At 33.1% G+C, this 53448-nt stretch overlaps 3 protein-coding genes across 3 annotated transcripts; all 3 read left to right on the top strand.

Annotated features, from left to right (window-relative positions):
- Positions 1–9354: 9354 nt before the first annotated feature.
- On the top strand, positions 9355–14843 carry LOC132738854 (calmodulin-A-like; the record flags this gene model as incomplete). Its single annotated transcript, XM_060726455.1, is given in 4 exon segments — positions 9355–9436; positions 10607–10697; positions 12505–12561; positions 14276–14843. Coding segments are annotated over 4 exon segments (412 nt in total), but the record flags the coding sequence as incomplete, so codon positions are not given.
- A 6541-nt stretch (positions 14844–21384) lies between these two features.
- On the top strand, positions 21385–32739 carry LOC132738853 (heat shock 70 kDa protein 12B-like). Its single transcript, XM_060726454.1, has 5 exons — positions 21385–21469; positions 23042–23350; positions 23695–23916; positions 26269–26425; positions 31055–32739. The coding sequence occupies exons 1-5, from the start codon at positions 21467–21469 to the stop codon at positions 32104–32106; spliced, it is 1743 nt and encodes a 580-aa protein (XP_060582437.1). The 5' UTR covers positions 21385–21466; the 3' UTR covers positions 32107–32739.
- An 11564-nt stretch (positions 32740–44303) lies between these two features.
- Positions 44304–51314, top strand: LOC132738856 (heat shock 70 kDa protein 12B-like; the record flags this gene model as incomplete). Its single annotated transcript, XM_060726456.1, has 4 exons — positions 44304–44618; positions 50082–50390; positions 50609–50830; positions 51158–51314. Coding segments are annotated over exons 1-4 (691 nt in total), but the record flags the coding sequence as incomplete, so codon positions are not given.
- Between the last annotated feature and the right edge of the window lie 2134 nt (positions 51315–53448).

The following is a 53448-nucleotide window of genomic DNA, read 5'->3' as shown; positions in this document are numbered from 1 at the left end:
AACTGCAAGGTTAAATATTAATAGTGAATAAAAGATGAAAGGTGATTTGATAGATACATGTCATTCTGAAACTCATACTTATTTACAAATTTCACAATCAATGGACTGATCCAAAATACAACAGAATCACAATAATGCAATTCTACATATTTACAATAAAGCATTTAGCAGCAGTCAGGATAAATACATACCAACTTAGGAAATAAAGAACTTGACCACAAACACTAATTTTTCTAACCTCTCCTTTACAACATAACATAGACACAATGACTTTTCCCACCAAGAAATCACATGACATAAAAATAACTTAAAACCAATGATCCGTGAACCAATCATTTGAATTCTTAGAATACTGACCAATGTAAACACAAGATAAAATCAGTTAAAACCAATAGAGTAATCTCCCTTGAAAAGTATCAGACAAGACCGGCGGATTTGTCTCCCTTTGCTAAATTATAAAATCCAACAGTAAAGCAAGAGTATTGTCCCTTAGACCTGATCCTAAAAATAAGACCCTGTTACACTTATAATTCTGTTTCATGTCCTAGGCTGTTATAATAAGGTAAAAATCCCCATTTTGTAGTGAATTAGTGTTCTATCTTAAGATAGTAAGGTATCTCAGGAAATTTGCAATAACTCTTATATTTTGTAATGAAATTTGGTGGGACTTCCTTACTTTAGTCAATTAGATATGTTTGTTAATTAATATGAAAGATTAATGTTTCTTTTATAGCTTTGTTTAAATTCCAAGCCTCTTATAAGTAGGTAAAATTTTCATATTTTGTAGTGATTTAGTGCATTTTCTAGGACATTTAGGCATCTTAGGAGATTTGCCATAATTCTCATATTTTGAAATGAAATTTGTTACTAGGACTACCTTATTTTAGTCAATTAAATATGTTTGTATATTAATATAAAAGATTTATATTATATAAAAAATTCTGTATCATTTCCTAAGAGGTTAAGTTTAAGGTAAAATTACCCAGTGTATCAACATTTTATGTGGCACTGCTTTCTTTAATAGTTGGGGTCCACATGGAATTTACTATAACATTTATATTTTTCATGGACAATTTTTGAAATCTTCTTTTTTAAGTCATCTAATTAAAGCTTTTAATTAATAAAGTTTATTTTCATAGGGATCTTGTATTAAGCTCTTTTTAATGAACTGACCTACCTATGAAGCATAAAATTGATATTGTAGGAAAATTAAAATTACAATCAATTGAAATTGCACAGGTCCCAAAAGATATAAGTATGCAAAATGGGTTTTTGTAAATTTAAATAAATACATAGGTGATATTTAAGTATATTATAGTTAGAATTTTATCAGTTTTGAGGTTATAACTTACATGAGGGAAGTTAAACAAGTGACTTGGGACTACAGCATACCTAGCTGAGAAAAATCTTCAAAGAATTATATGGTTATATATGGATAGGTTATATACTTTTAAGTTAGCAAAGGGCGACACAGGCTCATCTCGGGTATCTTAAAGGGGTATTATGTTAAGTAATGGTTACGGATTGATAAATCTTTAAAGTGATTTTAGAAAATATACAGAATAAAAATAAAAAAAAGCTCTATATGTTTACCAAAGTGGGTTATAATATGGACCTCATAGAAGATTAAGATATATTTGAGCCGGGTCACGATAAAACCGTGGACATAATAGATTTGCGACCAGCATTGATCCAGACCAGCCTGCGCATCTGTTTCCTAACAGTGTCTCTACTTGTTATACGGTTTGTAAGTGAACAGCATGGATCCTGATCAGACTGCGCGGATATGCAGGCTGGTCTGGATCCATGCCGGTCGCCATACTACTATGTTGGTTTTGTCGTGACGCGGCTCATTTAACTTTTAACATGTAAACACTGAACTGGATCAGGAAACAAGGATTGACAATTTTATTAAGATTGCTAAAATAATAATTGTAACTGTTTTTTATTGTACATAATAGGAATATTGCTATATCATTGTATTCTCTTTGTTTGATTGGACTGGTTGAAATTCATAGAAATCCCTAATCAAGGTATCATTATTTAACAAAACATATATTTATTAAATATCACAAGTAATAACAATACATCAATATGACTGTCAGACAGATCTTGAAACAAAATAAAGGGCTTTAAAAGCCCAGGCCACATACAAAAATAGTAGTCTATGCTTTGATAATAGGCTGACAGATAGGGGAATTTTGTAAAGGGTGGCTTAGCCTGTCTGTTGTGATAACATGTCTAAAAAGTACATCATGGTATATTTTAGCCACCATAGAATTTATCTAGAAAAAAATCTAGCTATTTTTATTTGTACAAAAATATAGAAATAATACAATGTATAATTAGTAAAATGTTCACTATACATGTACAAATAATGAAACTATTAACAAATGTCGGTACAGCCGCGGTACGGTATTTAGAGGGTCACGGGTTCGAGTCCATGTCAGGATGCACTTTTTTCTCACCCTGTGACTGATATAACATTTGTATAGCCCAGGTAGAAATTAAATCACAATGCTAAGTAACCCTGGGAAATTCGAAGAAATATTTGCATACACAGTAGGTTTATAACGATTCAGTATTTTAACAAGTAAAACGTGTAAGCGGCCGAATAGCTCGGAGGAACTCAAGAGCCGCGGAATGGTATTCCGCGAGTGTCAGGGATTCGAGTCCCTGCCAGGCTGTTACATATCAATATAAATCTGTCAAGAAAAATAGGGAGGAACTGTCTAAAATAATTATCACCCTAAATAGGATTCGGATCGGGTTCGGACAGTCTTTGATGAAAAGTCAGAAGATGAACTTGTAAAGGGGGTGGGGTGCTAGTCTGATTACCATCATTTGATGTCTGACGAACTTCATATCTAATATATATTGGTACGCATATAAACACCTGTTTGCTGAATTTAATATAAAAAATGTTGCAATTAATTAGTAACTAAATCTTATATGCGTATGTAAACTAGGATTAAAACTAATTAATCATACATCTCACCATTGTACAATTAATAAAGTGGCTACAGAAAATGCGGACAATATAGACATATAGTGAAAAAGCGGACGATATAGATATAGAAGGAAAACGCTGACGAAATAAATGTATAGAACGGGAGAATAGAAAACTGTTATTAATAAAAAAATATCTGGCTTCTACAATGTATATGATTAATTTATATCAATTAACTTTCTTTAATTCATAATATTTTTATGTTTTATTTATATTTTATCCATTAAGTTAATAAAAGAAAATGTCTGATATAAATACCAATCAACTAATTAAAGTATCCACGTGTCACCTGTGTATTTGACTTAATCACGCACCGACACTTGTATATTTCAATTAATCATACATCTCACCCTTGTACAATTAATAAAGTGGCTACAGAAAAATGCGGACAATATAGACATATAGTGAAAAAGCGACGATATAGATATAGAAGGAAAACGCTGACGAAATAAATGTATAGAACGGGAGAATAGAAAACTGTTATTAATAAAAAAAATATCTGACTTCTACAATGTATATAATTAATTTATATCAATTAACTTTCTTTAATTCATAATATTTTTATGTTTTATTTATATTTTATCCATTAAGTTAATAAAAAAAAATGTCTGATATAAATACCAATCAACTAATTAAAGTATCCACGTGTCACCTGTGTATTTGACTTAATCACGCACCGACACTTGTGTATATTTCAATTAATCATACATCTCACCCTTGTACAATTAATAAAGTGGCTACAGAAAATGCGGACAATATAGACATATAGTGAAAAAGCTGACGATATAGATATAGAAGGAAAACGCTGACGAAATAAATGTATAGAACGGGAGAATAGAAAATTGTTATGAATAAAAAAATATCTGGCTTCTACAATGTATATGATTAATTTATATCAATTAACTTTCTTTAATTCATAATATTTTTATGTTTTATTTATATTTTATCCATTAAGTTAATAAAAGAAAATGTCTGATATAAATACCAATCAACTAATTAAAGTATCCACGTGTCACCTGTGTATTTGACTTAATCACGCACCGACACTTGTATATTTCAATTAATCATACATCTCACCATTGTACAATTAATAAAGTGGCTACAGAAAATGCGGACAATATAGACATATAGTGAAAAAGCGGACGATATAGATATAGAAGGAAAACGCTGACGAAATAAATGTATAGAACGGGAGAATAGAAAACTGTTATTAATAAAAAAATATCTGGCTTCTACAATGTATATGATTAATTTATATCAATTAACTTTCTTTAATTCATAATATTTTTATGTTTTATTTATATTTTATCCATTAAGTTAATAAAAGAAAATGTCTGATATAAATACCAATCAACTAATTAAAGTATCCACGTGTCACCTGTGTATTTGACTTAATCACGCACCGACACTTGTATATTTCAATTAATCATACATCTCACCCTTGTACAATTAATAAAGTGGCTACAGAAAATGCGGACAATATAGACATATAGTGAAAAAGCGGACGATATAGATATAGAAGGAAAACGCTGACGAAATAAATGTATAGAACGGGAGAATAGAAAACTGTTATTAATAAAAAAATATCTGGCTTCTACAATGTATATGATTAATTTATATCAATTAACTTTCTTTAATTCATAATATTTTTATGTTTTATTTATATTTTATCCATTAAGTTAATAAAGAAAATGTCTGATATAAATACCAATCAACTAATTAAAGTATCCACGTGTCACCTGTGTATTTGACTTAATCACGCACCGACACTTGTATATTTCAATTAATCATACATCTCACCCTGTACAATTAATAAAGTGGCTACAGAAAATGCGGACAATATAGACATATAGTGAAAAAGCGGACGATATAGATATAGAAGGAAAACGCTGACGAAATAAATGTATAGAACGGGAGAATAGAAAACTGTTATTAATAAAAAAATATCTGGCTTCTACAATGTATATGATTAATTTATATCAATTAACTTTCTTTAATTCATAATATTTTTATGTTTTATTTATATTTTATCCATTAAGTTAATAAAGAAAATGTCTGATATAAATACCAATCAACTAATTAAAGTATCCACGTGTCACCTGTGTATTTGACTTAATCACGCACCGACACTTGTATATTTCAATTAATCATACATCTCACCCTTGTACAATTAATAAAGTGGCTACAGAAAATGCGGACAATATAGACATATAGTGAAAAAGCGGACGATATAGATATAGAAGGAAAACGCTGACGAAATAAATGTATAGAACGGGAGAATAGAAAACTGTTATGAATAAAAAAAACATCTGGCTTCTACAATGTATATAATTAATTTATTCTATTCTATTTCAGTGTTTTGTAATGTTATTTAAATCGTTTACATTAAGTAATTAAAAAAAAACATTTTTTTGCAGACTGTGGTCCTGGTTGTTGGAGCCAACGACATTGGTTATAGATCACCATTGTGTATTGCCAAAGATATAGAACAATTGTGTCGTAAAATTCATCAAAGCTCACCAAGGTATATATTTCAGATGTTAACTGATAAATTTGATAAAATTGTTAACTCGGAAAATTGATATAACAATAGTTGTATGTAAGAAAGGTAAAAGATTAAAACTCAAAGAAAGAAACTTGAATTCTTTATTTCCGTCTAATGGTTATTATAAACCAAGTACTGCTTCTGTTATTGTCTGTAAATATAATTTAATATCAGCAAATGGCGAGAAGAATTGAAAATTAAGTCATTAAGTCATTAATCGCACATTACCTGTAAATAATGAAAAGACAAGTATTTATAATCACTTATATCTTTATAACTTACCCAGTTTGAATTTTCTAAACTAATAATTTGTAATAAAGTTTGTAATTCTTTATGAATTCAGTGCTACTGTCCTGGTTTCCGAGGTTCTTCCACGTGCCCAGAATTTGTTTAAAGACCACGCACTCGGCACAAAATTCCTACAGGAATGGAACTACGACGCTGGCTCGGTAAACCACTTCCTGAAGGAAATGTCTAAGAGAGTACCATGGGTTGATATAATTGAACAACCATATTTCCACACCATGTTCGGTTAGTAAACATTTAAATTCATTTCAATAACATACAAAAATTGTAATTTTTATGTGGCTCGAGAGGCCTTTAAGTATAATATGTCTTTTTGTTTTGTATCTTGCTTGGACATACAATTGATATGTTTTGTGGGAGTTATCAAAAAAGCAAATACCTGATTAACAAATTCAGATCGACATCTTGCAAGTGATATAAAATCAACATAGCCATGTGATTCCTACCATTGATAACATAGATATAAATTCACTACTGTACATTTTCAGGTGCCAACCGACAGCTCCTTAGTAAAGATGGTCTTCATCTTAGTTTCGACGGGACTTCAGAGGTTGCTTCAAGCATCATGTCTGCGGTGCACTCAGTGCTACCTGTTCAGTCAGTGCCAGTTCCGGATGTTATCATATTCTTGCTGCAATGATAGCAATCGGAATGCCTATTCCGGACGATAAAAAAGTGTTTAACTTAACACAATTACGCAAAAACTGTAGACCAAAACATTCCAAAAAGTGTGGTACAAAAAAAAGGAAGATTTGGAGACAATGATGCCGACATTGAAATTAATCCCGCGCCAGACTCTGTTCTAAAAAACACTTGTGAAAAAGTAAATGCGACTCCAAAAAGCAAAATTATGACACCCAAAAACAGTGCAATACGAAAAAACTTAAAATTTGATATTTCTACTCCAAAATTAGACAACACACCAACAGGCAAAAAATTAAATAAACGTAAAATAGAGTGTACCGATGAACTGAGCTATAAATTACCAAAGTTGGAAAACGATTTATCTGTAATCAAAGAAGAAAGTGAAATAAACAATTATGAAATAAGAGACAATAGCACCGAATCAATAGAACAGCATATTGAATACTGGGACAGAGATTTGGGCCTCACGGAAAATGACATAATTAACTTAAAAAATAATAAGAAACTTAATTCAAGCTTTATGGATCAAATAAATCATCAATAGCAGTTAATGTACCAAATGTTATCAAACAAAATAATAGTGTAGATTGTGGATTATATGCAATTGCTTTTATTACTTCTTTTTGTTTACGTAAACGTCTTTGTACAGATCTTATATACGATTCCAATAAAATCCGTGCACATTTGTTAAATTGTTTTGAACGAAAAGAAATGACGGAATTTCCATTAACTAAGAAAACTTTAAGTAAAAGGAAACACTATAGTGATACAATTATTAATATTTATAATTATTGTCTATGTAATTTACCTGAATGCCTTGATGATATGGTTTTATGTGATAAATGTAATAAATGGTTCCATAAAAATTGTATTAATGCCCCCATTGATGTGTTGTCCATTGATAATGACTTTGATTTTGTGGTTTATGTTCTTAAAGGAAAAACGAACTTTTTATAATATACTTTACATTTAATAAAATTCACTTTAAGATCAATGTTATTTGCAGTCTGAAAACATACAATTTTTTGATTATATAATTTTTAATTAAAAAAAAAATATTAATTTAATTATAGTTATAATTTTAAAACAATACTTATTATAAATTAAATGTAATATATTTTTGGACAGCATTTTTTTCCGCTTTGTATATATTGCCATCGTTTTTCCTATAAACGTTTAATACATTGTCTATTTAATATTGTTGTCTTAAGTAAGGGATTTTGTTAAAATATGTGATTGTTATATTCTTTATAGCTATATACATATATTGAGTTGTTACATTGATATTATTATTTGTATGTGTAAAATAAATTCATGTACCGAATGTGTTATATTGCTTAAATAAAATTGCAATGATGTTCATTCTTTATCTTCGTTTTTATTACTTCACAATATTACTATACATTATCATTATCTATTTTATTATAATTTTATCTCACACATCATTCTACACTCTATCTATAGCGCCCGCTTTTTTCCTCTATATCTATATCGTCCGCTTTTTCTCTATTTATTTATATTGTCCGCAAAAATAGGGCAAAGAGCGGACATGTTCAATCAGGTAGCATGTTGTTGACACTTAATTGTCGTTAATTTGCAACACGTGTCCGTCACAAGAGTATACGTCTACTCTAAATATCTATACCGTCCGCTTTTTTCCTCTATATCTATATCGTCAGCGTTTTCCCTATATATCTATATTGTCCGCAAAATGCGTATCATGTTATCTCTAGCTAAGTGCCGACACGATTAATCAGTAGCGTGTTGTTCACACTTATATAATTACCGTTAATCTGCGGCACGCTTCTGCTCATATTGTATCAATAAAAAACAACAGCCCGTCATTACTTATTTATATCAATAATTTATGATTAAAAATTACTCTTACAAACTTTTGATTTTGAAAAATCAAGGCTTTTTTTTATTTTGCGAACAAAAATTTTGTCCGCCTACTGCACATAAAGGCATACAAAAATGCCAAAATGAAATACATATCCTTAATTACATATCAGCTGTTGCCAATTTAGTACCTTCATTGTAATTCTAAGGACATTCATTTGATCCATTTGTTTCATATATTAGTTTTCAATATTAAGAAATTCCGAAAATGTGTCATATAATTATAAAATAAAATTCATTGACATTCAATCATAAATTACTTTAATATTTCTCCCAATTTGCTAATTTATTATATTTTTTATATATTAAAGTATAAATCCAATTACACGTCATTTTACTAAACTTCATCAATGCCCAAAATCATCACCAATTAGTCTACACTATATATCTATATCGTCCGCTTTTTTCCTCTTTGTCTATATTGTCAGCGTTTTCCCTATATGTTTATATTGTCCGCTTAAGGCGTCCGCGTTTTAGACAGGCCCTTTATCTTCGGCGTAAAGCATGTAGTAATCTGATCAGTATTCACCGCGAGGTCACAAACTTTAAAACGTTAATGTAAACATCACAATAATACTTCTTTATATAATATTTCTATTCTTTGACAGGGACACAGAACATCTCTTACATGTTTAAGAAACAAGAAATGTACATAATATATCTATCTAAGATATTCTTTTACTTCTGAATAGTAACAGACGCATAACACGGTACTTTTTAAAAGCGCTTAGACGAACGCAGACGCACGCTAAATAAGAAACGCACGCTTTCAGACGCACGATAAACGAAAAACGATACACGGAAAACGAAAAACGTTAAACGCTTGAAAACGATGCACGCTTGAGAAAGCGTTTCAGCAAACGCACGTTGCACGCTATACGCACGCACGTTACACGAAAAACGGACGCACGAAAAACGCTATTTTTGACAACCGAAACGTTCACCCTACTGTACAAGTGATGGCTAACATGGGCGGACTTAGTGAACAATCTGAGGAGGACGAAGAGAAAGAGTTGAGACAAGCTTTTACTGTAAGACACAAAATATACGTGCAATATTGCATCTTAACATTAAAAATATTTTCTTTGATCATTGTGAGGCACGAAATATACGCGCTGAATCTGCATATTTGAAAACGTATTAGAAAAAATATGTCAATAATTTTGTATAAAAATGTCTCGAAATGCCCATGCTTGTATAGTGTTTAAATTAAATGTGTTTACTGTGAAACGAAAAGACACCAGGATTTCGGGAAAAGATTGGATTTTTATTGTAAGGAAAGATCTGATTTTACCTGTAATGTATAATGTCAAAGTAGAGATAATAGGAAACATGACATATTCACCAATTAAGTTAAGCCATTGTTATATAAATGAATCCGGAAAATCTGCCCCCGTTCCCTACAAACATTAGCCGGCATAACAATCCGGGTAAGGTGATCCCTTGGGAGTATAAATCACAACAAATTTACAAGAAAAAAAAAACAGACTCGGTTTAGTTGAGTTTGTACATGAGGGATATTAAAAACGCACAACATCCTACACGCCTCCAAGCGGTACCTAAAAGAGCCCGAAGGACTAGGTAAATATAACAATACTGAAGTGAAGTACGGGGCATTTTTACGGCTGCCGCGCGACACTTGGCACCTGCTGTTGTGAAGTTAAGTCTGAAAATAAACATTTTGAACATTTGCGCCTCATTTACATATACTAGTTATTGCCATGGCAAGTGTCCATGGCAAAAAGAATGTGTTGCAATGATCTTTGCATACATTAATTTATCATTGCAAAATAAGAAAAATTAGAGTTTTCAATTAAAAAACATAACAATGACTCCTTAAATACTTTATAAAAATAAAGTTTCAAGTTTGCCATGGCATAATCAAGAAAACCTTAGTCATGGCAAAACACCGAAACTCAATGGTAAAGTGCAATTTGCCATGGCAAACACAAACTTTTAATTTATATGTTTGCAAAAAAGGGGTGTAAAGGTAGAGAAAAAAACATACAGTTAATAAAAGTTCTTATCAAATTTAACGGATCGAATTGAAACCTATTTTATAATCTAAAACATTGAGACATTGTTTACAATTTTTAAGGCGTGTTAATATAATTAATGAATTTTTGGGAGAACTGGCGGGGCAAAAAGAAACCGGGCTATTATATAAATGTATGTAGCCTTCTCAATTTTTGTATTTGCAGGTTTTTGACAAATCTGGGTGTGGCTACATATGTGCTTCGGATATCCGAGCAATTCTACAATGTCTAGGGGAAGATCTGACAGAAGAAGAAAGTAAGGCATTTCACGGTTTCGTTTATAATGAATATTGTTTTTCATTTTGTAATTATTAAGAAACAATATGTTTTGATTATCTTGCTAATTTTTACCTACATTAATAACAACTTCAGACGGTTGCGTTCCTGTCGCAGTAGGGGACAAGGGGCGACAATTCTTAATGTAAAAGGATAGAATTTATTCATTTAGAGTTTGTACGTGCGCACGTACGTACGTGCATCATTCTTGTGGACAAAATTTGCGAATTTTAATAAGGAACCATGAGTACTTCCTATGTGTATATTGTTGTATTTGATAGAACATATATTATGTCAGTCGTTCTTTTTCGGATATTTCCGTAAGCTCTCATGGTCACCGGGTTCAAATGTACATTTAAGTATTATGTACCTCCGTGTTTGTGATGAATATATCGTTGTCTGGGGCTTTAAAGTCGACGTAGTTAAAGAATACAATTAAATTGATGAAATCCGCGTCCTTGTGTGGAAACTCGAAGGAAAATATTGAAGAAAACTCCTTACGTTCCTGTTTGTGTCGCTAAATCCTGGATTCAGAAATCGTTAAATTGAAATTGTTGGAGTTCCAAATTAACGCAAATTCGATCTTTACTGCGCTGCTACCAGAAAATTAACTTAGTTTGGATCTAATTTAGATTTAAATTATTATTTAAATCATCTTCATAATTTAAAAGTTATATATTTTCAGTAAAAACGAATAAGACTTTATTTTCAAAAGGATGTGACAATTGAACGAGTAATTTCACTGTATAATAAATCCATCGCATTTATTGTTTGGCGTCAAAATAAATCATTCGCATTTTTTGGCGTCTAAACTTCTATTGTTCTGCAGCACATGATACAATCAATCAAAACGGCGTCTGGAAAACTTGATTTGATTCCATATACTTAAATTAAATTCCGATGAACAATTCTAAGACTGTATGATGCAAATTGGATTGAAACAAAATGACGCGACATATAAAAACTACCCTTTATGATATTCGCGAATTAGTGATATACTAATTACATTGCAATTTTTATTATATACTGTTCCTGGTTGAATAGTGATAACTATATAATAAAGGATAATGAATGAATGGGAGTTCAATACCGAATTTATTGAGAAAAAAAATGAATAAAATCATATTATGCGAGCCTCTGGCGAGTACAGGAAATTTAGTAATGAAGCTAGACGAAAATAATAGTCCACTTATCATATACCCAAAAAGTAACGTAGAATCATTTTTTCATTGAGGGTGTAACAACATCGCTATATGTTTGTATGCCCGGCCGTACAATACCGTTTTACGGAATCTCAAAAAGAGATAAATTATCCTATATTAATATCTGTTAAAAAATGAGTGTTAGGGGGCATGAAAGATGTTGCACTTATTCAAGATCCCTCATGTACAGACTCAATCAAACCGAGTCTGCAATTCTTATGTAATTTTAATGTGATTAATGCTTCCGAGGGATCACTTTGTTTCCAGATTTTTATACTTCACAACAGCAGGTGTCAAGTGCCGTGTGGCAGCTGTAAAAGTTGCCCCGTACTTCACTTCAGTGTTGTTATATTTACCTGGTCCTTCGGGATCATTGATGCCAGCACTATTAAGTGTTGAGAATTCAGTACCGCTCAAGCCAGTGCTAGGGGGCGTGAGGGATGTTGCACTTATTTATGATCCCTCATGTACAGACTCAATCAAACCGAGTCTGCAATTCTTATGTAATTTTGTTGTGATTAATGCTTCCGAGGGATCACATTTCCAGATTTTTAACATAGCATAACTTTTATTTCCATTTCACAGTCGATGAAATGATTGCCGAGGTGGACATTGACGGTGACGGCAGAATAGATTATGACGGTATATAAACTATTTTAAAATATATATTAGCCGCTTCACGACAAAACCAACGTAATGCGGTTGCAACCAGCATGGATCCGGACCAGCCTGCGCATCCGCGCAGTCTGATCAGGACCCATGCTGTTCGCTATCAGTTTCTCTACTTGTAATAGGGTTTGTAAGCGAACAGCATGGATCCTGATCAGACTGCGCGGAAGCGCAGGCTGGTCTGGATAACGCATTACGTTGGTTTTGTCGCAACGCGGCTCAATTATCACCACTTTAATGCTTGCTATCAACTTTACCGAAAACATGTTGAGTTTGGGCCATTTATAAATTCTTACGTAAACCAAAAATGCAGGCATGTTTACTTTTGCATGACTGTTGGTAGAGATAACGGTTACACAGTCACTCGTTATCTCTACCTTTCATGGCGTAGCCGGGCACCATGCACAATATCATGACCTAGCTAGGCACCATGCACAGTATCATGACCTAGCTGGGCACCATGCACAATATCATGACCTGGCTGGGCACCATGCACAATATGATGACCTAGCCGGGCACCATGCACAATATGATGACCTAGCCGGGCACCATGCACAATATGATGACCTAGCCCGGGCACAATGCACAATATGATGACCTAGCCGGGCACCATGCACAATATGATGACCTAGCCGGGCACCATGCACAATATGATGACCTAGCCGGGCACCATGCACAATATGATGACCTAGCCGGGCACCATGCACAATATGATGACCTAGCCGGGCACCATGCACAATATGATGACCTAGCCGGGCACCATGCACAATATGATGACCTAGCCGGGCACCATGCACAATATGGATGACCTAGCCCGGCACAATGCACAATATGATGACCTAGCCCGGGCACCATGCACAATATGATGACCTAGCCGGGCACAATGCACAATATGATGACCTAGCCGGGCACCATGCACAATATGATGACCTAGCCGGGCACCATGCACAATATGATGACCTAGCCGGGCACAATGCACAATATTGATGACCTAGCCGGGCACCATGCACGATATGATGACCTAGCCGGGCACCATGCACGATATGATGACCTAGCCGGGCACCATGCACGATATGATGACGTAGCCGGGCACCATGCACGATATGATGACGTAGCCGGGCACCATGCACGATATGATGACGTAGCCGGGCACCATGCACGATATGATGACGAAGCTGGGCACCATGCACAATATGATGACGTAGCCGGGCACCATGCACAATATGATGACATAGCCGGGCACCATGCACGATATGATGACGTAGCGGGCACCATGCACGATATGATGACGTAGCCGGGCACCATGCACGATATGATGACGTAGCCGGGCACCATGCACAATATGATGACCTAGCCGGGCACCATGCACAATATGATGACCTAGCCGGGCACAATGCACAATATGATGACCTAGCCCGGGCACTATGCACAATATGATGCAGCAAACCAATATCATTTTGTAGCTATCTAGTGACCGTTTAAAGGGATGTTTGCTCCTTCAATTCAGAAAATTAATATGTAATTTTTGTTTTTAGCCATTGTTTTTTATATCGGTGAATCATTTACGGCGATAATTTCACTTGTTAAAAGCACTAACGATGCTATAATTGCCCAATTAGTGGCAGTAATACTGCTAATGAGAATATTGAAAGAAGTACAAAAATAGATTAATGTATTTCTATTTCAGAGTTTATAGCGTGTGTTTGCTCCGACACAAGTGCTGACAAAGAGGACGGCAAGGTGGAATCTCCGCGACCGAGTCCCAAAGTGGGCAAGTCCGAACCGGACACGACGCGTCCGCAACCACAGGTTGTAGTTAATAGGAATGCAGATCCAAGCACCTCGAAAGCACAAGATGGTCCTGAATAGGTTCGGTGTACAGCAAACATAAATTATGGACACATATATAGCTTTTTCTTAACGTTTTTTTTCCTGTTTATTCTATGTCTCTATAACGCTTAGAAATGAGACACATAAATGCAAACCTGCAAATTTCCAACAAAATATATTCTTATTGAATACAATCGGGCATGCAGTGTACTGTATTAAATATTCAAATTATATTTGTATTTAAAACCCTCTATGAAAGAACCGCAAAAAAGGAAATGTCGGATGATTTGACAACAATCACTCACGTAAACGTTTACAGTTTCGAAAAAACATAGTCTAAATACCGAGATGAAACATTCTTCTGCTTCTGTTGTTGTGTTTCATACCTTTAACTGTTGTAATAAAAAGTTTTGTTTATATCAAAACGAGTGAATTAATACTTTAAAATTGAAAAATATGAATAAATTATGTGAAAAAAATGACGGAATGGTCACAGGAAACATATTATCAGCACTACCTGGGATTTTGAATTATTTCATGTGAGGAAGCAAGCCAGTTAGATTACTGAACATCGATAGTTTTAATCAAGTGTCTGTTCCTGTCTGAAAAAAAAATGCACGGAAGGGCACTCGATGTCTTCCTTCACCAGTAAAGTTGGAAAATCTTCTCATGACCTTTACAGTCTTAGTGCGTCGTAAAACAAAATTCACAAAAAGTGCTTCAGTCCGGTATTGGGAGGCCACATTTTGCGTCACGTGCGTAATTGTACCACTCTTTCAATGGTGAATGTAAGCAAATCCTAGTAAATTTCAAGATAAATGATCTATTTTCTCCATAAATTTCAATCCTGATGGGTGTGTGTCTTTACATCACATGACGACTGCAAACTTAAATTTCACACGTGGCACGCAGAACATATATGTGTGTTAACTTAACGATATAACTAGGCAGTATTCCTGATGCCAATAAATTAATAAAGATTTCATGTTTTGCAATCGAAGGACACATTCTGCAATAAAATTTACATCCTAATAACTCACAGGTCTTCAAAAATAAAAAGAAATAACTGTAAACAAACAGTTTACAAATGTTTATTGTAACAAATATGGTATAATTCTCAAACTCTCTAACGCAGTGTTTGTTGGAATGATTCAGTTGTAAAAATAATATTTCAAAAATATACATTTTATTATCAAATACAAAAAAGACACAGATATGATAACCCGAACAAGCATTTTTTAAATAGATATAGTCTAACGTGAATTGATTTCATTAAATGACAGATAGGTCTTTAACCAGCACATGCAATATGTTAAAATACAAACAGTATCCAAAACATTTATTAAAATACAAGGTGTTTATAAAACACAATAAACCCATTCCAAATTTGTTTTTTTAAAAGAAAATACATTTATGGTGCATTTTCTTAAAAAATATTGCTTTTAAAAACCAGCTGAATTTGTGTAAGCAAATTAACTCTTGCTCGGATTTTGGAACAGTTCATTAACTCAGTTTAAGAGATTTCAATATCTAAATACACAAAATCGAGTACTATCAGTACATAGCATGAATGTGTGGGCTGGCCAGGCTCTATACGGTTGGCAGCAAATTCAACACTTTAACTTCCAGCAGTTTACTGGTCAACAGACATTCTTAGGTATCCTGTAGTAAATTTATAGATCCTGATGATTCATTTATAAAAAATATAAAGTAACTGCTTAACTAAGAGCATCTGCAAATACAGTGAGCTACTGGTATGCCCATTTCAACTACACTACAGTAACCAATACATATATATTTTACGTATCAATAATATGTATATAATACATGTTTATAACTCAATCTGCTGGACATTGCAATATAAGAATATTGCTGAATTGTGAACACAAGTTTAATCATAGTTAACAGTCATTATGCTAGCACTTTATATTAGTACATCAATTAACAAAAAACAATCACTAACATTCATTCTTATCTCAAATCTATAAAGTGAAAATTCATTTCATTATTCTCAACAAAAAAAAAGACTTCATAAAACAAACCATTCTATCAAAGCAAAAGCTATTACCGGTCAGCCTCGGTGCTTTACAAAGTTTACAAAGGGAGATTACTAAGTTAGTAAAAATCCAAGTTACAGCACAGTTATATGTCTTAGTACAGTGATGGGTATTCCAATCAAAATTCAACAAAAATGTAAATACAATATATAAATAAGGATATAAAGCGCTGAAAAATAATGATATAGTTGTCCCCAACATTACTGAATCTATAAAAAGATAATGTGATGTTATCTGGAAACCTCCAAATAAAGTAGTCAGAGGTTGCCATCAATAAAAACCTATTTTCTACAATGAGAAGTTAAACTACACTCTAGTCTCAAAGTGCAACGAGCGTGATTACCCAAGGTATATATTCAACCGATGATAACATGCACAGATATGCAGACTGACTTGACACCACTTCAAATCAAAGGGAGATAACAAAAAAGAAGAAAATTATTTGTAAACATAGCATTTTGATTTATATTTTGTACTTCTGAATTTCTAGTATAATATTATTTATATGAACTTTTTTAATTCTGATAATTTCAACATCAATCAAAATCAACAAAAGACAAACATTATTGTTGTTTTCAGTCAATATATATACTCCGTGACAACTGCATGGAGGTAAATAATAACCATGTACTCTGTGCTTCGAAATAAGCTTTTAAGGGCACGCCTGGTGACATGTCTGGGGTCTGTACTCCAGAGCGATAGTTCTGGCAAATATATAATTGTCACTAAGTATTCATGTGACAAAAGCATAGCTCAGGCATGTATCAATAAAGATCTTACTATTGATAATTGAAATAAAACATTGCGTAAAAATGTGATATATCTGTATTCTCTCTTTTAAAAACATTATTTTTGAAAACTTTAAATTTTATTTTCTTAAAACAAATTTGCATTCAGGCGAATATCGCCACGTCTATGCTTCGCCCTTGTTACTCTCTTGCTTCAAAGAAAGTGTACGCAGGATCTTGATTTTTGAGAGTGTACGCAGTATCACAATGTTTATTTTCTGTAAAAGTTCGTTTTAAGACATTTTTTCGTACAAATGAAAAAGAACAATGGTTGTAAAAGACAATTTTTAAATAGAGTGTTCAATGAATATTCTTTAAGTCGTCACCAACCTTCAACTGATGAGAAAGGGAAGAGTTGTGTCAAGGCATTTTCAATATCTAAACTAAAAGAAAGGGCATCTTCTTTGCAAAATAAATTAAATTCAAATATATTCTGATCATTGAACATGACTCGTTTTTCTTCGTTATACCGGTTGATTAAGTGTTCTATGAGAATGCACGCGCATCGTATCACCCCCTTGATACTTGTATGAATGATGCTTCATAATCATGATATTTTTTCACATGCAGGGTAAGGAGTTCTTGAATCTTCCCTTAAAAAGAGGCATTCAGCTTTAATGTTTTTGTTGGAAAAACGATTATGTGTTGTTTCAAACTAAGTATTTCAGTAATTGAATCTTTTGCATCACAGTAAACCGTTCTTCGGGAACTATTTATAACACGTTAGTGACGTTTGTTTCTAAAAATAGAAGATCGGGAAACGAATAGTCCGCTTTACAAATTTACATATAGAGAGCTGAACTTAAAGGTATCGATGAGTTTTGCTATTGTTGATTTTATCGATGGCAAATTTCATTTTTGATTTGACAATTAATATGAAACGAACATAAACATACTTTTTTATATTTAACCTTCAAAAAACTGCAGAGCGCTTTAAATTTGGAAAAATATACATAGACTCGTTATTTTTGTAAAAAAAAATGATAACTGAATTCTAAGGGAAAAAATATGATTGTAATAGAAGAGGCCAGTAATGCAAGGCAAAAAACCCTGATAATATACATGTATAACATAAACCCTAAAAATAAAGAGATGATTAAAAATGCTTATTGGTTAAACATTTAAATCACTTATGCTCCCGTATTTCGTATAATATCAAAAAGATTAAAGATTCCAACACTTTAATGTGTTGAAAATTGAGTACCATTTAAGGGACGTGAGGAATGTTGCACTTTTTCATTGTCAATCATGTATAGACTCAATGAAATCGAGTCTGCAATTTTCATGTGTTTTTTTTTAAATTTTGTTGTGATTAATGCTTCCAAGGGATTACACCTTTTTTCCAGATATTTAAAGTAATCTAGGTACTAGCTGAATATCTGCGGTTAAAACATCATCATGACATTCAAGAGGGATATTTCTATTTTACCAGTTATAGTTAGAGTAAGGTAAAAAGAAAAGGGAAGATACATTAAATACCGTTTATTGTTTTTTTTTTTTTTTTCATCTCTTTTGTAACCGAAAACCAAATGTACTTACAGTTGTGGGTTCTTCAATGAGCTTTTCGGTATTTTCTGTCGAAATCAATACAGCATTTAATTTCGTTCGATGCATCTTGTCGTGACGAGACCTATCCAGCGTCCGTAAAAAAATCGCTCATCCTGCGAAAAGGATGCGGTATTTCGGTCTAACCTACGCTAAGAAAATAAACATGTAAACAAGTAGTAATTTAATGCTGGGAGTTGCTGACTAAGTTTATTCCAATATATCGACTAAAAGTCCACCTTAATTAAGTGAATTTATAGGTATGAAATTAAATTAAACAAAACATACTTTGCATATTTATTATTATGGTTGTAGATACTGAACGTGGAAAAAATGTCTACCTGTTGACATTAATTCGGATTTGTTTATAATTGTACATCAGTGGGCATTTCAAATTGATTATGATGGTCAGACATAATCTATCATAATTTTACCTTTGTTATGGGTGTCAAATGTGTACATTCGTTATACATTATCAAAGATTGCACTCTCTGTTCTTGTTTACATCCATCTAAAGCCACGTGGAAGAACTACTTTCGATCTGTATTTAGTCCAACGTTTTCATGAATAATAGCCGAGTTGTTCCGATTGCTATAGAAAAAAGACTCAACATATTCTTTGTTTAGACAACAGCGTTCAATTTACTCAGTATTATGCAGACTTTAATCCACCTGAACACCAATAGGAACATCCTCGGCTATTATACATAATGACCTCGGACACAATACGGATTGAAAGTAGTTCTACCACGTGGTTTTAGATGTAAACAAAACCAGAGCGTGTAATCTTTGATAATATGTAACGAATGTCTATTTTGACATACATAGGTAAATAAGGTATATTTCCATAAAATTATGATTGAAAATATGTCTGACAATCATAACCAATTTAAAAATGCCCACTGATGTAGAAATATCAATAAATACGAATATATGTCAACCAGTAGACATTTTGTACTTTTAATTGATACAATCATAATAAAAACAACATAAATTTTGTACAGTTTACTTTTATATCTATAAATTTACTTAATTAATATGGACTTTTACTTAATAAATTAAAATAAACAAAGTCAACAACTACAACTATTAAATCACTGTTTGTTTACATGTTTAGTTTTTTAGCGTAGATTAGACCTAAATATCGTATCCGTTCTGTGTATTTATACTATTGTGTTTGAGCTCTGACGGAAAGGGCCGAAAGTTGTGATTGCCTGTACACTGACCAATCTACCCTGAACATGATGACGGCTATTTGCCTCAAGGCATGCATTGTTTTGACGGAATGAATTTTATGACATGAAGCTCAGCAGTGGTTCAGGCTCCAATTAACAAGGATTTAGACAGTTTATGCAAATATTTTACCCTTTGTGTGCCGAAGGCCAGGGTGTCTTGGGGAGGTACGGGCTTCAGTCCTTTTTGCCTTTACTCTCGATTTCTGGAAGGGCGGATGGAACCCCCTCCAAATGCAAATGCAAACACGCACACACACACACACACAAACACAGACGCGTGCACGCACGCACATACACACACACGAACACACACACACATATGGAATTTTCAGAACTTAAACCACCAGAAGTTTAATAGATTAACTTAATATAACAAGGTAGAACAACGTAGCATAAAAAATGTTAGATACGTTTCCTGCTTTTTTATGCTCCCCAAAAGATGACCATAGACTCGCCGCTTTGTCCGGCCGTCCGTCTGTCCGTCCGTCTTCCACTTTACTTTTCTTGACACGGACATAACTCTGAAACAACAAGAAGAATCAACATGAAACTTTGTAGGTAGATAGACCTTATTGGGTAGATGTGCAGTGTACAAAAACCGTAACTCTGCCTTGCCTAATTAAGGAGTTATTGCCCTTCGTTTTTTATACTTTTAAATTTGTCGGGGACATAACTCTACAACTATAAAAGATATCAACAACAAAAACTAAAGGTAGATAGATCTCATTAGGTAAAAGTGCAGTGCAAAAAATGTAACCCTGCCTTGCCTAAATTTTGAGTTATTGCCCTTTGTTCTTCTTTACATTTTGAACTGTGTCCGGGACATAACTCTGAAACTATAAGAAATATCAACATGAAACTTTATAAGTAGAAAGATCTCATTGGGTAAATGTGCAGTTCGAAAGATATAGATATGAGCAAGATACATTGTAGGTACATAGATCTTATTGGGAAAATGAGCAGTAACTCTGTCTTGCCTAAGTTTTGAATCATTGCACTTTGAACTTTTTCCGGGACATAACTCTGAAACTACAAGAGGTTTACTTTTCTGTGTCCAAAACCTATTCGGGGAGCATGACCTGGTTCAACCGGCTGTTGTTTAGTAATAGCTTTTTGTACACCAATACAATGAAGTTACAATATGTGAGATGGAGGGCGACACTCAATAAACGCATGCTCCCCACAAAAACAAGCAACACAAGACCACAGCATGTAGGTTTCAGCTGATAACAAATCTGATTGTGGTATTTAATACTTGTAAAGATTAAATTTTACACTGAACACCATGACTTGATAACGTGTGATAACTTATCTCATGGAAAATTGTTATGATAATTATCATCCTGGTCCGACCGTTTCGATTTTAAAGTTAGATTTTAAAGCGGCTTTGAGAAGTGAAACTGCGAATAAGAAGGCCATTTGTCATGGTATGTGTTTTAAACAAACTATATCAAAATCCTAATGTTTGATTAATTATTTAATTTTTTTGTTGACTTCATGTTTTCATATTGATTCTGCTTAAGCCAGTGCTAGAGGCGTCGACGGAAGCTTCCGCTTTCCACTACCATGAACTGGCTGAATCAAACAGAGCTGCAACAAATCAATTTTGCCGTTTGGCGTTCTTTATGGATTACGTTTTTTAACGAGCGAAATATTTTCATTACCGGTAAGCTACTAAAACAGGGCTACCGCTATTTTAAATTACGTAAATATTTTACAAAATTTTACAATCGTAACTTTGATTTTATTTCAAAACTTCTGCGACAAGGGATTAGCCAGCCTGTTTTTACGGGATGTTGTTTACAAACTTCGTAAGATCTTGGGTCATTGTAATTTTTCTGTTGTGTTTACTAAAATTATTAAACGTTTTATTAAAAGGGGTTATGACCCTACTATTTTAAGACATATCGCATGCTTAGTGTTCAACCCATTTACAGTTGGACACTACGCTTTCCTCTTTTGATTACATCTGACGGACCAAGTGGGATACTCTATGATGGACAGTTCTTAAAGCCCTTTTGGACTGAATTGCCTTAATGTTTGTCTTCTGTCTTGCTTCGTCGGGCCCTTGAAGGTGATTTTCTTGTTGCTCTGTCTTCCTTTAAGATATCGAGTACTTTTGCTATGGTCATTGGGTTTACTTTTATATGTTTCTACATGATCATATTGGTGTTTTACTTATTTAACCTTTTGTAACCATAACAACTGTTAGAATTTCACTTGGCGTTGGATTCATTTTAATTACACTGTCTTGTTTATAGGAACATGGTGGGGCTAAGAGCGAGGTTTGGTGCACCATTAACCGGTTTAAACTCCCAAGCAGTATTTATGCTGCTGACCGTTCCAAGGCAGCGCCCCTCTATGTTCCTCAGATGTATGTCTATGTTGTTTTATACTGTTATGGTGACACTTTTGTGTCTCTTGTTGTTTCTCGTCTACGGTAAGGATCTTCCCCTTTGCCCCTAGTTTTTATTTATCCCCCCCCTTCCCCGGGTCTCATGTCCCCTTCCCGTGTGCATTTTGACTTTATGGGCCTAATATTCAATCATTTATTTGTTTTCTTTTAGTTCCTTAATTATTTATTCTTATGTAGTGGTTTGCCTGCCCGTGATCTGCCTTATGCCCTGTCCAATTTTTGTTTGGGATCCTCCTAGGCTTCTTGCCACTGACGCTTGTTACTGGGTCGGTCATTGAACGCCGCTTTTCCTTGTCGATCTTGTTTATCATATTTTAATATCGAAATTAAAACAATGCACTTTGTTGTTCATGTCATAAACTTTCTTCCATGAATAAGTGTTTTATTTTCTGGTTTTCCGGGCTCATTGATTCTCTCGAAGGTTCTCCACTGTTCTTGATTATTTAGGTTGTTTAATAAATTTTACATCTAACTCAGCTAATTAACATTAGTGTCAAGTCGTTAAATACCTTAACATAAATACATATTTCAAATCATTTATATTTCGTATTCTCTCATTTCGCCCTTTACTTGTTTTTGTTAGGCTACAAGGGACTTGCTCGTCGGAGCAATAGACTTCGGCACAACATATTCTGGCTGGGCTTTCTCCTTACTGCATGATTTTCAGGTGGATCCTGCTAAAGCGTCTGTCAAGCAATGGCACTCAGGATCTGGAACTCTAGTGACAGAAAAAGCACCCACGTGTTTGTTGATAAAGTCCGATGGAAAGACCCTCGAAGCTTTTGGATATGATGCTGAAAACCAATACAGGGAGCTTGCAGACAATGAAATGCACGAGGAGTACTATTATTTCAGAAGATTTAAAATGGCGCTAAATAAAAAGCTTGGTGAGGTAGATACTAGTCAATGTTTGCTGTTTTAATGTGACTTCTTCCAATTCATTAATGCTTTAGGTATCCATAACTTTTCATTCCGGTACTTTTATGTACATGTTACAAAAAGAGAATTAACTTTCAAGACACATTATTTTGTAAGTTCAGTTGTTTAAAAGAATTTACTTGCACAATTTTATGTTCTATCTCTTAAGTATTAAGATGAATTTTGAGCAAATGTCAGCGAAAAAACTGACACCAGACATTATTTGTTATAAAAAGTATATAGAAAACAATATAGTAATAAAAAAAGCAGATTTAAGATTGTTAATTGATATTTTGAAAAAAAGGTTATATATTACAGAAACTGGACCGTGGCATGACAATAGAAGATGAGATGGGAAAGTCGATGGTTGCCATAAACGTTTTTGCCATGACAATCGATTATCTGGTAGGAGATATTATGAAGAGTGTAAACAATAAACTAACCTCCGCTCTCGAGAAAGATGAAGTCCACTGGGTACTGACTGTCCCAGCAATATGGACAGATGGTGCCAAACAATTTATGAGAGAAGCCGCGGTGCAGGTTATATTCGTCTTCTCTTTATTTTTGTATAAGTTAAATTTACTTTTACTTTATTCTCCCCTCTTTCAATTTAACATACAAATTGGTGCCTTACTTAAATGATACCTTCAGCTTTTTTACTCACATGTCTGTGGTCATTTGAGAATTGAATTTCAAACAATGAGATTCACTATGATGGTACATTTGTTATCGTGGGAAATTGGAAAGGGTGTAATGAAATACTTGAAGTATAAATTTTGTTTTCTATCTAACGTTGCTTCTCATAATAATGTTTATTGATTTTTTTGCTCCTCATATATAGTGATGTTAAGTAAAACTTGTGTTATCGGTGTCATAGAATTAACATTTGCAGTATTTTTATATTGTAGCCATAACTTAATATCTCGTGGCCACGATTTATTATCTTGAGGCCACAACTTATGATACTGTGACACTGAGGCCTCAAAATATTATCTTGTGGCGACGACCTATTTGTACGTTAAGTTGCACAGTTTTTTGTTCTATCTCTTGTTTATTATGATTATAATTTTTAACAAATCAGGGTAATAAAACAGACATTTTTTGACGTCATATGCAGGCTTCATAACCTCATATCCCCTTTCAAAATTATTTCATTTTATTTAGTTCCGCCCATTATTTTATCGTTAAAGGTACACGCGTTTGTATTTGTTTTGGTCGTCAGACCAAACAAATAATGGTAGCGAAATTTCAAACTCTGATGCTGTTAATTGCTTTTTTGAAGCGGTTACTTCCCTTTATATGTACACTAACGCCAAAAAGTTCAGGGGAGATCACTGCGTAAAGATGGCCAAATGATAGGCGCATTAATTTTCAAGCAAAATAGTTCCCTAAAAGTCGAAGATTTCTAATATTGTTTTATTCTTTATAAATATACATGCTTATAATAAGCTCCATGATTATTTACATCTGTGTTAAACAACAGTAAGCGCCGTTACAAACCCTATTTAGAATAATATGGTTTTCCTCAGGCCATTAGCATATAACTTCACCATGGCCGAAGGGTTTGCGCGCTCGCTTAGGAAGCGAGAGGTCTGGAGTTCAAATCCCAGTTAAGGCAACTCATTATTTTTCAAATTGTTCAAGTCAAATAAACATTGAATTGAATAACAGTGTTGCAATAATTATTAGTCTTATAGCCAATTTACTACAATTAAAACGCTGGAAAGCATTGGTGGCACTATACAAAAACAAATTGGTTTATAATCTCACAACCTTCACCTTTCTGACATTCTGAGACCAAAACAAATTCAGCGCCTTCTGTGCTTTAATTTTTAATGTGGGACTATCTGCCGCTTTTCATGAAATGGCATGGTTGTTTCATCAATGCTGTACAGAAGCAGTGGACAGATATGACTTTCAATTGAAACCACCCAGGAAACTTTTTCTGTTATTTTATTATTTATTGTATTTTTTTAACTTGACCCCCACCAACACACACACCAACACACACACACGCACGCACGCACACTTCCCCGGATTCGAATTCCTATGGAGACTTGTATGTAGATATTTTTTATTGTAGATATATAACGATGTCGCAGTGACAAATATTGAAGATATATTACGATGTCGCACTGACAAATACATGTTTCAAAGACGTATTTTGTAACTAGATTTTTTCATTGACTCTGTTTGTTAATATTCCAAAAGCTTTCATTGGATAATATCATTTTTCACTATAACTTTCTTATTTCTTAAGGTATCTATTTCAAAATATATATTTATTATCATCACCCACATATGTGTGGCAAAATTCATAACTTTAGCATACATTTCTTTAGAATTATCCCCCTTTAACTTACAATTTATGTTGTAAATGATGTCTTTTTACTATAACATCTTCATTTCTTAAGGTACAAATTACTTAAGACATTTATTGCAAAAAGAAATTAAAACACGACTTAGAAAAAAAGATTGAAAAGTAAATACAAAATGATTGAACAAAGTCATTTTTCAAGCACATCATAATTATCAATAAATGTATAAAACCTCTGAAAACCGGAATCCTCTGAAAACCGGACTTTTGGTCAAGTCCGGACAGGGTCCGGTTTTCAGAGTTTTTACTGTATCTAATTTCAAGCTTCAAATATTTCATACTTATTATCCAAGGATATTGTACAAATATGATTGGAAAATGAACAATAAATTGTTTTATGATTTAAACTGTGTGTTGGAGTTCAACTTAATTTCAACCACAAAGAAAATATGTGTACAAGTGCGGGGTAATTTTTATAAACTTATGCAAATAGAAGTGATCTGGTTGGGGATGGGTATATGTCTCCGCCAAATATGTTTAAGCTCAACTTTTTATGTATGCATATTTCTTTCCAGGCTGGACTTGTAACAAACAAATTGACGATTGCACTTGAACCAGAAACAGCATCGATATTCTGTCGCCACTTATCGGTTCACACAGCCATTTCTGGTGGAAACACTTCAATAGCGAAGATGCCTGTTGGATGTAGATACATGGTTCTCGATGCAGGAGGTATAGGTCATTTATATTGATCTGAGACACGACCATGTTTTAGCATATGATACCGGTACTTCTTATTTCTATAAAACGGAACCGAGACTTATTCAAATATTATACACTTTACACGTATTTATGGTTGATGGATCATGTAAAATACAAAAATGTATGCCAAGATTTTGTGACAAACGAAAAGGATCAATGGATCATTGTATTTCGCTTATAAATTACAAAATAATCGGAAAATACCTGGGCATACCCTAAACTGACTAGGTTCTAGGTAAAATGAGGGCCCTTCTGCCGTAAAGAGACAAAAAGCAGCTTTCCTGACGAGTACTGATCCCAGACATGTCACCAGCAATGCTCTTAAATACTCTTATATGAATTGAAAATATCTTCTTATTTAACCGGAATCCATTATATTAATCCACAATTACAATATATGAAACCATACCGTCAGTGTATGAAACCGAGGTAATTATATATAAGTTAATTGTCTCAATATATGGTACCAAAGTAGCCATATATGGAATCAGATATCTTATATGAATCCGCATTGTCAATATATCAATTCATTTTTCAATATATAAAAAAACTTATCAAGTCATGAAACCAACGTAGAAATATATAAGTTGGTTATCACATTATATGATACCAATTTTTCAATATATGGTACCGAAATAGCCATATATGGAACCAGATTTCCTGATATGAAACTGAATTATCAATATAATTATAAATTCATTTTACAATAAATGAAACCAATTTATCGATTTATGAAACCAAAGTAGAAATATATAAGTTGGTTATCACATTATATGATACCAATTCTTCAATATATGGTACCAAAAAAGCCATATATGGACCCAGATGTCCTGATATGAAACCGAATTATCAATATATAAATTCATTTAACAATGTATGGAACCGAAGTAACAATATATAAGTTGGTTATCACATTCTTTAATATATGGTACCAAAGCAGCCATATATGCAACCAGATATCCATATATTGAACCGAATAATCAATATATTAATTCATTTTTTCAATTTATTAAACCAATTTATCAATTTATTGAACCAAAGTAGCAATATATGAGTTGATTTTGACATTGTATGATACCAGTTGTTCAATATATGGTACCAAAGTAGCCATATATGGAACCGAATTATCAATATATTAATTCATTTTACAATACATGTATATGAAACCATTTATTTAATGTATGGAACCAAAGTAGCAATATATAAGTTGATGTTACATTCTATGATAGCAATTTTCATTATATGAAACAAAAATAGCCTATTTGTAAGTCAACAAATCAAAGGCTGAGGCCACTGGGTTCTGTTATTACAAGGCATACACTTTTTTTATAAAATCAATTTTTTGACTAGTTATTTTTAAACTTTGAGAGTAGATTAACCTTGATGTGTCCTACGGGGCATGCTCATTTTTGATCAATGGTAAAGGTCGAGATGAACCTATTTTTTTAAATATGTTTTTGTTAATGGTCAGTCCTGATATGAAGCTTCAATTATTCTTTGAAACTTTACATACATATAATTATAATGATAAGTTTTGCCTTCCCAGCCCATTTTAAGGCCAAGGTGACTGTGACGTTAAATTCAAATATTTTCTTAATTAAAAAATGTGCAGTATATCATCAGTGAAGCACACTGGTCTTTTGACAGTATACAAGGAATATTGGCGCAAAACTGTACTACCGGTGCAAGGATAGAATACAGTCTGTAAAGAAAGTCCCGTCAATATAATGACATTTTAGTTCCACACATTGCTCATTTGGTCCATATATTGGAGAATTGGATTCATATATTAGCAACTTATGACAATATATTGAGAAAGTGGTGTTATATAATGTAAAAATCAATATATATATATAAACTTCAGTCCAATACATTGATTAAATGCTTATATATTGTAAAATTAAACTCACATATTAATAAATTGTTTTCATATAAGGATATTTGGTTACATACATAGCTAGTTTGTTATCATAGATTGAACATTTGGATTCATAACAGTCAAATTCGACTTATATACTGCTGAGTCAGTTATAAAAACTGGTGACATGGTATGATATAACATGAAAATCAATTGATATACTGCTACTTCGGTTCGATACATTGATAAAATGGTTTCATAAATTGTAAAAAACGATTTAATATATTGATAATTCGGTTTCATATAAAGACATCTGGTTCCATATATTGCTACTTTGGTACAATATGTTGAAGAACTGGTAGATCAACTTATAAATTGATATTTTGGATCAATACATCGATAAAATGGTTTCATACATTGTCAAATTGAATTAATATATTGATAAATAATTCGGTTTCATATAGGGGCCTCTGGTTACATACATGACTTACTTGGATCCATAGATTAAAGATCTGGTATCATATAATGTTATAATCAACTTATATATTGATAGTTTGGTTCAACACATTGATAAAATGGAATCATATATTGTAAAAATGAATTAATATATTGATATCGTTTTCATATAAGGACACCTGATTCCATAAATGGCTACTTTAGTTCCATATAGTGAAAAATTGCTATCATTTAATGTGATAATCAACTGATATATTGCTACTCTTGTTCCAGACATTGATTAAATGGTTTCATATATCGTAAAAATGAATTAATATATCGATAATTCAGTTCCATATAAGGACATCTGGTTCAATACATGGTTTCTTTAGTACCATATATCGAAAAATTGGTACTACATGTATATAATGTGAAATCAACTTATATATTGATACTTTGGTTTCGTACACTTGATTTTGTATATTGAAATTGAATTAATATATTCATTATTCGGATTCATATAAGAATATCTGATTCCATATATGGCTACTTTGGTACCATGGTATCATATATTGATAAAATCAATTTATATATAGCTACCTTTGTTTCATACACTAGCGCATGGTTTCATTTATTGTACTTTGGATTTATATAATGGATTCCGGTTTAATAAGAAGGTGTTTTTTCAATTCATATATGGTCGAAGTGAACTTATATATTAACCACATGGTTCAATTAATTGAAAAAGAACAACATAAGACATCCATGGCTTTCCATAGGACTTAATATCACATTACAATTATATGTTATTGGTGTGCTTTGGTTACTTTTATGTAGTCTTGAAATAGTCTTGCATACTATTGATACAGTAGCATAAATCTATGGTGGTTGATTTGTGCCATTCGTGATTCGCCCCGCCCCACGCCATTTTAACTTGTTAATTTTTGACTTTTCGCTCGGCGGGGTCTAAGGTGAATACATGCTAATGAGGAGGGCGCGGGGCGCCCGACGTTTTATTTATGCTCCCCGAAAAATTCGGGGCATATAGTCGTCGGGTTGTCCGTCCGTCAGTACGTACGTAGTACGTACGTCCCGAATTCGTGCCCGGCCCATTACTTTGTTATTTGAAGTCGGATTTTACAACTATTTAACAGAAATGATCATCATTTTGAGAAGACGTGTCGCGCAAAACATTTTGGTCGCTACCTTGAAGGTCAAGGTCACAGCATGACCTTCCGGCAAAATTGTGTCCGGCCCATAAGTTCATTATTTGAAGTCAGATTTCACAATTATTTCACAGAAATGATCACCATATTGAGGCAATGTGTCGTGCGCAACAATTTGGTCGCTACCTTGAAGGTCAAGGTCACAGCATAACCTTGAACAAAAATCGTGTCCGGCCCATAACTTCGTTATCGTTATTTGAAGTTGGATTTAACAACTATTTCACAGAAATGATCACCATATTGAGACGACGTGTCGCGCGCAACATTTGAGTTGCTACCTTGAAGGTCAGGGTCACATCATGACCTTGAAGCAAAGTCGTGTCCAGCCCAAAACTTCGTTATTTGAAGATATTTCACAGAATTGATCACCATATTGAAATGACATGTCATGCGCAACATTTGGGTCGCTACCTGTGCAGTGCAGTGCAAAGAACAGTTATTCTGCATTGCCTAAGTTGGAATTATTACACTTTGAACTTTGTCTTGGACATAACTCTGAAACTACAAAAGATATACTTTTCTATGTCCAAATCCTAGTCTGGGAACATCACCCGGTTCAACCGGCTCTTGTTTCTTAAATTTCTCTATGTGCCCAAACAGTTTGCGTCCAGGTCCATGCTTATTTTTGAGAACTTAGGGAAATCATAATAATTTTACGAAATAGGCACTAACTATCCTAGTTAAAACGCAGAGTGTGTTGGTCAAAGAATCCTTTTTTACCATCAAAATAGCTGTATGTTGTAATTAAGGTTTTTACCACACTTCAGTGAAATTTCATTTATGTATATACTTATGCTTCAAAATCCATTTCCAAACATCAAAGAATATGTAAAAAATGTACTGCAAAGATTTGTCCACATTATATGTTATCATTAAAATGTATGCATTCATTTTTTTTTACAAAAAATGCTTTATGGAAATTACAATATTGATAAATCTTCATTTTGAGCATTATATTTATGATATAAAACCATAAATAATTGAGTAACAAGATATCTAACTTGTTTTAAGATATTTAATTTAACCACTTTATTTTTCTGTTTTTAAGTTTTCCTTTAACGTATTGATGTTTCTTTTCAGGTGGAACGATAGACATAACGGTACACGAGGTTGTCAGTGAGAACAGCGTTAAAGAAATCCAATCAGCAAGCGGTGGTGGGTGGGGAGGCATGCTTGTTGACAAAGCTTTCGAAAATCTGCTTATTGATCTGGCTGGACCTGAGGTTTATGATACCTTTAAACGAACGGAAACGGAAGACTGGCTTGACCTATGGCGTGATTTCGAAGTAAAGAAGCGGTCAGTTGCACCGGATAAAAATGCTCGCATAAATATGAAATTCCCAATATCGTTCGGACGCATCTTTGAAAGATGCACTAAAGGAAAACTGCTGGGTGCCATTGAAGCTTCCAAATACGCTGATGACATTCAGTTTGGTGAAGACAAAATCAAATTTTCAGCCAATCTGTTCAAGAGTCTTTTCGAATGTTCTATTAAAAAAGTCATTAGTCATGTGTCAACTCTACTTCGAGATGAAAACGTGAGCAAGATAAAAACAATATTGATGGTAGGTGGTTATTCAGAGTCTACCATGCTTCAACACTCAATTAGGAGCGAGTTCTCCGGCATAAATGTTGTGATACCAATTGGTGCTTCTTCCACTGTTATGAGAGGAGCTCTTGTTTATGGACATAGTCCAATATCTATAAGAGAGCGAGTGTTGAAGTATACGTACGGTGTTGGATGTCGATTACAGTTCAAGGAAGGTGTTGATCCTGAACACTTAAAAGTTACGACCGACAACGGTATAGAGTGTAAAGCTTTTAACAGTCATGTTCAGAAAGGTCAGTCAGTCAAATGTAATGAGCCCCAAGTTAAAAAAAGATATACTACAAATAAAACATTCCAAAAACGTATGCATTTTAAAATCTTTGCTACAGAGTTGCCTAACACCAGATATAGAAGTGAATGCTTTCAAATTGGCGAACTGAGACTTAACCTTCCGAAACCCGACGAACAGATTGGAAGAGGGGTTTTTGTTTCTATGACATTCAGTGGTACGGAAATTATCGTTAATGCAGTTGATGAGAAAACTGGAATGGATACAAATGCTTACATAAACTTTTTTGGATAGAGAAAGAAACATTTCCTTTTGTTGAAGGATGAATCTTTATTACCATAATTTAATAATGTTATTTTTTTTCAAAATGATCATACTTTACGAATACTCTCTTTTTGCTCATGTAAATGATCTAATAAATTATTTCAATGTATTTGGTAAAACAATGTCAACATACCTAAATTAATATAAAAGAAGGAAATCAATCAATGACTGAATCCAGAAAAACGCAGATCGACTTTCATTATTCTCGTATCTAAAGACACAGTCTCGTTTAAAGCAACTATTTTACCGTTGGTGATCTAAAGTAACGGTTTGTGACAGGTGATTATGAAGCATATAATTTATGTATAGAAGTTCACCCATTTCATAAGGTTTGTTGTATGGAACCTATAAAAAAAATTCAAAATTATTTTTTTAAATGTAGTGACTCCTTGGTAAAAATATATGTCACATTGAAGCTCAAAGACATTGTTTTTCTGCAAAAAAATCGGTCCATGTCTGTGGACATTTTGTTTTGACATTCGACGCTTAATTTGATAGTGCTGTTAACAGAATATATTTGAAGACTGTTAGAACCATATTAAAAAGTACTTTAAAATAGAGTGAAATAGAAACCCTAAAGAAAGTTCAAAGTAGCAAAATTGAAAATGTTGCAGGTTCGGTTTGATTGAGCCTGTAAATGTATTAGTTTCATATCTGTTATACTTTGCTTTATTTACTGCATGTATCACATGATAAATCTGACCCGACAGAAAGACAATCCTTATTGTAGACGAGTGTGATCAGGTATGGCTTGCAGATCTCGTTAGATCGTGAGATTTTAAAGAAGCCACGGTTATTATTTCTTTTACAGGACTTTTCCAGTATCATGGCAAGCCAAGTTTATACTCCTGAAAAGTTGATTTGTCTACTTTTGCATATATTCAAGTACTTGTATAACAAAAATTCCGTGAATTCCAATGACCATTGTGATCACTTCCTTGTCATGAAAAGAAGTTGGTCACTAAATCTTTGGTTTTACATCGTTATATTGATTAACAAATATTTTCATATACTTACGCAACTTGATCACTCAAAAATTTTCAATATTTTGTGTTTAAATACCGTCTATTGCATATCTGATGTTTTAGTTAAAATATTTGCTTCCTTAAGTTAAAATATTTGCTTTTTTTAAATACTTTTTTATGTTGTAATAATTAAACAATTTCAAGAGAGTTGCGAGAATCCTTCTTAAAAGATTTAAAATCACACATACTTGTGGGTGATTTTCAAAAACTAAAAACGATAAAAATATCAGAAATGGATACAAATCTTGACTATCTTACATCTTTATTCAATCTAAGTCACGCATAGGAAATTTCGTTAACATTTTCAATATTCTTATGCGTCATCTGAAATCGGTTATCATTTCACATGAGAGGTTCTGGAACTATTGAAAAATTCCAACATATTTAGATTAGTATGTAGGTACTCGAGTAGACAGTCAGAAACAATTACTTGTAGCATTATTCTGTGTACATAGTATTCTCAGACTGTTTTTGTACATGAAATTGTGATATTTGTTCTGTGCTATGTTTGAGTTTGTTTGTTGATTCCTGGCATATAGTAATTGAACCGTCGATTAACTGAAACCGGCAAGTTGGATTTTTCTTAAGTTCTACCTGTTCCAATGTCTACATTATTAATACAATTATTAATCAATATAAAATACATGATATGGGCAAGTTATATAACCATGGCTTCAATTTCACCAAGTTATTGCCCTTTTCAGCACTTTGAAAATGGATATAGTTAACCTAAACCGGCAAATTAGATACTGCTTAGGTTTTATCTATACATATATTGATGGCTTCATAATTTCCACACTTACTTATCAATACAAAGTACATGGTATTGCCAAGTTGAATAACTTTGCAATGCATTTCTCTCTGTTATTTTCTTTTTTATCACTTTGAAAATAAGACCTTGTATGTCTGTTTTGTTTGTTTGTTTGTTTGATTGGGTTTTACGTCACACAGACACAGTATTGGTCATATGGCGACGTTCCAGCTTTACTAGTGGAGGAAGACTTCAGGTGCACTTCCGTGAATTATTTCAGGCACGAACGGGAACCTGAGTAGAACCATCGACGTTCCGTATGCTAGCTTGATAGCTTCCTCACATGAAAGAACCCAAAGTCTCAGTCAGGAGTCGAACCCACAGCGTTGAGGGGCAAGTGGTACCTTGTATGGTAAACCTATTTCAACAAGTTGGATTTATCTTTAATTATCCACATAGCTTAATTTATTTAATGATATCTTCCATATTTGTTATAAGGTGGATTCCTTTCATGGTCCTCTTACATTTTGTTGAGTAAGGGGTCACTGGGTTCAAGGTCAAGGTCACTGATGTTAAAATTCTGTAAATTTATACATTTTTGCTCATCCAATCATTATTTTCTAAAGTTATGTATTTCATGCTTAAAAACGAACATGCCTATGGGGGTCCTTTACCTCCGAATTATTGGTCATTTTGTTAAAGGTCAAGTTGCCAATGCCAAAACAGCTTTTTTTACACTTTTACAGGAGTAACGTATTTCTATTGGCAGATGTCTTTTATATTTTGTAGGAACATATATTGAGAAGTCTTCTACCTTTGAGTGGAGTGAGGCGTCAATAAGGTCAAGATCACACGTGCTTAAGATAGATTTCTACACTTTTTACCGTACAGCCTTTATTTATTAACAGATGCCATTGATATTTGTTAGGAAGATAACGTGCATGGTAATTTTCCTTTGAATTGCGTTAGGGGTCTGTGGGTGCAAATAATAGGTTTCTACACATTTACTGACACAGCCTTTATGATGTTTATCATATTTGGTAGAATGATAAATTGCGTAATTTTCTTCCTTTAGATTGAGTAAGGGGCCAATTGGGTTAAGGTCATATTTGGTAGGATGATAAATCGCGTAATTTTCTTCCTTTAGATTGAGTAAGGGGTCGATTCTAAAAGTAATTTTTACAAGTTTACAGGTTTACCTTTTTCTATTGACAGATGTCTTTAATGTTTGATAGGAACATAAATTTAGAAGTCGGTTGGGTCAGTTAAGTCAAGGTCAACAGTACTAGAAATAGATTTTTACACTTTTGCCCAATTAGCCTGTATTTACTGATATATGTTTTTAATATTTGGTGGAAAAATTACTTGCATTGTCTTCTTCCGTTGGACTGAGTAACGGGTCAGTAGATCAAGTTCAGGGCTTCCAAAAATAGATTTGTGATATGCATTGCCAAAATATTTCTAAAAGCTTCTCTGATAATTATTGATTATAACGTAAGAAAATGATTGTAAAATATGAAAAGTTTGCGAAATAATCAACATTGTTCAAAGGAAACCAACAGAAAGACATGTTCTTGGACGGTTTATTTGTAAAATATTGGAGTGTACTATATCAGATGAATTATTACCAGCAATACTGGTGTATGTAGTTACTAATTCTGTTGAATCATTGCAATTCAATGCAGGTCATCATTACTTTTGATATCCAACTACATATTTAAGAAGAAGTAATTCATAACCTAGGTAAAGTGTAACACTTTTACAATCATTTTCTTATGTTTTAATCAATAATTATCAGAAAAGTTCTTAGAAATATGTTTATAATACATAATTTATCACAATATTCAATTAAATCAGAATAATATATTTTATGAAGAAGAAAAAATAATTCGACAGATTATTAATATTTTCAATTTTAATAAAGTTAATGTTGCAATCGGTAAAATATGGTTCCAAACACTTATTACGAAATTATATATATCTTGTACAGATGAGTTAAAGATGGAATTCATTTACAAAAGCAATCATATTACATATGAAACATAATCGGTTTTCTCTTTGAACTCCATATGCCATGTTTTTCTTATAAGTAGCCAGTGTCAATAATTTCTGCACAGGTTCATAATTCTTATTTAGTAATTGTTTATCGAATAACACTCGTGTATTATTTATTTAGAGATTGTTTCCCAATTTTTTTATGGTATGGTTATTTCTATACATATATAATAAATTAATAAATCAGCAGCAATATGAGATTTTGAGTTATATTGCATCGTTAAAAAGATGACGGAAGCTCGTCGGCACTTTCCGTCATAAATCGTTACAATATGGATATCGAGTCTATCCGGAACACTACGGCGACACACGTAACACATCGGCTCTTCCTGTATATTGGCCGAAAAGTTGCAATTGGAGCAACGTCGTGTTGTTTCGGAATCTGCCGTCAATACCCCAACACAATATCGGCACAATTTGGCCATTTTGAAGTTTTTAAAAATAATTTGAATTCATAAATTTATGGAATTTGTTAGATTGGTAAATAATTTCATTAACAAGTTTTTTTTATTATTCATAGTAATAATACTTGAAGTACAATTTTCAGAATAATTGCAGAAAGAAAGATTATTGACAAGAGATTCAAGACTTTGGTGTCGTTCTTAACCTTTAGCAATAATCACATTCAAAATCAAATGCTGCTACTTGCTCATTAGTCATTTAGGCTATATTAACATGCATAACACAAGCCCGACGAACCTGTCGTGTGCACTGTCTACACCACACCCATTTTCTCACACCGTCATCATCAATTGGAGATGCGCAGTTAGTACAAACACTTCGAACGATCTATAGGAGCTACAACCTCTAACGCGTCTGACAGATCAACCTGTCTTCTTCAATAGAAGATGAGGTCCGGTGTTCAAGAGCATGCAATATTTGTTTCACCATTTACTTTTTCTTCGGCACTTGTTGTTCTTTTTTCTTTATGTCTGTTTCTTTTTCATTTCGCTTTTGTTTTCTTTTTTCTACGAATTTTTGCCTGTTCAATCTCTGTGTTTTGTTTTCTTCTGTTGCATTAATTAATAGAATATTGTACCGGTTATAGCCATCGGCATTATTAACCTGGTCTATTTTGTGGAGGCTTTTTTCTATGGAGACAGGTACGTATTTTAAGATAGAATGAAATGATTGTGAAAATTTGGCGTCGCTTACCTCAGCTGACAGACTGGGAATAGTTCTTTTGTGTTGGGTATTTCTATTATCAGTAGCAGGTGGTACATCCGAATGTCGGTATAAGTGACACATTAAAAGCTGTTGCTTCGAAAAAATCACTGACAGGAAAGTTCAGATGCGTATGCTGCCCTTCAAGGTAAAGAACAATAGTTTCCATAACTCCTCCCAGAGACACAACACCTGACATAAAAAGTTTTTTATTCCACAAATAAAACAACCCAGAGTTCATTCTCCTTAAAGGGCTTCAATAAAGGAAACTTTCAAGAGGATTTTGATGAAACCTTGATTCGGAAAAATCATCGGAGGAAGATAATGCCCAGTTATACCCTAGCAGTGATTGGCGTTTTATAGGACGACGTAAAGTTGTACACATCAGTACATCCTTCTTTGACTTTTCCAAACCGAGGACATGTGAAAAACCAGATTCGTTGGCATTGAATATCCTAGCAGGGTCATTAAAGAGTGAAGGGTCCTCTACCTTGTCAGTAATATTCGCCCTATACACATTAAAGATCCTGTATGTTGTATACATTGATGGTGGTGTTGGTAGTTTTCACTCCGGATCACGACAGTAACCCACATTGAATTCACCAGAGTACACTTCCACCACCGCATCCTTCCTGGGAAGGCTGTCAAGCAGTTTACCAATACTAGTTGCCTTCACTTTCGCAAGAAACTTAAACTTCTGTATATGTCAGTGCAGAGGTACAGTGCGAATGGCCGTAGAAAGGATTTCCTGATCAATCACAACGAAAGTGACCTGCGCCGTCCAGGAATCGAATCCGGGTCCCCGATTCACAGTCCAACGCTCTACCTATTAAGCTAATCGGACGGCTTTTTGGTTGTATACCACACTTAAGTGAAATTATATACTAGTATATGTATATAATCATGCTCATAAAACATTTTCAAACATCGAAGAATATGTAAAATATGTAATGCAAATAATTGTATATATTGGTCTAGTTGTTCAAAACTTTTGTTAACTTTATCAACAAATTAACTAAACAGTTGTTAAATTTTAATATTTTGGTTAGCTAACAAAATGCCAAAAATTGAGTTGTTCAGAGCTGTGTTAAATTTTGTGTTAGTTAAAAAGCCGTTAAAGTGCTTAACATTTTGTTAACTAATTGACAAGAAAAATTAATCCCACAATGCAGTATGTTTCTTTCCTCCACAAAAAACAAAATGGCCGATAACTGTCCACTTCAATAAGAAATACTTAGAAAATCAGCTGATGTACATTGTCTGCAAAATACAGCTGAGTCATAGACTAATAAAAAATGAAAACTCATGTAAAATGATAAGTTTTTTTTTGGCTGTTTGGTCATGAACATACTGTAACCAGAACCCCAGTATGTCATATCTACATGAAACTATGAATAGCTACATTGACTGACTTGAGAGTGATTTATTTCATAGTGTACAGTTTATACATAGGAAAACATATTTAAAGTTATTTTACCTTCATATTCTTTGTGTAATGCCAGTACTGTATATATCCTGGTTACTTTGTGATTTCTGTGCATATTACATGTAGAGCAGACTCCACCAGACTTGATCCTAATTTGATCCTAATTCCAAGTATCTTGTGAAGCATTTGACAATGTACCATACATTAAATATGCATTCTGGTCTGATAAATATTAACCAGCCAGCCTGCATATAAAACAAACAGTGCTTGCCATTCATCTTTTTAAAATGTTCCCGCGTTTACACTACAACTTCAAGTACAACCTTTTCCCACATGTATATTTTCCTCGTTTTTGCATCTTTATCAGTGTTTATTCCATAATGTTTGTTAAATCCTTTTGTGAAATATCAAAACTGGGTCTTAGGAAACATGTTAGCCAAGTCTGAATGATCAATTCCATTTTTAAACACTTTTTAATACTTATAATTGTAGCTGTTGACAGTAAACAACTTACACTAGAAGCCATTTTTATTTTTAGCTGTTGCATTGTGGTAAATGATGAGTCAATTAAGCATATGTGGAGGTCACTGTCAAAGACTAGGCTTATAATTTTATCATCGATTTTACTAAATAATGGCCCTTTGTTAAAAGTTTGTGAACTTTTTTTGTCTTAAGGATTATACACGAAGTTCACTAATTAAGGTCCACAATCATTGCATGTATTTGACTTATTTATGCACATTTTCAACTTACAACAATGTATGGTTAAAATTGTGCATGCATCATCAATATTCAAAATTGCTGAGTGTATTAAATGAAACAAAACTTCATTCATGTCTTGAAATTAAAATTCCTTACACAGACCCATAACCTTGACATGGATTTTAACTGAAAAATGCCCATTTTAATAGAATTAAATAAAAGCTTGTTCACAAAATTACAAAAGCTCATGAGTGATGGTATATCTTGTCTTAAATCAAAAGACACCTTCAACTTAACATTTTCTTAACTTATTAATGAAGTTATTAATTGACATTGTATTAACAACCAATTTGTATATTTGAGTCTGCATGCAAATATCAATAGGCTTTCTTATTTCCTCATTTCAATAGATATATGTCTTAAAATGTCTGAAGAAGAAAATGTTAAGTGTTTTTGTATATTTATCAAACAATTATGATATGAAGTATATTTAACAAATAGTATAAATTGCAGTATACTATAATGCACAGCTAGGATAAAGTCAAAGCAAGAATAACATAGCATTAGGTTCAAAATACACACATTTACTCTCAAAATTTCAGCAATATGTAAGCCAGTTTATACAATTTAAATTTAATTATCTATATAATTATCTATATAATGCCTAGTGCTCAATTTTACCACTCACAAGTATTGAGATCATAACTGTTAAGTTCCTAAAGATGATCTTATTGTTTGATAGGTTTGCATGGTTATTTTACAATTATGTAGATGAAACTTTTAAAAACTTAATTTGGACATCATTTACATGTATTTATATGATAGAGATTTTGACCCAAACCAGCACTATAGTTTTAACATTTTATAAGAATCACTATTGACTTGCATAAATTAGAAATGTGTTTTGTTTTCTCTTCCCACCTACAATACAAAGTGAATTTGCCTCTTTTCCAAAATATTATTCTTAAAATTATGATATGTACAAATAAGATCTCAAAATTATCAAATACTCCACTGTTTACACATAATGCATGACATGTTACTGCCAACATTAATATCATTGAATAATAAACAATTAAAGTCCAATGTCTTTAAATTTGAAATATAAAACTTGCTTTTAATGCACTCATATAAAAAAAGAAAATTAGAAGACGTTTCCTACATAAATGCCAAACTCTATTTTATTTGAGTTGGAAAGGGGAGACATATTTTCATTCATTTTGGCCTTATTGAAAATAATGAAATGGTGAATCATGGAGCTTTATATTGCTTCATATTTGAATCCATGGTTTACATAACATTTATAATTTTATATAGATGACTTAATCAACTCTCACATTTGGTAAAAAATGAAAATAATGTTTAAAGTTGATGAGAAAACACTTTTCAACATTACTGATATGATCAGTTGTTGTTCTATAGAATTTAGAAAGGGCAACTGCATGGTATTCAGTACTCAAGAGTTGTCCTTTTATGTATAAAATATTAATGTATGAATCCCAATATGAATTTAGAAAACTATATCATATACTATCTAAATGATATGATAATATTCTGTCATAATAATATACCCAAAGCAACAGTATAAGATAACAATATTGTAAACATACTACAATACACTTTTTAAAGTAACTTAAAATGTGAGCATTGTCTGAGTGTAAATCCAGTTAGTTATAAGTATTGAACCATTGCATTACAAACATATTTTCTGGTTTCCAGATGATCATGGCAGTTTATAACTATATATATATATATAGTAACTACAAATTATCACACTGTAATACCACATTTGACAATTTATTATTTGGCACGAAACTGACATCAGACAAAAAACATACAAATAAACATATGAGACAATGGTCCTGTGAACGTTGCCTTTGCTTTGTTGATCTTTATTCTTGTTATTGAATGATTTTAATAAGATATTTAACCCTTTCCCCCATGAGTATATTGTGAAAAATGACCATTTTCACTGAAAAGCCTCCTCTTACAAGTTCAAACTGCTATGAAACTATGAAAAATGCTTCAATACTAATCAAACTTGGCACAAATGATGACTGGACCATTGCCTTTGTAACGACATGCTCAGTCCTAAATTTCCTGTTACCATGGCAACGAGGGGACATCTCAAAATTGCCAAAAATCACTATTTTGCCTCGATTTTTTCCATCAAAATTTATTTCAAAGTGCTGCAACTTCTGAAGGGATTGAGATAGAGTCAAAGGCTTTTTCAGCGTTGGTTACACGTTACCTTATGATCGACCTGGGGTCATTTTAAGCCTCTCACAAGTCCAAAATTTTCTTGGCGATGACGGGGACTCCACCCCCCTTCAAACCCCCCAAACAGAAGGGGGCACATCCTTGATGTATCTTTGGATGGGGGGGCGGCGCCGAAAAAGTGCTCACTTTTTTTAGCAACATTTCTCAAACGAAAACATGTGTTTGGGGCCCAAATAGGACATTTTTGCACTATTTCAGGCCTAAAAGGGGGGGGGGTCGAAAGTGCGTTGTTTCGCGTATATATGAGGTAAAGGGTTAAAGTGAAGTTTTAAACTGACAAAACAAACAAAAAACTGGCAAAAGTTAACCAACCAAGTAGAGGGGTTTTTGAACAAAGCAGTATTGAACCAGTGGTGTCAGATTTTGGTAATCAATCCTATATATGGTTTTACACTAGCAGTACAATATTTTGTCAGCTTGTTACTCTAATGGTCCAAAATAAGGTAGAATGAGGTAACTACATTTGTTAAGTGAAGTTCAAGAAAGTCAATTAAATCACAGGCAGGAATAAATTTATGTTTGTTTATGCTGAATTTAAAAGATGATCTTAATACTGATATATTACTTTAAAACTTGTTTATCAGTATGACACTTGAACAGATTCAGACTTTTTATGAAAATTGATTTGTTTTTATACCACATTGAGGCTATTGATAGTAAATGGGACTTTATTAAATTCCTGTGTAAATTGTTTAGAATCGTTTTATAATTGAGAATGATGTCCCAATGGCGTTAAAATGTTAGAAGTGACTGTTTTGGAGTTGACAGGGGTAAAATAAGGGAACAAGCAACTTTCTGTGCCACTAACAATAAAATTAATTCACCTAATGGAGGTGAATTAATTTTCTTGTTAAATCTTTGTTAAAGCCTATGTTTTAACAAAACAATAACGCTATTTTTTTCTGAACAACTGATTTTTTTAACAAAGATATTTAACAAAAAAATTAACAACACTTTGTTAATTTTACAGAACTTTAACGTTAACAATGTTTGAACAACAGAATTGCTTAACAACAAAATTTAACACAGAATTTAACAATTTGTTGTTAATTTAACTATGATTTCATTGTTAAATATTTAACAAAAGTTTTGAACAACTGGGCCATTATATATAATCATTAAATATGCATTCATTTCTTATTGAAAAATTTGACTTAGATTTTATAGAAAATAAATTATTTTTTATTACCTCTCTTTATTTACATGAAACGTCAAAATCGGTAATATATTTATAATAATGCTTTTTGGAACTTACAAAATTGACAAATCTTAATTTTAGCATCGTATTTATGGTATAAAACCATAAAATAATGTGTTACAGGATCTTTAAACCACTTCTGAACCTTTGATGGAGTAATAACGGTCCTTTCCAAGTTGCTGTGGCGTGTTCTCAGCAATTTCGGGATGTCGCTAACCAATCTTTGTTTTTGTCTGTGACCATCATCATCCATTATCTTTTTAACCATGCCCAGCAATTTATTTTTGGTTCGTCCAAAGCCAATACGACCAATATGTTTTGTCAACTCAACACTTTTTTTGTTCCTCAGATGCAGTAAGAATAGTTTTTGATGTTAGAGCTAACGGAGTTCTATTTCTGACTATGTCAAACCAAGCCGATCGGCTGACTTCATACGCTGTTGCTGATTCCCGAAGTGAGATTGAACTCAACTGGACTGCAAAAACATTGTTGTTCATCGCGAACTGATTGTATAGCCTCTTGCGAAGTATCACAATATTCGCTACGCTGCTAAGGCAGCGTATATTTACCAATGATCGGGAAGACATAGAATTTTGTAAACTTGATATATAAACTTTAAATCACAAGGTAAAAATAAAGTAGCAAAGAATTTTGTTTGATATATTTTCTTATATTTAATCAAAAGTTATCATCTACAAACGCTACCTGATATTTGTGATCTTCAAAATCATAATGTAAAACGTACTGGCTGTGCACCCATATTTATTTCATGCTTTCTTATGTTTTATTGCAATATATCAGATGATAATATTCTGATAAACCACTAGTAAAATTTATAAAAAATAATTTTCACTGTATCCGGACTATATCTGAATGCGGATGAAAAGAAAATCATTACTAAATGGAATAACAGGCAGAGATAAATGCCGCCATGCGTAAATTTTGCTTCTTTAGGAAAAGAAAGTCGATGTCATCATACATAATGTTAAAAATGTAACAAAATTAGAGGAATGTTGTAACAGACCCACAGATGCTTGAAACAAACTTTTTAAACTTTAATATGGGCTTTATACTATATAAGATATCTTAATATACATATAAAGACCGGTTATGTAAAATATTTGAATATGTAACTAGCGCTTGTGAACAGACATATATTTCAAAATTAATAATGTGACGTCATGACGTGATGACGTCACAAGGGAGAATGCGCGACGTTACGCGGCAAAATTAGTAAAAAAAGGTACTTAAAATCACTCAAAAAGCATGAAATAAAAAGAAAATTTATTTTAAGTTTTACATATAAGATTGAAATATATTTCATTCGTGAAAACCAGCCATTATATTTTCACTCGTGGCTACGCGACTCGTGAAAATATTGCATCTGGTGTTCACTCAGTGAAATTATATTTCAGTCTTACATGCAAAACAAACAAATATCCTCTCTATGATAAAAAACAACCTATTTTAACACGTAAATTCATATAAATCAAATATGACAGTTATCTTCCTGGATGATTTAAAGTGACTTTGGGAAGAGAAACTGCAAATATAGGAGGGCCATTTGTCATGGTATGTAGTTTCTATTGTACAAACTACATCACAATTCTATTGTTTGATTAATGCTTTGAGATATCAGTTACTAGATCTATTTACAAACTGATACATGGTAGTTATAATAACACGTATATTTTGAAACCTTTTTTAAAAAAGGGGACTACATCGGCAAATCTTATGTACAATTTCTACCTGATTAAGGGATTTATGACATTCAAAGATTTAATGTAATTGGATTTTATAGCGTAAATTCATGGACAACGAATATTACAATATCTTCCTGGTTGTTTGAAAGAGGAAGTGCGAATAAAGTCATTTGACATGGTATGTATTTTCTTGCAAACTAAATATCTAATGTTATGTTTGATGAATATTTGATTTTTTCTGTACTTCGAATACAAACATTAATATCGAAACAATGATGTTCATGTCAGCAAGGTTTTATATTTTCTTGTATGAATGATGGTTACATTTTCTGTTTCTTCGTGATTGGTTAAACATATTTATATCAGCTAGTTTTTGCAACTTATATTAATCTCGTTCGATTCCGCTTCCTGGGTCACCAACCAGTTCTGGTGTCATATGGTTGTGACCCGATTAGGGCTCGAACCCATGATCTCAGGGTTGAAAGGCAGACACATTATCCACAAGGCCATCGCTCCCCTTCTTCTTTGCTCTATTTAGGTAATTTAATGATTTCTATAGACTAATTTGATTTTCGGAAAATGTTTATCCTAACGGCATTTTTAGTACAAGCAGGTAGTTGGGCTTCCTATCCTATTTCGAGTACGCTGATCTTTGTTTTGTTCTACCACGGCTGTATTTTAGTCCTTGACCTTTAAAAATAAATTTCAAAATGGCCGCTATAGATTGTTTTTACTTTAATTCTCCCATGGGCGAGATATAAACACATTTCTTTGCGTTTTAATGTAAGTCTTTGTTAATTTTAGTCTGCTGAAGTATAAACAAAAAAAAAATAGATGCAAAAAAAAAAAAAAAAAAAAAAAAAAAATAAGAAATACTGAAATATAAATAAATGCCTCTTAATGTTTCTAATTTTTGTAAGACTTGTAAGACTTTTACAGTAACTATGCCTTCAATGTAAATTAAAGCTTCAGAGACATTTCAAGTGGCATGTCCTTGTTTATCTTTGTTTACATAATTATCAGGAAAGTGCAAAAATAGTTGGTATACATTTAAGTCACTAAAATTACACTAAGAAATACCAAAGTAATTTCATAGAGTTATAGTTGAAAAATATTGGATAAAATAATTACATAGTTACAAATGACATAAAAATATGCTATATCATAATGGAATAACATACTCTATCAATTTCTGGAATGATAGCCAATAACAAAATAAGTATATATTTTATTCACTTGAATGATTTTTGAAACATGAGATAGAATAAATAGAGGATATTTAGGAAATAGATATCAATTCTGAGTGCATTGTTGTAGAATAATGCACGGTTTGAGTTCAAATGCGTAGTAATATAATCACGAAGGCCGATAGGCCTGAGTGATTAATTACAAAGCATTTGAACGAAAAACGTGCATTATTATACAACAATGCATGAAGAATAGATATCTATTTCCATTCTAACACGTCAAGAAAAAAACATAATTATTATAATAAAGTTGGACTTTATGTTTATTGGATAAATTTGTTTTCGCCTCAGAGTTTCAAATAGAAACGTTCTTTAAAGGCTGTTCCAGTGGGTTGAAAAAGAACTGTCGTTAAATCTAGCGTGTGTAGAAACATTTTGAGAATAACGAATTTTGAAAATGTTGATGAATCTTTGTTTGTTTATTTTATTTTACTCTATAATTTTTCAAGCGAAATACAAATTATTAAAAGTGTAATAAGTGTAAAACTTAACTCGTTTGCGACATTAAAATAGCGTACTTGATTTGATTGTTGTGCACGTGCTGTTTGGCGCTACATTGTGACGTCACGTAAACAACACTTTAAACGTCTGTACAGCGTTAACGACTGAATTAAAGATATTGGTGTTCGGATTAATTTTCTTAGTTAAACCATTTTCTTTCATTCTAGATAGTTTTCACAGCAAAATTCGACAAAAATTGTTTTTATTTATCATATTTTTCAAACAAAATGGCGTCCTCATTGTGAAAATACACAGGGAGATAATAAGAACGGCGAGTGCATTGTTGTAGAATAATGCACGCTTCAGGCCTTCTTTGTTTATATAGAAAAATTTCCGATAGTGTTAGAATTGTTTGTTTTGCATGTTAGGTTGAAATCTAATTTCACTGAGTGAACATCAGATGCAATATTTTCACGAATGGCGTAGGCCACGATAGCTGGTGTTCACGAATGAAATATATTTCAATCTTATATGTAAAACAAATAATTTTTCTTTTTATTTCATACTTTTTAAGTTATTTGAAGTTTTTTTACTGATTTTGCCGCGTAACGTCACGCATTCTCCTTTGTGACACCATCATATCATGACGTCACATCATTAATTTTGAAATATAGGTCTGTTAAATTCTCTAATTTTGTTTCATTTTTAACATGATGTATGATGACATCGACTTTCTTTTCCTAAAGAAGCAAAATTTACGCATGGCGGCATTTATTTCTGCCTGTTATTCCATTTAGTTATGATTTTCTTTTCATCCGCATTCAGATATAGTCCGGCTACAGTAAAAATTATACTAGTGGTTTATCAGAATATAATCATCTGATATATAACAATAAAACACTGGAAAGCACGAAATAAGGCGCTAAATATACATCTTTGGCAAAGTGACATATAATGTGCGCGTTGATATTAATTAAGATAATGAATAAATATCAATGAATTAAGACAAAACGCACAAAATCTCGTATTTCAGTTAAGTAAATAAAATTTATGAGATAGGATTCGAGGGCATATATTTTACATGATTTTAGTAGCAAAAGAACCAAAATCGTCTATCAAATCATTTTCGGGTAATAAAAAATAGGGTAAACAGCAGTAAATCGTCAATATATTAATTACAGAATTGGCATCAATTAACTATCTAATCTTCTATGCATGAACCATGCATGAACCATCATCAAATACCTGCGGTAGACCTATAATGTTTTACTCTGTTTTATTCATTAACCGTTAGACAGTGCAAGGTCGTAGACTGTTTATGGTTCAACAATAAAACCGCTGTTTACGAGACTTTTTTTCAAAGTGAAAGATAATAAAGATAAAGTACCCTCCATGTACAGGCTCAATCAAACCGGGCCTACGACGTTTTAAATTTTGCCGTTTTGATCGTGTTGTAGGGATTCTTTTATTTCTTCTTTTTCTATTTTAAACCGGGTCGTACAATAGATATTGTTGCAATGACATGTGGGTCCAGAGACATAGTTGCTGACCGGTGAAAATGAAAGGAAAATTTTGAAATATTTACATACTGACATTGACTCATGGTATTCAAATTATAAAATGATCTAGTGTCCATAAAGGTTTAAACAAATGATAGGAATTCCTATGGGTATTAACTGTGCACCCCTGGTCGCCGATTTGTTTCTATATTGCTATATGAAAGAGATTTTATGTTGTGTTTCTCTGAAAATACACAACAAGATGTTATATTAGCATTTAATAACACTATCAGATACCTTGATGACATTTTTAATTTAGATAATTCTTATTTTAATCAAATGGTGTCTAATATTTATCCTACTGAGCTACAACTTAATAAAACAAATTCTTGAAATTTAACTACATCATTTTTGGATCTTCATAACACTATCAAAAACAATTTTATTCACACAAAAATCTATGATTAAAGAGATAACTTTGATTTTGGTATTGTAAATTATCCTCATTTGGATGGATCCGTGCCGCATGCTACATTTTACGGGGTTTATATATCTCAGTTAATTAGATTCGCTAGAGCTTGTAGCAACGTAAATGATTTTAACCAGCGAAATATTTTCATTACCGGTAAGGAAATCAAACAGGGCTACCGCTATTATAAATTACGTAAATATTTTACAAAATTTTACAATCGTAACTTTGATTAAATTTTAAAATTCAATAGTGATCTAAAAACTCTTCTGCGATAAGGGATTAGCCAGCCTGATTTTTACGGGGATGTTGTTTTACAAACTTCGTAAGATCTTGGGTCATTGTAATTTTTCTGTTGTCTTTACGAAAATTATTAAACGTTTTATTAAAATGGGTTATGACCCTACTATTATCAGACATACCGCATGCTTAGTGTTCAACCCATTTACAGTTGGACGCTACGCTTTCCTCTTTTGATTACATCTGATGGACCAGTGGGAGACTCTATGATGGACAGTTCTTAAAGCCCTTTGGGACTGAATTGCTTTAATGTTCGTCTTCTGTCTTGCTTCGTCGGGCCCTTGTAGGTGATATTCTTGTTTAAGACATTGAGTACTTTTGTTATGGTCATTGGGTTTTCTTTTGTATGTTTCTACATGAGCATATCGATGTTTGACTTATTTCACCTTTTGTAACCATGACAACTGTTAGAATTTCTTTGGCGGGGATTCTTTTTTTTACACTGTCTCGTTTATAGGAACATGGTGGGGCTAAGAGTGAGGTTTTGTGCACCATTAACCGGTTTAAACTCCCCAGCAGTATTTGTGCTGCTGACCGTTCCAAGGCAGCGCCCCTCTGTGTTCCTCAGATGTTTGTCTATGTTGTTTTATTCTGTTTTGGTGACACTTTTGTTTTTCTTGTTGTTTTCACGTCCACGGTAAGTATCTTCCCCTTTGCCCCTAGTTTTTATTTATTCTATTCCCTCCCTCCCCGGGTTTCATGTCCCCTTCCCCTGTGCCTTTTGACTTTACGGGCCTAATATTTAATCATTTATTTGTTTTCTTTTGGTTCCTTATCAGTTACTAATTATTTATTCTTAGGTAGTGGTTTGCCTGCCCGTGCTCTGCCTTGTGCCCTTTCCTGTTTTGTTTGGGGTCCTCCTGGGCTCCTTGCCACTGGGTCGGGTGGGGGCTGCGTTCATTGAACGCCGCCTTTCCTTGATGATCTTGTTTATCATATTTTACACAAATGCTATCCTATCAAAATAAAAAACTAAAACATCTAATGGTAAATTAGAATGTGCAGGTTTCATGTTAGACATTTAGGATCTCAGATACCTGACACAGATCAATTGTCCATAAAGAACGACCTGTAATAGTCTTAAGTAATGATGCAATTCACAATTAAAGTTTGCAGTATACCAACACATTGTGTACAATTCGATATGACATGTTGCTTATATGATTATCATATCATATCATCCCTAAAGAAGGATCCATTTGTTTAAAAGCACTTTCTTATATAAGTTAAGAAGGTGTTCATTTTGAAATCAATGGCCGGCATAGCAGTCAATTTGTAAATCATTTATCAGCCAAATATTCCAAAAAGTAACTGAAACTTTATTCCATGTAGATGAACGGACATACAATACAATATGAACCAGAAATAATAAATTTTTAAGTAGATGGTTAAGGACAATGGCGGCCATTTTGATTTGACCTTTAGAAGTTCAATACTTTGAGTACAGCCGTGGTAGACCAAAAATAGATTCAGCGTACCTGAATTATGTAACCTGCTTATGCTCAAAAATGCAGTTAGACTCTTAACGGAGGGTCTTTTCTGAAAATCAAACCCGTCTATGAATCTAATTTAGCTGATTTTCACATTAGTTTTACTGCGCACGGTATCTTTACAATAATACATATTTCAACATAATATGATACTGTTTAAAATCTGCTGTGACCATTTCCACTTGTTTTTGTTAGGCTACAAGAGACTTGCTCGTCGGGGCGATAGACTTCGGCAAAACATATTCTGGCTGGGCTTTCTCCTCCCTGAATGATTTTCTGTTGGATCCTACAAAAGCGTCTGGCAAGCAATGGCACTCAGGATCTGGAACTCTAGTTACAGAAAAAGCACCCACGTGTTTGTTGATAAAGTCAGATGGAAAGACCCTCGAAGCTTTCGGATATGATGCTGAAAACCAATACAGGGAGCTTGCAGACAACGAAATGCACAAGGAGTATTATTACTTCAGAAGATTTAAAATGGCGCTAAATAAAAAGCTTGGTGAGGTAGGTACTTGTCACTGTTGACTGACTGTTCTAATGTGACTCTATCTTTTGTGTATCATTATCAGAATTTCGATTTACAAATGTCAGGAAAAGGAATGGACATAATTTGTTTATCTCCTTAAAAAAGTTTATATAGATAACAATATACATGCACTAATGGACATATGATTTAAGAATTGTTGGTTGGTATTTCAAAAAGAATGACTTTTAAACTACAGAAACTGGACCGCGGCATGACAATAGAAGATGAGATGGGAAAGTCGATGATTGCGTTAAACGTGTTTGCCATGGCAATCGAATATCTGGTAGGAGATATGATGAAGAGTGTAAATGCTCAACTTAAAACTCCTTTAAAAAAAGATGATGTTCATTGGGTACTTACTGTTCCGGCAATATGGACAGATGCTGCAAAACAATTTATGAGAGTGGCCGCGGTGCAGGTTATATTCGTCTTCTCTTTTTCATGTAGACGTTCAAGCTCATTTATTTAAATGCTACATTCATCTGTATGTAAAACATTTAAAATTTGTAAACGTGTGTGTATGTGTTGTCATTTGACAATTAGTTTCAAAGAATGCAAATTACTATGTTTTATGCTATTGTGGGAAATTGGAATAGAAATATGTATACATGTACTAGACACCGTACTGTTTGCTTTTATAAACCTATGGTAATGTAAATGTTTATTCTCTGAAAACATATGTTCGTCAACTATGTTTAAAAGTAAACTTTTGATATATACTTATTTTGTTTGTTTTTGTTTCAAGGCTGGCCTTTTAACGAACAAATTGACGATTGCACTGGAGCCAGAAGCAGCATCGATATTCTGCCGCCATCTGTCAGTGGATACAGCTATTTCTGGTGGAAATATTTCATTAGCGAAGATGCCTGTCGGTACTAGATACATGGTTCTCGATGCAGGAGGTATGAATCTTTTTCTTTTATTTAAACGAAAGACCAAATCACATATGTCTCTATATCGGACTGTGATTTTTTTATCCTAGGTTTTTATTTAGTCAAATATCTCGTAATTCTTATTTTTTTACTATCGGCAGAGTTATAGTTTTGTCAAAGTGTTGTTTAACAGAGAGGGATTGGAATAAAACTATACAGTAGCGATAGTTTACTTGTTTCCGGGGATAGTCTGTCTACCTTTTTATTTCCTTTTAATCGGGACAAATGAAATCACTATGCTGGAAGCTTAAAAGAGGAGTTTGTTCTTGCAATTTAGCGTAATTTGATGCAGAAGTTGACTTTTCAAAACAAAATCAGGCATTACATATATAATGGTCAAAGAGGCTGATGACGTTGTCATCCTAACTTTTGATATATCCAGGTAAAAGGATTTTCCTGTTTACAATTCATAGGATCTTCCGTTAATCCGTTATTAGATTGGGGCATATTTCCACATATTGGTAGCTTAATATATATGCTGCAATTCCCTTTCAGAAATAGTCAATTAAAACGTGTATATACAGTATATATGTTTTCACAATTACGGTTCTAGATAGTTTGGTGTTTTGAGCCTGCTTTTGTCGCCCCTATAATCAATTAAAACAAATATTTGCAAATGTCATAATCAGATGATTAAATGTCATGACATAAATAGTAACTATCAATGAAATATAGAAGAGCTGAATAGACTTTTTCCGATTTTCAAATTCATTTGTACTGTAGGTAAACGTAACTCGAAATCGAAATCTGGAAATAAAGTGATCCCTCGGAAGCATTAATCACAACAAAATACAAGAGAATTGCAGCCTCGGTTTGATTGAGTCTGTACATGAGAGATAATGAATGAGTGCAACATCCCTCACGCCCCCTAGCACCGGCTTGAGCGGTACTCAATTCTCAACACTTAATAGTGCTGGCATCAATGATCCCGAAGGACCAGGAAAATATAACAACACTGAAATGAAGTACGGGGCAACTTTTTACAGCTGCCACACAGCACTTGACACCTGCTGTTGTGAGGTATAAAAATCTGGAAATAAAGTGATCCCTCGGAAGCATTAATCACCTTATGGTTCATTTTCTCGAAAATGCGCTCCATACATTGATTGTAAATTCTTATATATGTATATATATTAAAGGAAGCCTAAATACTTTCTAAAGAAGAACATTACGGTCATTCATAAACGTACCATCGCTACACTTACTATATAGTTATATTACAATTCCTCTGTATAATAAAACCCTTTGATAAGACTATGACTCGGCCGATGTATGTTGCTTTGACTTTGACTACTGGCATTTGCAACTATAAATTATACGTTAATTATGTATATACAACTTGATTTTAAGATTTTAGTGAAGTGCCTTTGTTCATCATTAGAAATCGGCGATTGATTGAGAGTTGCAGTATGCCACAAGCGTAAAATCAGCCCGTTGTCTTGTTTTCCCTTAATATGAATCAATCCGGTGCTCAAAAAAATTTACAGGGTTGTCAAAATATACGTATTACAAATTCATTACTGGACAGAACATTTTACTAAAACCATTATATTATCGCGGAATGACTTTTTTCTATAATTGATCATGGATTACCCGTAAAGTCAAGCTTAATAATTACTTTTTTGGCAATTTATGCTAGTGTTTGCTACTACTTCACTGACATGTGAAATTTGTTTTTCGATTCCAACTCATAAAATGCCGTAACCTTATAAAGTTTTATATGAATTCAATAAACATTGTAATGTTCCGTGCAAGTAGAATATTCAAAGACTGAAAGATGTAAATGTGTTTATTTTATATATTTTCATACCTTGTTAAGCTAAAAATCCATTTTATCTGAATCAACCGGTGCCAATAAATCCAAATCACTTCAGGAACGGGAAAATATTCCAAATCAGCTCGGAACGATTACGCACCGTGTATATATGACTATGCATACTTTTGAAAGAGACTTTATTTTCTCTTGTCGGTCTTTACATTAACAATCGTTGTACATGTACATAAAATTCCACTTTCTTCGACAAAATGATAAAATCCGTTTCTTCTTATTACATCATAACTTGTATGTTGATTTCCAAATTCTTAACAGGAGGTAACCCCTTCC

The sequence above is a fragment of the Ruditapes philippinarum genome, unplaced genomic scaffold (genome assembly GCF_026571515.1).
Source record: "Ruditapes philippinarum isolate M1 unplaced genomic scaffold, ASM2657151v2 ctg5828_1_1_1_1, whole genome shotgun sequence".
NCBI classification, from domain to species: Eukaryota; Metazoa; Mollusca; class Bivalvia; order Venerida; family Veneridae; genus Ruditapes; species Ruditapes philippinarum.
This window is presented reverse-complemented; position numbering and strand designations above follow the sequence as displayed.

Coding starts and splice junctions, on each gene's coding strand:
- LOC132738853 (XM_060726454.1), top strand. Junction 23,917..26,268: donor TGAGAGAAGCCGCGGTGCAG/GTTATATTCGTC, acceptor ATTTCTTTCCAG/GCTGGACTTGTAACAAACAA. Junction 26,426..31,054: donor CATGGTTCTCGATGCAGGAG/GTATAGGTCATT, acceptor GTTTCTTTTCAG/GTGGAACGATAGACATAACG.